A 55,581-nucleotide genomic window follows, 5' to 3' on the forward strand; every position below is an offset into this window, starting at 1 on the left:
ACCTTCTGCAACACAATATATCTACTTCAATAAAATAAAAACCTGGGATTTTACTTATAGTTTTACATTAAAGTTCCTTAGCATCCTTTGTGGTTTTTCTCTGTTTCACATTTTGTGTATGTAAAATCGGATTTGTAAGACTTCCATCCTCCTTCAGTTGTCCATCCACAGGGACCTAAAGATTGGTAGTCGGTGTATTTTATGCAAAGATGCACCCAAAAATCAGCTTGAGATGGGAATCGATCTGATTTTCACCTGGATTGGTTCAGAGAAGTCAGTTGGAAACTCAAAAATTCAATCTTTTTCTAATTCATAAATGCACCATAAGCTACAAGACTGCAGCACCAACAATATTCTGCATGGATGCTACTGAGAAAGTAAAATTATTGGCTTTCTATTGCTGGTAAGATATTAAAATTAATTTAGATTAAGCAAAGATATTTATGATGCTCTTTAGAAGGAAACTGTATTTTCTTTGACACGTTGAGACATTTAGAGTAAGTAGTTAGAGTAAGTGAGAGGGACAGTAAGACTTTACCCAGCTACCAGAAAGTCTCTTGAGATAACAAAGTTGTTCTATTTCATACTTATCGGATTTTAACTTCTACTATGGAGCATATGCTGTAGGAAACATTGATGGCATTTTGGATATGTTAGATTTAAGGCAAGGATTAGTAACCTTGGTAATTTGGCCTTTGGGGACAATAGAAGTTGTTCTCTTCTTGATATTGATTCTAAAGTCAAGTTGAAATGTTTCTGAATTTAAATAATTGATTTATCAAGGCAGGAAAGGTGGGAAAAATTTGCTGAATACCAACTTGTCATATTTTCTTGCATGATAACTCTTAAAGGGAAATTAGCATCGGCATGTGAAAGCTCATAAAAAGTGGAGATTGGAATTTAGTGTCTGACGCACCAATCAGACACTGAATTCTGATTGGTGCATCTCTGATTTTGTTCTCGGAAAGTCTGTATTTGATACAAACATTGCTGATGAGATATTAATACTCTGAAGGGGAGTATAAATAAATCTCTGGACACCCCCAAAATAACACCAATATTCAGGTCGCAGTGTCCTCAGCTTCCATCTAGCCTCTTAACAGTCTTCACACGATGCTATCTTTTAAAGTATGGCAACCATTACAGGACTAGAGCTGGATTAGATTCATGAACTAATGCCAGAACACGGCCAAATATGCCAGGAATTGTTTGTAATCTTCCTTATTTAACTGTCGACTCAGTTAGAATACATTGTAGTTGCATACTTTTGTTTAATTTCCTTTCTGCTGTGTTTACAGCAATTTTGTTTAGTTGTTTATCTCCAGCTTTACTGTACAGGCATTTCCTTTTTAAAAGTATTTCTGCTTCCCTGCAAAAGTGTACATTTAAGCTCCTTACTGGAACAGTTTTCAGACCTTTAGATTTCAATTTTACTTAAGAAGAGGAACAAGATGATGCATACTTTGCATAGCACTAACTAGTCCACCTGTCATAAGGACCAATGAACTGATGGCCAGGCTGATAAGAAACAGGTTTGAGCTCCTTAGACAGTCGGACAGCATGTTTGCGCTAGTGGTCATTGCTATTTTTAAAACTAGTTTCTCCCTTTTGTTTTTAATGGTTACTTCTCTAAATGCCTCCACTCCCAGATAATCAGCTGCCCTGGTTCACTCTCTTCTCCCCAGTGTCGTAAGTTCTGGGTTTTGTAGCGTAGCTCTTTGGCCGGACTTACGCTATCTCCACATCAGCCTCTTTACAGCTGCCATAGAACGAGGGCCCAAATGAAGATGCTTATCTCTCCTCCTCCCATTGTAACAGCAGATCCCATAACACTCAGCTCCTTTTATCAGGATCTGTCTACACAACAAGCAGTCTTTCATCCCCCTACAGTTTGGATATAGCTGTTGGGATTCAAGCTCCAGGCGGTCACAACACTTGCCTTCAAATCTACATATCTTGTTTTTCACATTTTCAGACGTGTAAAAGAATTATTCAAGTAAATAGATAATGAAAGAATTTGAATCACTACAAATGGAAAAGTGATTATGGCTAAGAAAATAGTCTCTCATATTTACAAGCATGGAAAAGAGATCTGCAAACTGAAATCTCTGAAGATGAATGGAACAACTCTTGTCTACTGGCACAAACGCAAACTATTAACACAAGGTTTAGACTATTATAATACAAGTGGTTGTTTAGGACATATATCACTCCTATAAAACTTCACGATTTCAACTCAAATATTCCTGATGTGTGTGTTAAATGTAATATAGATAAGGGTACTCTTTTTCATTGTATGTGGCAATGTATGGAACTTCAAACTTTCTGGAAGGAGGTTATTGTGTTCACCTCTCGTTTGATTGAACAGGATGTTTCAATGGACAGTAAACTTTGCATACTGCATATTTTTCCAGATGGATTTAAAGTACCTATAAAGAGAAAGAAGCTTGTGAGTTTTTGCCTTTTGCAGGCTAAACATTTGATTGCTCTGAAATGGAGGAACCCAGAAAGACCAAAGATAAGTGAATGGATCAAACTACTGAGCAACAACCTGGCAATGGAAAAACTGACTTGTATAACAAAAGGAAAACTTGAAGACTCCGATGATATTTGGTCCCCCTTCCTATACTTTATCGAACAATGTGACATGTAAACTCAACTTTTCCTTTCGTTTTGTGTAGAGAGTGAGCCCTGGGGTTTTGTGTGTTTTTCCTTTATTATTATTTTTGGGGTGGGGGAGGGACGGCATTGTGTTAATTTTTTTTTTTTTTCTTCTTCTTCTCTTTTTTCATGTTCTTTTCTTGTATGTTTATAAAGCAGAAAATTCTAATAAAAATATTTTGGGGGAAAAAAAAAAGTGATTATGGCTAAATTGCAAACTCTTGTTGAAAGGACTTTGATGTTCTGTTGGTAAAGAACCAGTATAAGAGTACCAATGCCTCTGAAGTATTGGTACCCTTAAAGTTTTACACATTTTATATTTAATTAGAATTTTATGTGATGAACTGACACAAAGCAGCACAAAATGTAAAAGTGGAAGGAAAAATATATGATGTTCAACATTTGTTACAATTAAAAATGTAAAAGTTGTAAAAAGCATTTGTATCTACCAACCATATCTTCACACACAAACTCTGATATCGTTAAATAAAATTCTGACCAATCACTGTCTTAAGTCACCTAATTGGTAAAAAAAAAAAAAAAAAAAGTCCATCTGTATCTATCTTAATCACAACATACTTTAAATAAAGGTGTTTGTGAAGGCCGCCGAGGTTTGTTAGAAAACATTAGTTAGCAATCAGCATTATGAAGACCAAGGGACAAAGGAAATCTGTCAGAGATATAGTTATAGATGAGTTCAATCCAGGTTTAAACTAAATAAAACAATGCCAAAGACTTTAAACATCTCACAGAGAGATGTTCAAAATGGGAAGAGAATGGCACAACTACAAGCTAATAAAAACATGGCAGAGCTCCTAAACTGACAACAGGTAAGGAGAAGATCAACCAGAGAAGCAGCCAAAAGTTCCATTGGTACTCTGAAGGGGCTGCACAAGGGTACTCAACAGGAAACTAGTAACTGTGAACTCCACAAATCTGGCCTTTATTAAAAGAAGAAGTGAGCTGTTGTTTGAAGAAAGCCTCAGGGATTCCTGGTTGCAATAAGCCAGAGACACAACAATATGAAAATAGGTGCTGTGGTCAGATAATACCAAAATTAAAATTTTCTGGCAGAAATGCAAAAGTCTGTAGAGCCACGGTGGCACAGGTGGTAGTTCTGGGTTCATTCTGCACCAAGTTTGCATGTTTTTCTCATGCAGACTTTGGTTCTCTCCTCAAAGCTTGAACTCATTCTCATGCCTATTTTTACTTCCACAATTCTACACCAATTATATTGCTGTATCACATAAAATCACTATGGAATTAATCAAAGTTTGTGATTGTAACTACACAAAATGGGAAAATAGTTAATAATTCAGCACATATGAATACTATCAGGAGACATTGTCCACAAAAAGGTGACTGTAATGAACCCGGTAGCTTTCTGCATTGAATATTCTCATGTGAAATAATTGGTTCTAAACAACATCCTACAGCCCGTAGCTTACAATAACTCAGCCTGCTGGTCAGTTGCAGACAATTGTACAGCTCCCATAGGAACTATAGCAACTGGAATAAATCTCTGGTAATGTCACTTTATTGGTTTAAAAGACATCGGGGAGCAGAAAAAAAATGGTGAAATCAGCCAAAATGTTCTGTTTTATGCTGACAGACACAAAAGTGGGTCACAGCCAGGCAGTCAGATAGGACCTTCCGTAATACACACACACACACCCACACACACCCCAATCAACACCTCAGCCTCACTTCTGTGTCTTCAAATAAGTGTTTCTAATACTTCCATTGCAGCTATTCTGACAATCACTGCGCTGGTCTACCCCCGCTGCTACACTAATAGGGTTGTCCCAGTATGTGCATGTTGCAGTGACAGAAACTGAGAGAAAAGCCTGCAAATCTCACGCAAAGTATTGCAATTACGACCAGCCGAAGGAGGATGGGCCTGCTCAGCATCCACGTGTAGTTACAGTTCTCACATTTACTCTGGGTGACTTGTTTCAGCTGGACAAAAAGGCTCCTAACGGGTTATGTTTGCCAGAAACAAAAGGCAGAAGTTATCTGAAGGTGTGTGTGTTTGCCAGACAAAAGGAGGTATTTAGCGCTGGTCACATTAACCAGCTACACCCTTAAACAACTACTCACTGGCTTCTGAAAATAGCAGCCTAAACATAATAAAACAACTGAAGCAAACAACAGATGAGGGAGATGTTTTCCCAGAAAGGGCTTGAAGACGCCTGTGTAGAGGCTGTGTAAGAAAAAAACTGGGCCATGTTGGAGAAGCCTTTAATTGAACAGGACAGGTCAGATCCAAGTGATAGTTCGCACCCTCCTGCGGGTCAAACTAATGAGAAATCGATGACGACAACGAGTGAACCTCTCACGCCAGGGTCATTTAGCGCTTTACGAGTGAAAGCAGAGCACTTAAGCACCCTAATTTAACATTTAACTGTGATTTTAATATAATTGAATGAAAGAATACAATTTTTTTAAGTTAAGTGTGTTAAATGCTTCTTGAGCTGCAAAGCTGTTAGTATTACTCAGCTGAAACTTTTCTGTGGAAAAAAAAAATCCCAGAGTTGAAGGTAATGGCTGATAGAAAAGACTAGCAGAGAGCTTTCTGTGGATTGTTTTCTTTTTCTTCTTTTTTTATCAGAGAATGTATAAACCTGGGTGGGAAACTGCCTGTGTGAAGGATTTGTCCCTCACACATTACATCATCTGTCTACCTGTCTGTGAGCCACATTTGTCATTATTGAGAAGAAATGGAGGCCAGCAGGAAAATGAGACAGCTGAGATTTTATTGCCTTGTGTCAGTGGTGAAGGCATGATGTTCTTTATGCTGCTGCATGTGAAATAAAGGATTTACATGGCTGCTTAATAAACAATGCAGAACTTTCGAGAAACAGAATTTAGCTGCACGAGTTTAACTTCACGTTCTATAAAATTGGATAAATGAATTTGTGTCAGGCTGCGGACCGTGTATATGTCGAGCAGGTCTCTTTGGAATGGATTTACTTTTGTCTTTCTTTAGTTTTGTTTCTGCTTTCACCAACTTTACTCATTGTGCCAGTAGCTTTCTGACCCATCAGTCAGGGACTGTACTGTTATCCATACACCATAAAGGGAACGCTGAAAAAATAAACTACAGAAATTTATTGCAGGATGTGTAAAATCTACTTTATTATTGCACTAAAAAAGAAACTGGACTGTGTTAAGGGGGGAAAAAAAGGTTTTGTACACATTTAACATTAAGATGTAGCCAAAGCATTCAAATTATGGCAACAATGTGATTAGGTTAGAAAGCAAAGTACAGAAAAGACTGGAATTTCATGTGAGTACCATCCATCTTTACATCTTTTTTTGTAAAGACCCTGGAAGGTATCTGCAAACTTTCTGTAAGTCTGATCTACTATGACACTAGCCTGGCTTTTTAGCTGCTCAGACAAAAAAAATAAGTGAATATGATGTGTGGGAGCATTAATGTGAACAATATTGTGGAAACTTTTCTCACATTAAAAATCACACTTTAAATAGAAAATTTCTAATGCATAGAAATAGAAAAAAAAATTAAAACACTGAATTAACCAATAAAAACATGATTCCCTTCAGTCACAGATATTCTCACTTCTGGACCACATTATTTTAAAGCTAACTAAACTCAACGTCTGCAAAATATACATAAAATGAGAGAGAGAGAAACCTCAGTGTGAGACTTGTTAGACTTGCAGATCCGAAATGCGGCGTTTTCCAATAAAGCCCACTGTGACTCACTTTGAGGATACGTGTAAGCATCTGCTGTGTGAAATCAGATCTTTCACCGAATCCTATTACACTACAGAGCGACACAAGGAAAACTCTGTGAAAAACAACATGTTCTTTATCCCTATAAGCTTCTGTGTTTTATATCTTCTCTATTTGCATTTGACAGATTTTCTCTCTGGCTGCAAGAACTGTTGTGTTTTTTTTTTTTTATTCCAAAGAAAGCTTTGCTTTGCTTAGCTTAGCATACAAAGGCAGAGTAACATACAGTCTAAAAAACTCACTGGAAGCTATATTGATGATGATTAACCCTTGCATGAATTATGATCCTTTGTGTCAGGATTTTTTTCCAATTTTTTGGGGGATTTTCTTAAGGCATAAAAAAAAGGTAGGAAAGAATTTTTGTAAAAATATATATTTTTTTAGGTGATCAATTGTAATTTTCTCCAAATACAAAGTTGTTATTTGAAAAAGACATAAGTAGTATTGTTCTACTATACTGGTCTGGTCAACAAGGAATCGTTGGAATTGTTGACCAGACAACTATCATTTGTCCTCAAAATCTGACCTCAACGGAAGAGTGGAAATATTGCGTATCTTTTTAAAGGAAGCCAGAAACATCCACCTTTATGGCTGAACAATTATGCAAGATCCTATGTGCAGAAAACTATCACCCTACATTTTGTCACAGTTGCACCATACCAACTGTGACAAAATGTGGTGACCGCATCATTTTGTGGGGATGTATTTCTTCAGCATACCAGCTAAGCTGGTCAGAGGTGACAGGAAGACAAATAGAGCTAAATAGAGGAAATTCCTTTTAGAAATCCTGTTGAAATGTCAGTTTCAAACTCCAGTCCTAAAAGGCTGGTGTTCTGCATCTTATAGATGTTCCCCTAGTTTAATACACCTGAGTAGAATGGCTGAATTACCTTGTCAGCATGCAATCGGTTTCTACAAAGCCCTGCTAAAGATCTAAAAGTTGTGGGGCACAGCAACCTGAGAACCGGAGATCAAAACGGTATAATGTTTTTGCAAAGCACTTTAAAAAAAAAAAATCAAATAAAACATGCATGGGAAAAGAATATGAATGATTAACTGAAGACAGAGCTCTGGACAGGCCTAGTTTGAGTCCAGTAGCAGAGAATAAAGAAGCAGTCTGCAGCTTCAGGCCAGTCTGACAGTTTAATCTGCTTCAAATCGCTTCACTCCTAGTTACCTGATTACAGCCAGTGGAGGAGAACCAAGAGTAAACAAAGGCACATTTAATCATTGAGTTCATTCAAGTCAAATGAGACCAACGCATTGCAAGCAAAGTTACGGGTTAGATATAGAAAAGCTCTATTCAGTTTCAAAAAGTACAGGCTGATTCCAATGAGCCAAATGCAATCATCCCCTCTGAAGTATAATGTTATTTCCATTGAGCTAAATGCAGCTCATTCAAATTCAATAAGAGGCAGACAAACAAAAAAAACAAGCCAGGCAACACAAAGTGGAGTACAGAAAACAAGAATGAATCTTTATTGCTTTAACGTTCAACCACAATATTACTCTTAGCCCTTTCTAATTAAGTTAGATATTAGAGGCCTGGAGGACAAAGTGCTGGAAACATATTCCTATTGTTCCATTAGGACCGTGATTGTTCCTTGGCCCTGGCAGGCTAAGGTAACATTCTCGCATTCATTACCTCCTCGCTCCCCGCTGAGAGACATTTTCACACCCATGTGAGAGAGAGGAGAGTGCAGGCCTTGTTAAAGTCTGCTCATTTCACATTTGTAATTGAAAACACACAAACTCAGGCCTGTGTCTCTCCCACAAAATCAACACCTACCAGTACGACGCAGAGAGACCGGACCAGACCGAGTCCGAGTTCACGACTGCAGAGAGAGTAGGAAATCAGAGACCAAGACTAGCAATTTGAAAGCGAAGATCTAAAACTATCCAAGCTGGTTTGTTTACAACAGATTAGCTCCAGGACTTCGTATGTCCAAATCTAAACTGTCGGATTATGAACGTGTTTTTTTTTTTATTTACTAAGGCCTTCCTAACTGTTTCTGCTCAATTTTGGGAAAAATCACGTGAGAAAAGTGATTCATAATACAGATTAATAAAACACAATTTCATTCACTGATCACAGATCATGTTTATTCAATCATCACTGCAGAGAGGTACAAAATACACTATGAAGATCTGATCTGAAGTTGTGTTCAAGAGAAATTTGCATTTGTTAACATGTCCTACTGAAAAGATCAGTACTAACAGTTAGATCAATTTCATAAAATTGAAGTAGAAAAACAACACATCAATATTCATTATTTGTTGAGCATTACAAGGATTAACCTTATACTTTTTTTGCAAAATAATAATAAAAAAAATAATACAGAAATCCTTTTTTATGGATTGCGCAGTCATGGGGAAGAATTTAAAGTTGGCCAGCAAACTACCTCCACAACAAGGGTAAGGTTTGACGTTTTTGATTTAACAATAGTTTATGTTGAAGTTACAGAAATAAAATGTAACTTTTAAGAACTTAAAATGCTCCAATTTTAAAGAATAAAGTTATTTTCAAAAGACTTGCAGATCTCCTAAAACTGAGTAACATAGTGAATGCTATGGGAATGTACATCACATTCTTATTTCTTTCCACCTGGGCTGTAAAATCCCACAAGGCCTCATGTATCAGTCAAATGCATGTAAGACTGTGTGTTCAGTTAAAAAAAAAAGAACAGAAATTCAGACATATCTTCAAGATGTTCTCCTTTGGTTTCATTTAAAGGCAACAGTGATGAGAACACCTCCTTACTGCTTCGTGTCACCCTCCAAACAGCTCCATGTTTTCTCTGTTGCCGCTACAAATCCTGAACTGTGTCTAACAGGATATTGGAGCTCTCTGAGAGGGGCATGCTTTAGTTATTAAGGGAACACACAGGACATCCCAGATGGGGTTTAATGTCGTTTAAATCTGGAGATTTAGGGGTCACAGCAACCATTTCATACAACCCTCTAAATCCTAGACCTTTTTTTTCTAGTTTCAGTCTGAAAAAAAGGAGTGTATGTATGACCCTTAGTAGAAACTCTTTGTAAAATGTTACTTTCTGTTTTATATAATTGTTTAATTTTAAAAAGCAAACAGACCCTGTACCTTAGCTACTCCTTGACTCTCAAACTATTGTTGCACCTCTCAAGGTGAAATTATAAAATTGAGTGTATTTATCTGGGTTTTATGTGTTAGACCAAGTTAAAGTATCTTGTCTTCTGGTTTAATTGCCGTCTTTGATAGATCGTGTTTTGGGCATAAATGCCTTTTCCAATTTATCAAGTTTGCATTACGTTTTCCTGGAAAGTGTTCTTCTTCCTCAAAAGACAGAGATCTGCTTCTCTGTCAACAAACAGCACATACATTTTACATGTTGCAGAAAAAGCTACATTTTAATAACATCTGACCAGAGCAACAATCTCCATCTTTGCTGTGCCTCTAACTTGGCTTGTGACAAGCTGGAAACCAGAGATCTTATTTAATTTTTTTATTTTTAAACGGTGTTTTTCTCTTACATTGTGAAATGTAAGAGATGTGATTACATTTTATGCAAAAGCTCAGTAAAACACATATATAAAAATATATATAGTCACATATAAAAATGTGACAAATAATAGAAAATGCTTTATATTTATGGGAAAAGAAACACAAAAAACATGCAGCATAGATTGCTGCCTTCATCTACTGCTTAAGTAGGAATGAAACTTTCGTTTTTAAAAAATAGAACAAAAAAGAAGGGCAGCTAATAGGCAGCTCCAGTAATTGCTTTAATTGCAGGAGTAATTTACAGCTCTCCAGCCTCTCTGTCATGATGAAAATCTTTGAAACTGTATTTTTAGTTGGCTTTATGATCTGGGGAGTAACTCCCTCTGAGAGGATCTGTTAACAGGGAATTTGAACTGGCTGTGACTCGCTTTGGCGGGGGATCGAAATGAGCTAAAAAGAAAGGTGAGGGGGATGGAGAGCAGAGCATGGAGTGATGGAAAGAGCACAGAAGTAGAGAAGACAAAATGGCAAAAGGAGCAGAAAAGCATATGAGAGGGAACTGGAGCGAAAGAATAATGAGTGTAAAAGGAGGGCGCAAAATCTAACCCCAGAATCAGATGGTCGGGTGTAAGCAGTGCAGCATCAGCACTTCTGTGCTCATCGCTCATTTGTCATTTCATTTTCAGACTCTGTGGGGCAAAGCGAACATAGTTTTTATGTCACATTAGAGGACGACTAATAGTGTCTGTGTAGTGAAGAGGAGCAAACTGAGAAGTAGAACAAAATATAGCACCAAAAATTTAATCTAGCGCAGTTTACTTCTAGCTGAGGTAACAGATTGTGCCCATTAATAATAATTCCATATTTACCAAGAAATATGCAAGACTTTCCAAAAAGAGACGATTAATGAGGGGAAAGGATCAGAAAGTTTCCTCAACGTTGTCTCTAGGTCATGGACTCCTAAACCCATAAGGCACACCCGCACACACCCCCACGCACACCTACACACGCACTCTCTGTCTTTCACACACACTGGTGGTGTGACATCTGCTGTGGATAGGAACTGTCACTGCAGTCTCTGCTGGGGCCGGCAGTCACAGATGTTCTCAGCCGGGTCCACGGTTCATCCCTCCACCCATGGGACGGATCAGGCCGGCGGTCCAGAGAGAGACCGAGAGACAGGAAATCTGTTCGTTTTCAATTTGACATCGAAGAGGATCCAGAGATACAACACACACTTAATGTCTGAAACAACTATGAATCGAGTGTAGCGCGTTATGACAGTGGCATAAGTGGCTGTTTTTATTTCCTGAGTGAAATTGGGGATACATTAAAAAACACGTTGACAAAAGAGAGGGAGAAAGTGAAAATGTGTGCGTGGGGAAACGATTGTGTGTGCTCAATTATGTGACAGGATGTAGATTCCTACTGCCTGCTGGTCATTAATAAACATGATCATGAATGTTTAATATCCATCAGCGAGGTGGCATGGAAACCCCTGTGCGTGATATCGACAAAATTCCTCACACACTCACACACACTTCCAGCAGAAGAGTCAGGAAGGAGTTCTGAAGAGCGCCTCATGGAGTTAACGACTCCTGGGAAGGATGCTGGTTCTGTTGTTCTGCTACCAGATGTGTGACGAATGATTCCCCCTGCAGCATCTTTTATGCACTGGCCATCTAATTCGCTCTAATAAAATAGGGTTTATATGTGTACAGTTTGTTCCGTCCAAATGTAAAAGGCCAAATTGCAAGACATCTTTGTCATTAAGATTTTTATTATCTTATTTTCCACTGTCAAAGTACAGGACCATAAATTTAGCTTTATGCCCTCAATCTGGTGGGAAATTCAAAAGGTTAGCATTTTGTAGAGAAACATTTACAACAAGATTTGTACAAGGATAATTTGTGATTAGTTGCATTTATGTGACTAATTCATCCAAGCAAATCTGAAATCAAGCTCTAATAAAAGGTCAGTAATGCAGGTAATGAACAAAATTATGTGTTTTCAGAAATTTAATTGAAGCAACTAGTGTTTTCTGCCTGTCTAATCTTCCTCTACACTCTGGGATCAAATTAAACTCTACTTTTGCAGCTTAATGAACTCTATGTTAAAAATTGTTTTGGCTGTCAAACTGTTTTGAGATTGTGATGGGAGCATGGAGTTGAGGGGTTCGACATGACGTCATTGTTTTTCCTGATTGTCCCTCCTGTCCGGCCAGCTGTTGTTCATGCCCTGGATAAATCTGCATGTGGTTCCTGTTCCAGACAGGAATCTCACCCAGACCCTTTAATTATCTTTACTTTTCTTCATGTTGGATTAACCCCGTTTCCTATGTACCTTTTTCTGACATTCTTTCTCCTTCCACTAAACCTTCTGTTGCATACATCACTCAGTGAAGAACCACCTCTACAGCAACAGCCTTTTGTAACTTACATTTCTTGTAGAGAGTGCCATTGATTGTCAACTGGACAACTGTCAAATAAGTAGACCACAACATTTGCTAAATTGGTCCTAAGAAATATTCAAATTGACAAAACACTAAACTTTGGTATTTTATTTGCTGAAAGTCATAATGATATATATATATATAACAAAACAGAATAAAGAAATTCATAACTGTGCGTAATAAATCTATAGAATATGAGTTTTACTTTATAAATGGAATTTGGGAAATAGCTTTTCATTTATTTTCTTATTTGAGATGCACTGAAACACTGATTTATTGTGTTTTTGTTGTACAGAAAAACAGAAGTAAAGGTTTTAAGCAACTTAAAGAGATAGCATGAGGGAAGATGTGCTGTAATCCCCAGTTGGACAATAATCCCCCAAGGGTAAGTTTTGCAACTTCTTCTTCAAAAAGACAGCTGCACATTATTATCAGCTATTATACAGTGAAAATTGTGGTTCAACAGGCCCAGTAGTTGTATGAATACAGGCACGTCAGCACAGTCCCAACGGCTTGGGCACACAAACTCGGAGAAGTATGTCGAGGCCCCGAGGCAATACCAACTGAAGAGACGATGTCGTAGCAGGCAGAAAATTCTATCGGTTTTTCTTGAGTTTCCATGTGCCTTTTGGACATTGTTCACGTTTATAGGTGCATCTGTAAATGCCCTAAAAACATGCAGCTGATACATTGAACTATCTGAACTCATTAAATTCTACATCTCAATCCAGTGTTCTTTGTTAAATTTCATTGGCAATTACAGCGAAAGCAGAAATAAAGCTACTGGCTTCACCTCTTGACAGTACATACGCGCCTAAATGTAACCTAAATGAAACATCGGTTTAAAAGGGACACGGTGCTGAGCACAAACTGTTTATATCACATTACATTAGCTTGATGATGTGCGGCAGCAGCTGCTCGTACGCGGACTTTCACCAACATCTCAGCTTGGAGGCACAACGTGGAGTTTATGTCAGCGCTTTCCCACAGCTAAACAGACGAAGCCTTTGTGTGTGACCATCAGAGGACAGAATAAACACATTGGTGCTTTTGAAATGACAGTAATTTCTGGTCAGTTTAAACTGCTCTGGTCATTTTTAAATAAAAAGGATTAAAAAACACGATTTGGGAAATTTTGAAATATTTAAGTCAAGCAAAAGGCATGGGCGGTTCTAGACGGGGCAAGCAGGGGCCAGTGCCCCAGTAGAATTTTAATTTTTACCTACACAGTTTAACAATGAAGTTTCAGTTTTTGCTGAAGCCTACTGGGATAAGATCACAGTTTTCATCTGATAGACCAGAGTAAAATAAGGTAAGGTAATTTTATTTTTACAGCACATTTTCAGACAATTCAAGACAATTCAAAGTGCTTTACATGATTTAGAGGAAATACAAACAAAATAACAAAAGAAAAGGGGAAAAGAAAAATCTAAAAAGTTTCGAAAAGGTAAAAGTATAAACCTACATTTTGGTTCCCCATGTTTAACAAGAATAAGAATCTGTAAACTAGTAGGGGGTCTGCAGAGAAGGTAAAAAATGAAAGTGGTCCAAGGAACCAATCATTTACAGTTTCTGCACCAACACATATCATCATTAGACACTGATTTATTATTAACTTTTCAGTACAGGGGGCATAACATGGACCAGGACCAGTTTTACAGGGGCACTGGCCCCTGTCTAGAACCACCCATGGCCATATATAAACTTCAGCACCAGTCTTCATACAACTACAATTTCTTGAATATCTCTTATCTTTGGGGTTTAAGTGCCTCACTAGGTTTTCTTATATTATATTGATCTCTATGAATCTTTACCATCCTGCTCCGACATGATTCTGGTGAGTCAGGAGTTTCCTAATTTGACACCATCTGCTCTGTCTTTTGCCCATCCTCCTCAGTAACGCCTTCCGACTCTCAGGAGGGATTCTGCTCCTTACCATCGCAAACAAACCAGCAGATAACTAGGAGGCCTTCAAGGCTAATAATCAGCTAGCTACCTCTAACAATTTGCACAGAAGGAGGGGAGAAAAGAGACCTGGTGGGAAGGGGTGGGAGTGGGGGGAGAGCAAGAGGCGAACAAACACTAGCTGTTTGTTCAAGTGTGGGCAGGTACACACTAAGAACCTTTATGGAAACAATGAGGCTTATTTTTTGCGGCGGATAAGACAGGTGTCACATCTGCAGGAAGGAGCTGAGTCAGCCTTTAATAACCGGCTTTTATAAGGTTTCCTAAATGATGACAGACATGTGAAAGGAGGCGACACAGACTGGAGGGGAATAAAGGAGAAATAAAACACCTGCAGTGTATTAACACTACTCCCCGTAGCTGCAGAGGAAGAAGGGGGCAGAGCCTCCATATTCAGAAGATTAAATGAATGAGCAGGGCTGCATCCCCTTGGCGAAGCGGACTGCAGGAGGCTGCAGCCAGTACCTGCCTGTCTGTCCCAATACATTTCATGTCTCCTGATTCCACCCCCCCATTTTCTAGCACAATGTGCTTCACTGTCAAGCAGCTCTCTCCGCTTACTCAGCATCTCTGCGCACCTTGTTCCTCTACATATCTCCCCCTCTACTGCAGCCACCTTCCCACTTTCCCCCCAAACAAACACGCACAGTCCTCGTTTGTGCTGGCAGATTTAATAAGCTCCCCTGTCACCCCGATTACACACACACACACGCCCGCACACAAAAAAGACGAATTACTGTCTGCCTGCCTTGAATCACTGCTGGGCGAAAATCAGAGAGGGTGTTTGTTGCTTGTTTCTGTCTCCTTGACAACTCCTATTGTTTTCCCACTCTGGTCCCAGTGTTTCCAACATTGGGGACTAGTAACCCGCGTATCCCAGCGGCTCCATGCCCACCACCAAAAGCAAAACAAGCAGACAGAGGAAAACAAGACGCAAAAACCACCTGGAGCCTTTAGGGTTGCCCCGTTCTGCAGGCGGTCATGTAAACAGATGATGTGTGTGTTTACTGATGTGAAGGAGCAGTGAACAGGAAAGATAAGCTACAATCAGCGGCTGTAAGAACAAGAATCACATATTTCTGCCTCTGTATGATATGATTGACAGACACACATGGTTACCACGCGCCTTGCAAAGTATTCATACTTTTTAAAATGCTGTCATTACAACCATGAACTTTAATAGATTATGTTTGGATTTTATTTGATAGATCAACACAAAATAGTTGATAACTGTAAGGCGGAAAGAAAATTATACCTGGAGATTGTGGTGAGCATTTGTATTCAGCTCCTCTGTTTCAGCCTGTTTTTATCCTTTTGGGGTGTGTCTACTATAGCTTTGATATACTTGTCCACATTTAGAAAAATAGCTGAAACTGACTGAATTAATTTTCTGTAAATATGCATTTTTAAATCTTGTTAAATTCTTTTACCTGGTGACAGAATCTGTGCGCCGGGTGATCGTGTTTACACAACATTTTGCATGAGCAGGGTCATGATCTGGATAGCCTGTTCAAAATGACTGATCCCCACATCAACCATGTGACTAATATAAACATATTTATTTGGGTCAAGAGCTGAAAGTCAATACATTAGCAGAATATGATAAGTTCCAGGCTGTGTATGAGAATTCCCCAGCTATTTATAGTGTAAAATTACACTGGCACCAGTAGACGAACCAGTGAACTCAGGTCGCTCTGACAGGTTGTCTCCGCCATCAAAATGTTTGCTTTTATTTTGAGAGGTAATTTCCGCCCATCGCATATTGCCATCACTGTTTTTCCAGGTTGATCCGCAAGCTCATGTTAATAAGTCCACCCACATTTAGATCAGCACTTTAACTAGGCTATTCTTGCTCATGAGTATGCTTTAATCTAAACTATTCCAATTTACTTCTGGCTATGCGTTTATTTTGTCCTGCTGGAAAGTGAACCCCAGTCTCAAGTCTCCTGCCGCCTCTAACGGGTTTTCCAACCCTGCATTTTTTCCCCAGCCATCTTCCCATCAGCTTCTAGGTTCCTGCTATAGAAAAGCATTCCCACAGCATGATGCTACCACCCTGTTTCAGCACAGCTATGGTGATTTTATTGTGTTGGGCAGTCCTCTTCATATAGGCCAAAAATGTGAGTGTTCGTCTCATATTTCTTCTTCCACATGTTGCTGTGTACATGTGTACGGATTGTAGCAATCTGTTGTTCAAAGCTTGGGTTGATGTTTTGTAACCTGACCCTGCCTTAAATTTCTCCACAACTTTATCCCTGGCTGACCTGATATCTTCATTGGTCTAGATGATGCTTGTAGAACTGCTTGTAGAAGTAGATGTGTGATGTTCAGGTGTAGGTGTTCAATTAAAGGTCTGGATACATATATACACCCACTAATGAGATTTTTAATCATAAAAACATTAATAAAATCATGAATAATTTGTTTTAGTTCATGGCCGTTTACTACTTTGTGTTTATTTACCTCAGAAAATCTCAATAAAATATGATAAAATTTGTGGTTGTCATGAAGTGTTGTAGGGATATGAATACTTTGCAAGTAAATCTTTAATAATCTTTAAAGGACCAAGCTTTCTTTCTGCTTTTAGGTTTTAAAATTAAGAAAAATGTAAAACTTTTACAAAAAGGGGATGATACATGCAATGTGTTGTTGATATTTGTTGAAAGTGTTGTAAAAAGATTAAAGTTTCCAAACTATTGACGAGAAAATGAGATTAAAAAGAATAATCACTGGTACTTTTAGTATAATTTTGTTCTGGAAATTCTATGCAAATATTTCACCCAAAAAATAGAATAAACACCTGTTAAAATAGATATTTTTAGCTGTATGCTTATACACATTAGGTTTTTGGTTCTTTAGCATTTTTAGTCAAAGTCCTTAAGAGTCATCGTAAAAGGTCCAAAGACCCATTTGTAGTTCCAGATCGGAAGGTTGCATACACTTGGTGTAAATTTACATTCCTTTAATATACTGTGTACATTGCAGTATGGTGCGCACGTTTCTTACCAGTAGATCAATAGTTCAGTTCGGTTCATTAAAAGGTTAACAAAGCCATCAGATTCAGCTTCTAGACAACAAAAATGCTTATAAAAGCAATATAATATGGTAAATGATACTTCTGTATCAGTGGTGTACGCATGGAAAATAAACCAGGATGTACTGTTCTAATTGAAAAAAGGCTCGATTATCAGAAGGATTTCACTCAGAGTTGTTGCATGAACTACAAACAGGGAAATCGTTTGATAATAACAAAGAACAGTCAGCATTTAATATAGCAAAGTAAACACAGTAAAAGCGCTGCCTTCTGTCTCATAATGAACCCCACCGAAACCTCTGCATCATGTTTTTTAAATAAAAGTGTAGCACGTTATGGTTTCATTTTGGAAATCAAAACTTAAGCGAGTAATAAATGTTGCTGGGTGTAAACCCTGAGAACTTCTGAGCGTTTGGAACTATACAAACTACCAACCTGCCCCTAAATTCCCAGCCACTTTAGTTGCCATGTGACAACAAATGTGACCTGCCTTTACCCTCTAAATCAATTTGCAAGTCCATGCTGGACTTGTTATGAGACTAAGTCTGCAGTCTGATTGGGGAACTTTGGACTCCTCCCTGTCTGGAAGAGTCTGCTGGCCGTGATAACAGAGAGCCAGGCAGGCAAAGGGAAAGTTACTCACATTCCCGTAGTGTTGAGTAATTACTGTGGAGGCCGAGTGTGAGCTGAGATACGGGATTCCTTCTCTGCATAACTAGGTGGACAGAAGATGGATGTCTTGGCTTTTTTTTTTCTCCTAGCACTGACTCCATCTTTTGCATTCATGAATGTGTGCTCATGGTCACAGAACACAGTCACTCTGTTTCTGTCCATTTAGAATAGACTTTCATTGTCTGAGTGTCTGGTTTTATCCAGGTGGCTTTGGGAGGCCGAATCAATAGCTTTAATCAATTAGGAATGCAGCAAGTGAGAAACTGCAAAAATGAGCCAAATCTCAAATTCAAAGAACTGGGCTCCATTTATCATGCTTCGCTGATATTGATCCAAAAGAGGTGTGGAGAGAAGGATCTGATGGAATACATTTAATTTAAGAAAGGTGACTCCAGAAGCGTTGTGACTGGATTTTCTCTGCTCCGACTTTAATCTCATTGTTGTTACAAAAGATGTCCTGTATAGATATGTTTTGGGTTTGCAGTGGTAAAAGAGGAGAAAAACAGAAGGCAGGAGAGGTGAGCACTGCAGATTTTGCTCCGGTGTACGCTCTTGTTATGCAGAATGGTGCTACAGTGCCACACTGACCTCCAATGGTCAGACACGGTAGTGACACTGAAGGTATCACAGCAGCAGGTGTATGACACCTCTACTCTGTAATAGAACTAATTACTGAAAAATGTTCTCCTTCACAATAAATCAGGCCTTAATGTTGACTAGAACATTTTATGAGTCGCCTTGGTCGCTCAGCAATCCCTCTAATTGACTTCCTTACAGATGGGAACCTTTCCACATCTGACCCACAGCTTAAGCCACACATTAATACTCCCACAGGGTAAAGAGGCAGCAGAGTATTGGTATTTTGAGGCCTTTATCATTTAGGTGCTCATGCAGGGGCAACCCCTACACAAAGGTAAGGTCTGCTTTGGTATTTTTTCTTTGGATTTCTCTACCATTTAAACCCACCAGCTACTTTTTTTGGGGTACACCGAACTAGTACCAGATTGGATTCTGTTTGGCTTTTAGAGTTACCTTAATTCTTCATGGCATAGATATGAAAATGTCAGAAACCTTCCACTGAAGCATCAAGCTCATTGTCCTGTTCATGAAACCAGACTGAGATGTTGTAGACTGTATAACAAAGCATTATTTTGCAGGAAGTAGTCACTGGAAGATGGGTACAATACACAGGGAGGCTGTGATGTTTGAATAACTTGATTTTTACTAAGGAACCAAGCATGTGCAAAGTGAAAGTCTGTCACGCCATTACACTGCCTCAATAAGCCTGAACTATTTATACAAGGCTGGATGGAGTTACGACTTCTTGTAGTTTATACCGTATTCTGACCCTAGCGTCTGACTCATTGGACCAGGAAAACGTTTTCCTAGTAGATACTGGAGGCCAGCTGTAGCTTCAGTTTCCAATCTTTAGCTGACAAGAGTGGTAATATTCAATGTAATATTATTGTGCTAAAGCTCTCCTGGTTCAAGGTGTTTAACCATAGAAGGTACTCCACATACCTTGGTTATAATGAGTGATTGCTTAAGTTACTGCTGTCTTTCTATCATCAAGAAACCATTCTCCTCTGAACCATTACATCATCATCATCATCATCCACACAAGTACTGCTCAATGGATATTTTCTTCTTTTTTGGGACCATCTCTGTAAAGACGTTTTTGCATTCAAAATCCCAGTAGCTCATCGGTTTCTGAAATATTCAGACCAACATGTCTGGCACCAACAACCACACCATGTTTGAATCCTACCAGAGCCCCTGTTCTCCTCATCGGTTTGAACTTCACCGCATGTGGGCTTAAATGCATTGAGTTACTGCTATGTAATTGGCTGATGTAGTGTCTGAGATTTTTAAAAAGCCTCCTAGTAAGTTAATAAAAGTGGTCAGGGAGTGTATATTGAGAGTAAACATATTGAAGCATGAGCAGTATGTACACATATTTAGAAAATCCACGTTGATTTTCTAAAATCCACGTGCGTGTTGGATTTTAGAAAAGACTCAAATGAGAGAAAACTCAAAGCAGAAGTTTACTTTAATCCACTAATCATACTAAATGTATTTAATTTATGAAAACAACACCAGATTGTCCTTTTCCCACCTAGCTACTGGAAGAGCTTTAGAATTAATATTTAGTGTATAGTAGGATGTGTGCGCAGCGACCAGCTCGTGTGTGTACATGTCAGTTTGGAGGCAGATAAAAGTGGATTCAAAGGCTGAGCCAGTCAAACCTCTCAGTCCGGAGGTCACTGGGATGCTGGTCTTGGCTGACTGTCTGGGTTTTTGGGAAAACAGGTGTGCACTTCATAGTTATAAACGGAATAATTAAAGACACGCAACTGGATTCTTTCTGCCTGTCTCCACTCCCACTCAGGTTTTGTGGATTTTTAGTTCAGATATAGTAAATTAAATGGATGTAATTTTAGTTTTGTTTAGTGTAGGGTCAAACGGAGGACAGAACTTGATGAGACTCATCTTGAATTGATTTTAGTAGAAATAGTGCATGTAGCAGAAGACATCATTGTGGTTAGTTTAGAATGTGAGATTATAGTTCACATGAATCCTACTGCTTGTGTTTTCTGATGCTGGCCAGGGCAAGAGTGAGCACAATGTAGCCTGTCCCGACGTGCTGAGTAAGCACTTGCTCCAGCTGTAGCAGAAGGGAGGAAGGAGTCAGTATCTACTCCCTGCCCCCTTATATTACCTGGTTTCTTCTTTTGTTTTGCAGAGCTAAGCACCAGGTGGTATTTTTAAATATACACACACTGCATGAAGGTCAACGTGTAACTTACATAGAATTAGCTAATGCTACGGTTGCGTAAATCAAATAATATACACATTTCTTGCTAGGTGCTAAATGTAATGCATTGCTCTGTGTTGACAGTAGTTTATCCAGTATTTCAGACTTAATGGGGCCTCATCTTTAAATGCTTTAAAAGCCAAAGCAATAGTTTTACAGTAAAAATTACTTTAAAAGGGAACAGGGCAGATTGAGTCATATTTTTACTTAAGAATTTTCCAAACAAGCCTTGATTAAATTCTTTTCTAACTCTTGATAAGTAAACATCTTTCCAGAATCACTGGATGGTAAAGAAAAGACATGGAGATTATTCAGTCCTGTAATTCTCTGCTGCAACTCTTGGACCATCAGTCATGATCTGGATCTTTTTATTGGACATGATGTTTCTACAACGTCTTCAGCATCAGTCAGGAGATTTTTAACTTTGAGTGAAAAGATCACTATTTCATTGTGTCATGGATGTTAAAAGGAAGATGGTTGAAAGAAGTCATTGCTCAGAAGATGGACAGAAAGTGCCAGGTTGACAAGTTTATATGCTGATATGGAAGGAGAGAAGCCTGAACATTTGGTCTTCACAGAATTTATTAACCTTTCAATCCCATTTGGATCTTCGTTATGCAACCATCTGAACAGCAGTGATGAGGCACGCCCCTTTATAGACACTCCAGAAAGATCATAAGAATAATAATATTATGGTAATGTTTTATTAATGTATTTTTTGCAGCAAAAGTATTTATTTTTGATTTAATAAATAAAAAGACTTACAATTAGGTAGAACTCAAAATATATGTACTGTCTTATTCATTATTGTGAATTATGATGATTATGTCACATACTTGATAAGACCTTAAAATGCTAACGGATTATGCAGGTTCTGGATCCTTACTGAATAGACCTCATTTAAGTTCTGAATTAGTATTTTGTTATTGTGCATTCAGTTTTGTATTCCAAAGAGACATGCTTACAATAATTTTTTTTATTTTTACCCCTCCAGGGGGTCTTTTTTTTTGTGGGCTCTAGTATCCCTTATACGACAGTAGGCTGACAGGAAACTGGGAAGTAGAGGGGGGAAGACATGCGGCAAATATCGTCGGGTCCGGGAGTCGAACCCACAACGGCCGCGTCGAGGACTCAAGGTCTCCAAATATGGGTCGCGCTAACCACTACGCCACCACGGCACGCCTGCTTACAATAATTTTGCAATCATGGGTTTTTGCTATTGTAATGAGATACATGTGTGCATTTTGTGATTCATGGTGTTGGGTGCTGCGTGTCCCCAGCAGAAACGCGTTATATTTGTGGAGTGCATCTATAACTGGGTGTGCCTCACTGCTGTTCACATGTTTAATGTGAAGAAAATCCAATAGGATATAAAAATGAGCAAATGTTGCAAAGCTCAAGTGTGCAGGAGTCTCTCCTTCCATGTTAAAACAGCAAAGTATGAAATAATGTAATAAACAGTTATTATATTCCTGCTTAATTACTGATTAAATGAATAGTGGTTAGTGAATAGCGAATACTGGATAAGTGCTTATTTTGTTGATCCTCTAAAGCGGCGTTTCCCAATTCCGGTCCTCAGGCCTCCCTGCCCTGCATGTTTTAGGTGTTTCCCTTCTGCTACACACCTGGATTGAATATATGGGTGATCAACAGGTTTCTGCAGCACTTGATGGTCATGCAATCATTTGAATCAGCTGCTCTGGAATAGAGGCACATCTAAAACATGCAGAGCAGGGAGGCCTGAGGACCGGAATTGGGAAACGCTGCTCTAAAGATTAGACATTGGGCAGAGTAAGATTCTGCAGGTATGACAACCCAGAGTAAAAAAATCTTTGGTTATTTATGCTGTTAAAAAAAGTCAAGCTAATTTTAACCATTGATCCTTTTTAACCAGTGGGTAAACTATAAATCATTAATATAAAAATGTTATAACATTTTTGTTAGGATTCTGATGGAAAGAAAAGGCACAGGTAAGTATGTTTGATAGTGTTCTTACTACAACCTATTTTATAAACTCATAACTGATTTATCAATCACCTCTTTCAGTAAGATACTTTCAAATATAAAAACACAAATTTTATTCTATGTCAGTTATAAATTGTGAAATTTCTTCTTTTAGGTCAATGTCTACTAAATTAACAATTTTATTTATAAATTTTACAGATGTACAGGTCAGATGTAACACATGTAGAATAAGCACCTGCTTTATTTATGTTTTTCAGTAAACATGCTTATTGTACTTGACATTTGCTGTCTGTAGATCTGCTTTTTAAAGAGTAATGCAGGGAATCTAACAAGGTAATATTACTTGTTTTAATTGTAATTTTTACTTGCTGTTGTTGCAGAGCACCCCACAAATAATATGAGTAAAGAGCAGCACACCTTTAGTGTCTGTACGCCATGACTTTCCAACCAGCCAGCCTTATTTCTTGCAAACAGAATCGACAGGAGTGAGTGGTAGTAAAAAAGGTTTCTACATGTTTGTTTGAAAATTTCATACTTGTCCTGACTTGAATTTATAGATTCTTGTGGTACGTTTTAATAATACTCTGGAAATTTGAGAACAAACCATTTCTCTTCTTGGATTTTATTATCTGGATGTTACAGAAATCACTAAACATGATACTGAGCTAGCTTTTGATTCGCTAATGTGGTATAAGGACATTTTATTTTATTTTTTTGGCGCCTGAGCCAGCTTGGATCCACTTTGTTTCAAAAATCCATTAGATCTGGATTTATTAAATTTGTAACATATTTTTTTTACACTAAACAGAAAAAAAAGTGACAAAACATAATCACAATATATAGCCATATTTTATTGCACATCTATGTTTTTTGTGATTATGTGTTTTTTTCTTTTACTATATGTTGCCATTCTCTCTTGTAAGAGATTTTTTTATCTCAATGTGACAAACCTGGTTAAAGGTTATTATTTTGATGGTTACTGTGTTGTTTTTATCAAATAAATCATTTGAGCTGACTTGTTGCTGAAATGTGCTATGCACATAAACTTGACTTATGTGTAGCTTGAAGTGCAGTTGACAATTTCTTTCCCTGTTTTATTCTTTTCATCACAATTCTTTTTAAGCAAATGAGTAGAAAAAAGCATATACAAGTTAAAATTAACAATTGAACTTGATCTTTATTTTTAAATAACTTTTAATATATGTGCAAATAAATGTAAATTTAGAAACTTAAGAATATTTATAACATGTACCTAACTAGATGAACCATGCTAGATATTATTTCTATTTAATAGAAGAGTTTTTAATTATTTATTAAGTGTTGTGCATGAAATGATTCATCCGATCAGCTTTAACTGGAAGATATGACAATAACAGGATTAACAAATCTGATGCACCTTCAACTTTTATTTAACATCACAACTCCTGTAGTAGACATTTGGTTTTAGAGGAACAGCAGACTATAGATTTCCGGTATTATGCGTCAACAGAAAACCACTACAAGTATGAAATGAAGAGAGAAAAGAGGGTTAAAAACATGGCTACAGGAGGCCTGCATGCACAGGTGAGTGTTGTACAAGCTGTGCAGCTACCATTCAATTGACAGGTAAGTCAGTTCTGTGCTGGTGGCGTTCTTTTCAGAGAGCCCTCTGAAACCGAGTTGCATACACTGTCTGGTGTATGTCACACAGAGGCGTTGGGTAGCATTGTGAACTACAAATCCATTCAAAAAGGCACAAAGCCATCATCAACAGTCACCCAGCGAAAGCTTAGGTAAACATACAGGCTGAGATGATCAGAAACTAAAATCTAAACGTTCCACTGTTGCATCCAACAAAGTGTACTGTGGATGGATGGTATAGCAGCAACTTGAGATCATCAAATCGACTGACGTCACACCATATAGTGTGTATGAGTCTGAAAAGCAGAGCAGTCTTATTTTTCCACTGGACCTGGGTCAGAAACAGTGCTAAAGCATGTGTTTTAGACAGAAAGAGCAGGTTTATTTCAAACTAGAAAAATATGCACCCCCACATCAGAATATCGCTCTGTTTATTTGCTTTTTTCTCCACACTACTGCGTGATTTATCTGATGTCAATGAATTATTTGAAACAAATTACAGATCGTTCTCAAATTTAGGAAGTAAAACATATTTTTAAAATTCAAAGTAAAAATCATTATTTTCCTCAAATAAAAGCGGTTTGATTTTATGTAGGCAATTTCTTCTGCTAAGACATAGTAATCTTCATAAAACAACATAAAAGCATTTGTTTTAAATCTTTGCAGCATCCATTTGACATTTGAGGAGACAGATTGGGCGAGCAGCTGCTGTTTTCAAGTATCTCATATTCTGCAGTCAATCCATTGTTGAACAACCGGGATTTCCCACTGTCTTCCATAGGAAGGTCAAAGCTAAATTTCCCAATATACAAGTGAAACATTTTGGCAGGCAACTGAATAAAACTTACCAAGCTTATATTAGTTAAAAATGGTGGTGTGGTTTTACAACTGAAAAAAAGGAATAAGGAAATAAAATACAAACAAAATCTATCAATAAATCACCTGATAAGCCATCTATATTTAGTACACCGGTATTTGTCAGGGATAAAATCTTTTGTCGTTGCTTATCAGACAACAACTGGTGTGAGTCAATATTCGTCATGTCCCGTGCTGTGGTAGTAGTTTTCTGACATGAGTACAGAGAAGAAGAGACAACTTTACAAAATGATCTTTTACCTACTGAGTGATGATTATGTCCCCTCAGTGTCTGTGACAGTGTCTACCACTGGCTGACTGGGAGCGTCCTCCTGGGGCTCACTCTGTTCATTGTTTAGGTCCTTAGGAGACGACATTTTCTCCTGCCGCAGCTCCGGTTCGCTTTGAAGCTGCAAAGAATGACAGGCGGGGCTCGAAGTGGACTCAGGGGAGGACTCTGGTGTGAGCTCGGCCATACTGACACTGTGCTGACCCGGTCCGTTAAGCCACAGGGGTTCAGGAATGGGGGCTCTCTCTAGTGCCCCTTTCTCATCCTCCTGTGGCTCCTCCTGCTTCTCTGCAGTGTGACGGCCATCTTGTTGGGTGTGGTTGGCGTGAGAGAAGCCTAGAGGTGAGTCATGGAGTGACCTCTCGCCGTCTGGGAAGGCAGTGGTCTCTAGGGTTGCTTCGGCAACGGGCTGAGGTGGTGATTTCATTTGTGGAGGGGTGTCTGGGTGGGATGGCTCAGACTGAGAGGGGGGTTCGGTTGATGTGCTCGGAGTCTGGCCGTCAGAAGAGCGACGGGGTGACCCAGCAGAGGGGGGGGACTTCGCCTCAGGCGTTGCAGCAGGAACTTGGGCTTCCTCCTTTGTTTCAGAAACAGGTGGGGGGTTCAGTGATGGGGGTGGAGACCTAATCTGAAGCTGAAAGGGCGGCTGACTCAGGAGAGGAGGTTTGGCCTGACCATGAGACTGGAAAACTGATGCTACCTGGGGGTTTAACTTAAGAGGAGCAAGAAGTTTCCCTTGATTAAGCGCCATGTTGGGATTAATGGGAGGAGTGGGAAGAAGCGGCGTAGGTAGTGGGAGGATAGGCGTCCAGCCTCCACGCTCTTTCTCCTTCTCATGGTCTCTGTCGCGGTCAGACTCCCTGGGGCGGTCTCGGCCTCGGTCCCTGTCCCGGTCTCTGTCACGCTCCCTTTCCCGTTCTCTCTCGCGGTGGTGCCGATTACCATTCACGTCTCTCCTGAAGTCAAAATCTCGTTCATCTCGGTCTCTTTGCCTCTCCCATGGACGTCTTCGATCATCTAGGTCTTTATGATGTTCACTGTTGAAAGGAGGTGTGGGTCCACCTCCTCTGTTCCAGGGCTGTGGCCCCCCAACAGGCCCAGCATTTACACCTGTTGGTCCCCCTGTAACGCCAGGTCGGTTATCAAAGCGGTTGGGGAAGTTTGGACCGGGTGGAGGCCGCTCATCCTGAAAACCTTTTGGACCACCTGGGGGCTGCGGTCCTCCTCGCATGCTGTCTCGCTCATCAAAGTCCCCTTTGCCTTGGTTCCAGCGGCTATCAGGAGTGAATCCTGCCAGAGCCTGCAGACGCCCCACTAAGCTGGACCTTGGTGGCTGAGTTCCAGGGGTCTGAAGCAACGGAGGTCTCCCTCCTCCTGGAACTCCCCCGCCACCTCCAAGTGGCTCCCTATGCTCTGGCGGAGGGGTCGGCAGAAGGCCTGTGCTGGGCTTTTCCATCGGAGGGAAGCGGTAGTCTTGATCTTTGCCCTCATCCGCTCCAGAGGACTCATCTTCTGTTTTAGAGACACTTTCATTGGAGAGGTTGGGAGCTCTGTTGAATGGGTCCATCTGAGGGAAAGGCGCCCTGGGACGAGCATGAAGGGAATTGTCAAGGAGGCCGGATGCTTGTTGAGGGGGTCCCTGCTGCATGATCAGGGGGAAACGGGCAGCTGCTCCAGGTTGAAGGAGGTTGGGTCGTACGTCTAGCGGCAACAAGCCGGGCATTCGTGGAGCACTCAGACCCGTCTGATGTAGTGGATGGGGTAGTGAAGCCGAGGGGTGCATTCCAAGGAGACCCATTCCACTGCGGACTGCATTCTGCATGCCTGTGAACAAAAACAAGTTGTAGGCAGAAATGTTAAGTCTTCAGAGTCAATTATTAAAATCTTCAGATGAACTGATCAGACTTTTCCTGCCCTGTTCTGGTTTACTTTCAGGTGTGACCTTGCATTTTCTTTTCCTCAGCTATTAAATCAACACATGAGTTGCTTTTAATAGAAGAGCTTGTACCAAAGTATGTGGTTATTGGATGATGCATTTCCCTGATTGAATGGTCAGATGCATTTAATTAAATCAAAATTTTCAGCATTTAATATTTCAATCAAAGGCAATAAAAATACGCCCTCTTTGATCGGCACATCTCTAGTACAGAATAGAAAAATTACAAACATAGACGTTTCTAGAACAACAACAAAACTACCTCACCTTGTAGTGTGAGCTCTGCAGCAGCATCCATGCCTTCTGCAGATGGTGGAATTTTATCGTTGTTGGCCTGCTGAGTTTGGACTCCCACAGGGTTAAAAACACCGGCTCCTGGGATGGCCGATGGCAAGAAGCTCCCAGGAATGGTGCTAGTTGGAGGCATCACAGCATCTTGGTTGGAGGCCACTGACGGCTGCACTAGAGCTACAAAAGGTAGAGAGAAAAAAAGAAAAGAAAAAAACATTTCAAAATGTAAAAAAACACTATAAATCATTATGAATGGCTAAGAAAAAATGTAAGGAAAACGACTCACATGTGGTAACAGAGGCTATTCCTGCTGTATGTGGTGCCTGCATAAACCCTTGAACAAAGAAGAGAAAAAATTCAGTGTAAGCAAATAGATTTTTGGAAGTCAGATTTTAATTATAAATTTGTGTTGATTACCTGGTGGAGGCTGAGAGGCATTGAAGCCTGGTCTTAAAAATGGTGGTGGCGGTCCGTAGCCTGGTGGAGGTATGCCCATTGTGACAGGAAACGTAGGAGGCACCAAACCCATGGCACCAGGAACTGCTTGGGCCACTGGCAGCTAAATTTAAGTTGAGATGAAAATCATTAATTAACAGAAGAGCTAGATTTCAGATTATATATTTTGACATACGCACAAAAAAATCAACAAAAGAAAAAAACAGGATAAGTTTGAATATTCATACTCAAAATTTTCTCACATTACAACTACAAACTTTGATGTATTTTATCAGATTTATATTTCATGCTGAGGATTCTGTGTTGTTGTATAGTATTAGTTTCCTCTATTTGCTGCTTTGTAAAGAAAAAAAGTGACATCTTTGTTTTTTCCTAACTAGAGAAACATTTTTTGCATATTTGCTGTGTTCTGCATGGCTTGTAGAAAACGTTAAATAGGAGATTCAATGACACTTAATACGCAAAGGTTTTCTCCTTGTATTTCTTCCATAAGGGTGAGATTTATGGAGCAGAATAAAATATTTTTTTTCATCATTAACCTCTTGGTAACTTCTATGAGGAATCCTCTACTTTGTCCAGCTTAGTAAGTTTAGGTGGAAAGCCAAATTGTCAAAGGCTTGCTATTGTTCGAAGCTATGACAGATTTCAAAAACTTAAAATGTTGTTTTGCGAGCTACACTTGTTTTAAACTTTCTCCATAGCCTTATTTCTGATTTGTCTGCCGTGTTCCTTGATCTTCATGATGATGTTTATTGACTAATGTTCTCTTAACAAACCTCTGAGGTCTTCAGAGAGCACTTTTCCACCCAGACTGATTTACTACTCTAGTTACTTATCAGGAGAATTCTGAACTGGTTTATTTGGATTTTATTTATTCAGATGAAATGAGGCTAAATGCATAACACACTTTTCAGATTTCTAATTGTATGGCAAGAAGGATTTTGGTCAGATGATCAGATAAAATATCATCAAAATACACTAAAGTTTGTTTTTGCAAATATTTGAAGAGGTGAAATAAGAAAACATGAAGGGTTCTGGATGCTTCTGTAAGGCACTGCAAATCTTTATCATTTAGTTTCCACTCCTGTACAATTATGCTATATTGGCCTTGCAGACAAAGCTCCTCTCACCTGTACAGGCATCATAGTGACCTGCTGGTTGTAGGTCTCGGATTGGGTATTAGATACCACTGTGGCCTCAGTGCTAACCGCCTGGCTTGCAATTTCCTTGGCTGGTTCAGAAGTCTTGGTTGTTTCCCACTCTGCAGTCACAGACAAAAACAAAGTAATTAAAGATTAAAATTCAAGTATTCAATGTGTTTTAGAAGACATTCTATCCGTAATGAAAAACACTTTTTAAAGAAACTAGGGATGATTATTGCAGTAGTTTTACAGGTGACCAGGGTATAAAACAAAATTCCTAGTTTAATAAAATTCCAGATATTTCCTGTCAGGGTGGTTGTGACTTTCAACTACTTCCACTTGAATAAGAACTGCAAGTGAATCAATAAATCAGGTTTCTGGATCAATTAAACAAGATGTTTTTACCATCATTGACAGTTTCTTGATCAATAATCCCCCCTTCAGCAAAGTCGTCCAGGTCATCCAATTTGACCTTCTCCCATGGTATGTAGGTGACACCCAGGTCTGCATCCCAAAACTGCTTGTACTCTTGTTTTACACCTTTGTTCAGAGCCCAAGCAATCTGACAGACAAGGACGCAGAAAGATCAAAACAACCTTTTGAAAACAATTTTCTTCCAGCATGAAAGGATGCACCTATATGAAGGTATGCTGTCACCACTAGAGGTCAACAGTGAGATTAAATTAGATGAAAACATTAAAAGGATTGAGTTTACAACAAATCAAATTATAAAGGAAATGGGAACCTTGATGATCTTGGAGCCGATTTTAAAGGAGCCAGTGCTGAGCTTCTGAAGGGCGCGGTATGCATCCTGTCTATGAACCATACATATGTAGGCGCAGCCTCTGGGTGGGATCATCTGCAGACACACATTATGTTACATGCATTGCTTTACACTTGTAAAAGATCCTTGTGGTTTACACTTAAGACCTACATAAATTACAAGAAATAAGTTAGAAAAGCTAACTTAATTATTTAATGACAAAATAAGAATGTGCATTTGTAGTGCTGTCAAATTGTAAAGTAATCCCTAAATTCTTCAGACAGGAGAATTTGTCTACAACAAACCTAATAAAAGAATACGCATTTCTCAAAAAAGCAAAATAAAAAATAATTTAAGACTTTCAGGGGATATATTTAAATTCAAGACTTAGAACTTATATACAGAAACCCTGTGTATTAGACATGAAGTAAAAATCTGAACAAATAAACACACCACAGAATACCGACAGACTTGTGTGACTTTTGGGAAAAATAACAGATGTGTTAAAGCAAAAAACAACTGTTAGACCATTAAGAGCCGTTTTACTGGACAAATTTCAGACATCAAAGAACCGACTGACAATTACATTAGAGGGGCAACCAGGGCATCTACTTACGTTGATGGACTCAATCTGGCCAAACTCTTCGAACAGATTGGTGAGGTCTTGCTGAGTGGCCTTTTTATCCACCTGGCCCACCCACAGTGTAGTGCTGCACACTAGGCACAAAGTGAAAAACAACAACATAAGGTAAGAAATACAATTACAGAGTTCACCACCAACCCAAAGTCGCTTATATTTACCACTAAGAGTCTTGGATCGTATGGGGGGTAATCCTTTCTTCTGCCGTTCCTTCTCTCGTTCCCGTGCTCGTCTTTCACTGGAGTAAGAACGTGACGACTTCCTCTTGCGATCTCTGGAGCGGGAGCGCGATCGCTTGCGATGTTTCCGTTTCCGTGAACCAGAGCGGGACCTGGATCTTCTACGTTTGGGAGATCTAGGGCAAGGCGAAACAAAAATACTTGAAAATGATCTCGGAGCGGAACCTACACCACTCATCAACTATTGGAAACACCTATCATATAAAATTTGATTAATGCTTGACAAAATATTATTTTATTTCCATTTTTAAATTCTAGAAAAAAAGAAAAAAATTAAACATATCCAAAAGAGAATGGAAACCTTTTCTTGAATGAAACTGTTCATATTTATGATTTGCATGACTAAGAAAAAAAAAACAGGATGCAGCTTAAAACCTACAAATCATTCTGTGTGCCATTAGTGTCACTATCCAGGACGGTTGACTGAAATTGCATGTAGGGCTTCTAAAGTAACTTTATTTCAAAGTTCCAGACTTAATTTTATATATTTTTTGCCAGTTTTTCAATCACTGATATTTCAATACAAGACATTTGTCTTGTCAAATGTTTCGTCTCGCCAAAGGGACCATACACGACTCAGGAACCACAAGTTGCAGACCCCTGCTCTAGCCTTTGAACAAGAAGAAAAAGCACAAGTACAGCAGGCTGAATAAAAAACTGGCTTACCTAGAGCGTGACCTTGAGCGTGTCCGAGAACGTGTGCTTAAGGTCTTCTTCTCCTCTGCTTCAAAGATCTCCTCCTCCATTCCCTCGGGGCCCTCATCTAGATCCATGTCCTTGGGAAGTCAGCAATTTTTTTACGATTGAAGTAGCAAGCATAATTCGCCATAGCTCAACAGTTCAGGTTGCTGTTAAACCAAATACCTGCTGTTGGTTGTCTATGGAGTCGTCCATTTTATTCTCTGGCTCAGGAAGCTGTGGCTGAGCGCTGCTCTGAGCAGTTGCCACCGAGTTTTCCTGCCCAAAGATGGAATCCTGCCCTTCTATGTTCATTGCCTAGAGGAAGCAACAGCAATAGTTACACACAACTTTCTAATAAAATAGTTAACAGAAATTAACAATTTTTCTGCACTTGTCCTAGACAAGTGCATCTTAAATTAGAATGATATTGAAACATTTATTTCAGTAAACCTTAGTTCACAAACATTGAAGTTTATCTTTCAATTTTTTTTCTTTTCTGTCACAAATGTTTCAAATCAAACTAATTTCAGTATTAGACAAAGACAACCAGATTAAATATAAAATGCGGTTTTCAAATGATGACTAGATTTGTTAAGAGAAACAAGCCCATCCAAACCAACCTGACATTATCTGACAAAGTAATCAGGCCTTACTTGTCTCAGTTATTTTTCATTATTCAACAGTAAGTCAAAGACTGGACAAAAATTTGCCAACAAAAATTTTTTAATTTTGGTGATCCCCAGGACTTCAGAGTGATGAAACAAAAGTATAATTCAGCCTTTTGCATCAATGAAATAAGTAAACTTTTACATTATGTTTTCATTTACTTAAATGCACTTATACGAAGGAATAAAGAATCCTCTTTCTGACTGTGATTTACCTTTTGCTGGTGCTCTAGCAGCTGCTTCTGAAACTGCTCCAGGTTTTGTTGTTGGAGTTGCTCAGCCAGTTGATGAAAGAGTGAGCTGTTAATAGGCTCAGACACCATGGGCCTGGAAATGATCAGAAGCTTCATTTAATACATAGACCTAACATGCAACTGAATGAAAATCAAAAGAATAAAGCACTCTGAACTTACAGCTGAGAAGATGAGGAATCCTTTTTAGATTCCTCACTGCGTTCTGAATCGTTTCCAAAGTCAAAAGGACCCAACAGTTTCTGTAACAAAATCCAGTAATCGCATTAGCAACACTTGGCAAACTCAAAAGAAGACAGCAATAGTTGCTGACTGCAGCTTTACTTTATTAAAAGAGGAGACCCTTTGCTCCAGGGGGTTGAGGCTGTTGGCTGTAGCGGCAGCAGTGAGCTGAGCTGTCAAAGCTTGTAATTGGACCACCAGGCCAGCATCCAAGGCCTGCAGCAGGGAAGGCTGGGGCTTCTGCTGCTGCATCTGCAGACTCTGGACCAGTTGCTGAAGCTGTGGCATAATGCACAGAACATGACACGTTGCATTAACTGCAACTTGTAAAATGCAAATCTATATACATTTGAGCATAATGCCGTTATATGCCACTTTCTTCTATGCCCTCTCTTACTTTAAGAAAGATATATTTTTTATCACTAAAGGAAGAGAGGAAATAATGAAATATAATCAACTTCTATATTTTTCTGACCTTTCTGTGCAATTTTAAAATACCATGGTTGATATTGCTCCAATAGTCTAGCTTTAATATGGACTGTGAAAACTGGACGGATGGATTTTGGTGGGCAAACACCAATAAATGAATGGAAAACTTTTAGACAATAGAGTAAGAAATCAATTCTGGAGGCACAAATATTTGTATTCTAATTTGTTTTCCCACAATTATCCAGAGCAGAGATACACTTGAGTCAAACGGCACACTTTTACAGACAACGGCAGTCCACTGCTGCACAAAAAGCAATTTACAGTTGAAACAAATAGTCTATATCCACTCACCTGTTGTCCCTGGGGACTCTGCAGGATTTGAGCAACGGCAGCAACAGTATCTGTGTTTGTGATCTGGGAGGCCCAGTCTGGCAGACCTTGGACTATATTTGCTGGAGTGGCGGGCGTAGCTGGGGTGCCTGAAAAGACAGAGAAGGGTAAACACTGGTGTCAGAAGTTATCTGATGTGTGTTTTTACGCTACCTGCATGTGCTTTTACTTACCAGGTGTAGTGTTATTGATCGGCACAGTGCTGCTGGGCAGGACAGGCGTCGTACTGGGAGGGGGAATTCCTGCAGCCATGTCCAACAAAGGCTGTATGATGTCACTCTTGAAGACAGCATTCTTCTGCCACAGATTCAGGACTCGCACTATCTTACTCTGGAAAAAAAGGTAGATGACAGCGACATAACAGTACAGTGAGTAAAGCTTCAACTCAAACAAAACAGGATTATACTTTCTGTCCTTGAGGGTTTGTTCCATTTTAAAATTAAACCAGACCAATTGAATTGGAATTAAATAAACAGCAGAGACCTGTTTTTTAAATTCCAATTTAACATGTAACATGAAGTTCAATCACATCACTACAAACCAGAGAAATGGAAGGGCAACAAAGCTAAACAACCGGAAAACTATAAAAAATCTTCTGACCTTGTCATCTGGAGGGCAGCGATAAAGGTGTTGGAACGTTGTGATAATGTTCTTGCTGAACCGTGGAGCAAAAACATCCTTCTCTGTCCCAAACTGGTGGCGGGATTGTCTGACTATGGAGTCGATGACATACAGCCCAGGGACTTTGTATTCTGCCTTGCACTGTGAGAAAAACACAAATTCACATTAAAATAGAGATTTCTATGAATTCTCTGTCAGCTGATAATTCAGGAACACAAACTGAGACCAATTTAAAAACACTAATTACAAATATGAAGAAAACATAAATGTTCTATACACTTTCTGCAGATGGTTAAGATTAAAAAGAAAATATGCCCCCTGTTTCAAAGTAGAATGCAACTGCTGTTTACTAAAAAAAACATGATTTTGAATTATTCCATCCAAAGTTACTTCATAAATTAATACAATTCTTCATAAAGAAATAAAAAAAAATCTTTACAAAGATGTCTACATTTGCAAATATAACAGACAGATCCTAATTAAAAATTTAACTTACCTTCTGAATGAACTTCTCTACACTCTGGACAACATGCTTGTAGAACTGAAAGAAAAAAGAAAATATTTTCAATGAATTTAACAGCTCTATTTGCAGCCACAGCAACCTAAGGCCGGAGGGGGATGCAGAAGCTCAGCCTGATGAAAATCTGAGAAATGAACAAAAAAATAAACTGCATTTTATTTAGGAAAAAATATGTTGAACATTAACTAATCAATGAAGTCATTGTAACTGATTATTTATTTGGAGAGTTCCCTATTACCTAGCATGCATGAGTGTATCAAGAAGGAACCTAGAAACATATGCAAACTCCAAACGGCAAAATGCCCAAAAGTTGAACCGGAAACTTCTGAGATTGAGCCACAATATTTGACATGATCAGTCATGTCAAAAAGGGTTGCTTAATGCAAGAAAAATAATGCACTAGGATTATCATTGCTGATTATTGTCCATAATACATTAGTTGATGCAAATCCACAGATTTCTCACTCTCTCAAAGAGCTACCAGCACTCTGAACTGGAGTATATTGGTCATTGAGTCAAATGTGGGAATCTATTGCAGGGAGCCGCCACCAAACAGGCTGAGTTTATTATTGCCAGCCAACAAATATACTATTCATAAACTATTGCACACATGGTTATTGGAATGGCAATATATTTTAAAGAGAAGGTGCAGCTCCACTGTGAAAGAATATCATTTATAAAAAGCAAAACGGACCAAACAGATAAACTCAATTCTTTGTGGGTTGCGAAATGAGCTTGTGTCTTTTTTGAGACAAATCCAATAAAAAGACAAAAGAACAGAAAACAGTTTGTACCACCATGTGATGAACATTGGTTCTGTTCTGCTCTATTAGATAATCTGATAAACACATAATTGCAAAAAAATTAAGCTGCAGTTTGTAAAACAACAAAAAAATGTCACAATCCAAGACCATTTTTAGATTATGATTAACATTCAAACACATGAATTACAAAAAAATATGAAACATTTCAAGCATTAAGCATCTCACAGATGTCTATCATCTGAAAATGAAAAACAAACTGCACAATCTCAAAAATATCAATAAATGCCCATTCACCTAAACTGAAGTGTCAGATATAGAGAGCATTAATCAGAGAAGCCATAATGTACATAAAAAGAAAAGGCAGCTGACAAGAGACTAAACTTTAGAAGAAGCTGTAGAGATCCACAGCTTACATGGGAGAATTTTTGACAGGACATCTATTTGTCGTGCAGTTCAAAAATCTGGCCCTTACAGAAGAGCTGCAAGGAGAAATCCGGTGTAGAAAGAAAACCATAATAAATCCAGCTTAAGAGTTTGTTGCAAACCAGGCAGAAAACACACCAAACATGTGGAAGCTGTGATGGCCAAGTGAGACCAAAATGTAACTTTCTGCCCGACATGCAAAATGGTATGAGCAGCAGAAACAAACACTGCTCATCACACTGAAAACACTGACAAAACATGGTACTGGCAGAATCATGCTATGGGGGATGATTCTCTTTGATAAGGATGGGGAAACCAGAAAAAGAAGAAGACATCAATGAATGAATATCCACAATTAAGGAACAGCACAGGGATAATTCTGACCTATAATTAAACACACAATGTGTTTAATAATTTTTTATTAATTTAATGAGGTTCATGCTTAATATCAATCAACTACTTGTGACACCTTCTTTGACATAGTATTTTGTTTGTGTAATTAGATAAATCAGGCTATTTATTTAAAAGGGGTCAAGGAATCTTTTATCCACAGGTCTGCAAAGATTTTTACATCAACATGAATTGTTTAGTTTTAGTTTTATTCACTGCAGCAACTAACATAAAGATTGAAAAATGATTAAACTTATGTCAATGAAATCTGATGAATTCACATCAGAACACGTCTGTGTCTGTACATGCTGAATATGTAAGTAATACATCTGGATATACAGTCAGTTAAAGCAGGTTTCTTCCAAATCTCAATTCCTACAGAAACACAATCACTAACAGGAAGCTTAGTCCCAGCTTTAGCCATTACACCAACTGTTACAGTAACATGGAGTTACCATGAATGTTGTATCACATTATGGGTGCCAGTGATATCTACCACTCTCAATTTCTCCATTTTACACTTAATAACGTCACTGAAGTGTATACTCAAAACTTTTACTCCGTGTATCATCTTAGTACTGATGATTAATGCCAGCTGTCAGAGCTTCCAATTGTAAATCTTGCTATCAGCCTGTAGATGGAGCCATAGTGAAACTGAAGAACTGAAGTAAATCGGATGATTAAAATGTCCAGTAAACTCAGTTTTCAAAAAGTAAGACATTTTTACCAAAATCTTAATGTTAAATATTTCAATATCGCTCCAAAACACCGCAACAACCAGTAAAATTACTAAATCTTTTTAATTTTCTACATCTGAGGACTCCTCCTGTTCAGACAAGGTCCAGAGAAGGATTTGAATAAAAAAAAATTCTATACCTAGTCTTTAATTTGTGTCTATTTCTATACCCACTGAGAGAACGATTTTTCTCTAAAAGTCAAAGTCAGACTTTGCATAAATGTTACACCCTTATCTTCTACATTAAACACACAAAATAGAATTAAATATCCTTCCCAGGGTGTCAAATATCAATAAAAAACTGGCATGTCATGGCATATCTCACTATTTTTCATTTTTGTTAAAGAAAATGATCAAATACCTGGATGACTATCAATTTGTGATGGTTTTAAAAACAGGTTGAGGAGCAGATTCAAAAGGATTGTAGTCCTTTACCCTTAATTAGACTAAGAGTACATTCACACCAGCTCAGTTTAGTTTGCTTTAATCAAACTCTGATTTGTTTGTCTAGAAAGTCCAGTTTGTTTGGGAAGGTGTGAACGCACAATTGAACTCTGGTGTGGTTCGAATGCATGTGTGAATGCCATACAAGAGATCGCTCCAAAAGCGGTAACCGGACTACAATGCAGTACATTCTGGTTAAATACAACCAAAACAAACATGCGAGTCTAGCACTTGAGTGAAAAGTGACTTGCAGTCTTCTACTAACAACAAAAGCGAAATCTTACAACCATTAAAATCTGACGTCATTCTATTTTACTTTATATTTCATCATAAAAAAAACAACTATTCTGTTACTATGAAACATAATTATTCAGTTTTATTAAAACTGCTTTAATGCCATTCCTTTCTTTACTAGCCATTAAACAGAACTGTTGTGAGCATGTAAATATAAAATTTGAAAGCCTGTCATGGACCAATCCTCCTAAATCGGCTCACATTTCTGTCTAATTGTCAACACATCATCTTCCTGTCTGGATCAGCATTTCATAAATAATCACAAGAATGTTGTCACCAAATTGAACTTTGATTTTCAACACTCAACAAAATGGAGCAGCAGTAATATTAAAAAGTGGCCAAATACTAAAAAAGCAATCTACAGGGTTTTGCCACATTTCCGAAAATTTAGGACCAACACCTATCTACGATCATTATGATTTAAACTTAAGATCTCTATAAATTGCAAATAATTATTCAATAAATTATTTTCTTTACTTTATAAGTTAGATGTCAGGCACAACTTTGTTAACTTGTTTTTCAGCTGAGGCCTTTGACTCCAGTTAATGTGATCAGTAAAAAGTTTGTATCCCCTTGTCCTCAAACTAAAAACCCATTTTGAACAATAACTTGACAAGTTTAATATAACAATTTGTTAAACAAACTAACATTTATTTCAAACATTTCATGTTCATAAAAAATGGTGCAAAAGGTGCCAGCTCCTGCTCCAAATGAAAACTCACAAAACAGCAGGTATTCTTAATAAAGGTCTATTATTATTTTCCATCACATGATATAAAAAAATTTCTACCACAGCAGAAGGAAACATTCCAAATTTTCGCTTTAATAGGGATACTAAAACAAAATCTTACTGTGTATGCATATAAAAGCGATGGTGGCCGGTTTTAATATCTTTTCTAATATTCTTAAAGGCTTTAAATTAAATATTCTGAAAAGAGTGTAGCCCTCAGAGAATCTGGTTTTTCATTTCATTGTAATTGGTTGTTGGTACAAAAAAAGTCATTTCATAATATTTTTTGATTTAAGACTTGCATAACAATTCAGAGCTTAGAAATAATCTTTTAAAAGTCATTCAACAGGCTTTTATAAAATCCTTCATGCTGGCCGTGGGAGTAAGCTGCTGTAATACTTGGCAAACTGCACTTTTTAATTTCATTCATTAAGACAGACTGGACTCTAGTGGGTAAAGGGACTGATTCAAAAAAAACATTTCATTGGTTGGATCAGAGGTCCAGAAAAAGTAATTACTGGCAGGTTTTCTGCAAGTTGGAAGTGGGTTAAATTTAAGAAACCATAAAGATCTATTTAAAACAATTGTAATGTATGTTGTAAATTCTCTGCATTTATTGCATACTTCCATAAATGCAGTTTCCAGTGATGAAACAACTGGTAGTACATAATGTAAGATAATTTTATGCCCTCTAAAGTATAAATTTTAGCGAAAATAAAAATAACTTTTTTCGAGACATCATGGAATTCAGTAGAAATACTTTAAAGAGGAGTCTAAAAGACTGTTATAAATTTCTGCAGAATTTCTTTCGTACTTAATCTGATATTTTTTATTATAGCATTTAATCTGTGACAAACACAAAGAAAAAACTGCCTAGTAAAAATACAAACATGAGGCAGCTAATATTCAAAAGTTAAATTACAGGAGACAATATAGAAAAAAAAGAAGGACAGCCATTTTTTTAGACCAGAAATTTATGAAAATTTACCACCTAACTAAATCAATGAGTGCATCAGTAAAGTGAGCTCTGTGTGTCTGATGCTTTATTTTTAGTAGCAAAAAATTGTCTATGTCTAGGCTCCTGGCAACAATATCCATGCTGAAACACTTAGTCTTAGCATGATTAAAAGAGAATCATAGGTTCTGTCACTGTTCTGGAGTTCAATAAACTCACAGCATCACAAGAATCACTAAGACAATAGAACTGAACAATGATTCTCAGCTATATTGTGTTAATTAATCCAGCTGTTAAATGGACAATAATAAATATTTGTATCTATTTTTTCTTTATTTTAAAAATCCATCTTTGGTGCAACACTTTTTAGATCTTGACTTAAGTCAAGACCAGCCCAAACCTGGACCCCAGGTTTGGGCTGGTCATGCAAGGTCATGCAACAGAATAATTTGGAGAGAAAGAGATCTGTACTGCAACTGCTGCAGTGCAAGCATGGAGTGCATCATCTATGCTAATGCATCCTATGATTTGTGGTCTTTTTTTTTCTTTTCTTTTTTTGCTGTTCATAATTAGGCACATTACAGTTTGGTCAGGGTTAGGATAGAATAAAACAACTTTTAATATATTAAATTCAGACAATTGAATAAAAGACTTCAGGAACTTTTAGAGGTCCTAAAATTAGTGCTGAGTTTTAAGTTACAAAAGTTATATTCATGCAACATAATTTGCAATAGAAGATGTCTGTTTGGCATCTTGTCCAATAGAATTCCAGTAAATATCAGAACAAAAAGCTCAACCTAAATAAAAACGCCATTTCCTCCAATGTTAAAGCTGGAGTTTTTTTATATGAAAAACTAAATATTTTCAGCCACTAAGGGAATAAATGGCTAAAAAGTTAATACAGAACATGTTAAAGAATTAAGTTAAGTAAGATTTATAAGTGCTGTTCTGCTAACTAACTAACTAAAGAGCTCTGAAATACCATTTCAGAAAAATAATTCCAAAATAATTTCTGGAGTTTTATATAACAGCATGTGTTTTTGTTACATTTTCAACATCCTGTAAAAGGCAAACAGTTGACATGAGTTTTGTCTAGAAAAGGAGCATTTAATATCCATCACAGAGGTTGGGTTTTCAACATTGAGATCAGTAACACTCAGGTTTGTAAAACTTGCTCAGGCTTTTCATAGTAATACATACAACAAGTCAGCAAAGACTCACAATAACTATTATTTATAAGTTTATTAGTCCATCAATTGCCATTGTTAAACCATGAGCTGACTAAGATTAAGCTTAGTTCAATTTCACTAGCTGTGCCCGGACCTGATTTCCGACCAATAGAATAAAGAAATCCTAAATAGAACCATGTTAACAACATAAAGTAGGCTAAAAGATGCAAAGAAGCAACATATGCACCAATCTAAAGAAATTCAAGAGCCGAAGAGAAACTTATTAGCTTCCCTCATCAAACTATGGCTACTTCATGGTTTCATAGAGGATGTAGAGATACAAGTTTGACTGAGAGGAAGATATCAGCTATTTAAATATCTGTAGAAACAAAAACAGAAGTTGTCTGACCCTCTACACATCATAACATTTTCTATTTAGTAGATACTCATATATTTTCATGTCAATGCCTGCTGTGTCATATTAATTCACTCATGTTGTTACATAACTTTGCACAGCTGCATAACAAGTCACCACAGCTGTTCTCTCACAGTAAATACCACACAAGGACTGATCCATCTTCAAAAGCCAACTCGTACTGTAAAGATCAAACTAATAAAATACTGCAGGACTGTTATTCTGCATCATTGCTCCTCCTAATCATACATATTTTATCACATTTTATATCTTTGCTTAGACCCAACAGTGTGTGCAAAGGTGCACCAGTCTCAGTTACATTGTGGTGATAGTCTATCAACTGTCTCCCTTTTCTGTCAGTACTGATACGTGGACACATTAGAAACGCATCAGTAAGACACTCAGAGATCAGAATCAGGGAAATTTTCCCTCAGACAGCTCTGATCAGTGACCAGCAAGTAAAATACACAAAATTACTTTTCCTTACCTATTAAATGCATCAAAACTAATCATTCCTACCATTTATGAATTAAACACAGAACCAACAGAATGAATTATAATTTTCTGACTTCATCAAAGAACCTGTAGTAAGCCAAAACTGTAATCAACAGGGCAGACCAACGAAACCTAGAAATCTGTATTGGGTAGAAAAACCTGATCTTCAGTTTCAACAAGTTTACTTTAGTTAATATAGTAGCATCATACTTCAATTTACTCCTTATGAACTGTATTACATTTTGTCTTAGATATATCAATAGATATAATACTGAAAGAATAAATTTGTAGAAGAGATTCCTAAGATGTTAAAAACAGTTAAACTTTTTCCAGAGATCCTCCTAGAAATTATTTTAGAGCAGTTTGGGGAGAAGGAAAAAGTCTGCCACTTTATTTTTTTCCATGTTGATAGAAAAAAAATTGCTATCAAATATCAAGCCTCTTTTATAGAGTAGTAATAAGGTTTCATTTTTCTTTTTAGGTTGTGACACGCTACGTTAGAAGAAAATGAAAAAGAATTCTAAAAATAAACAGTTTCTATGAAAGTGTAAAGATTTATGTCAGCTCAAAGTAGGCAACAGCTTTCCTTTATAGTGCTAAATGCTAACTAAGTACAGCTGTTTAATTTTGTTACACCGCTCACATTTTATGTTCTGTGGTATGTAATAATAATGTTAATCACACTCTAATTAAAAAAGACAATATACTGTAATTCCCATTAAGTTGGATTGAATTTCTAAAAACAAATCTTATCACTTTGTAACCTGGAAAATATAGTTCCTTTATTCAAACTTTTATATATCTCATTATCTTTCAGTAACTGCTGCGCTATGCAATTTTTACCATGTTCTCTCACAGTACCATACATATCAATTACATGTTGCAAAACTATGCAACAGTACCCTCGTGCAAAATATTAAATGTTTTTGCAGATTCATGAACCAACACACCTGATTTTCTACAGATTGTATAAATACAGAATAATCATATGTTGAGCAAAATGGTTATTGCAGTGTGTGTTTTTCAAACAAAGGCTGGTTTAAGACTTTGTTGACTTTGTTGGGAAGGCGTTTTATTTTCAGTTTGTGAAAATAAAACACCTTGCTATTTTGTATTGTAAGTAAATTTTAAGTAGAGCAATAGCGATATCCTTTACAATATATATTTTCTTCTTTCAGCTCTTTCTCATCTGTGCTTCCTAAATTCAGTGACCTGTAGCATTGTGGACAATGTTATTTGTGTCCAGTATGAACATCTGTTGCTGCTAGACTCTGTCCAATTAGCTAATCATTACATTAGCATGTAAAATGCAAGTTCATAACAAATTTAATATATTAGCCAACAATGTTTGCAGTCCAAACAGTCCTTTGCAAAATGAATATTGCACACATTGATTTCACAATGGCTATTTACTTCCAATATATTGTAGCTCTAACATCAAATGTCCTGTTTAAAGAGATTTAGCACAAATGACTATCATAAAAAAAAAGAAACGGGTTCCTTTTGCTGTGCAGGAGCCTAAACACCTGAATATATTAAAACACTGAGTCATTGAATGAAGGACAACAGACAACAGAAGACATCAGCTGATGACTTCTGTGGTCTGCACTAAGTTACTTTGAGATTGGCGTATTCAGAAGTAAACTGTACATAAAGGGAATAACTATGAACTTCACCGCTTGTCGCCTATTTTGTGTGCTTTTATACATCAACATGGAAGATGTGGAGAATGTAATAAATTTTTAACTTGTTTTGCTTATGTTGTTTGTGTGAATTTCACAACAAGAAATATAGAGGAAGAGGTCTAATCTCTCAAACCAGCTTGTCTTTTACAGTTGACAAACCACATTTATGAGCTTCAATTCATATAAAAACATATTCGAGATATATTGGGTAATTTCTGAACTATTACCAGGTAAAGAAAAGCAACATAAAGTCAGCAAAATGCATTTGAGGTAAAAGCAATGGAAGTCGCTTCATTTGTTTACTGTCTGAGCAGAAGATCTGGCAGCATTCGATAAAGAAAACTGAGTGAATGCTGCAGTTATTTATGTTCTGAAGATCAAGGTTCAGGGGCAACTTCAGAATATTTTATAAGATAATTGTCGTGTTCTGTGTTTTCTGTGTGTTAATTTCGAGTTTTCGGTGTCTCTGTGTCTCCGTGTTGTCCTGTTCTCCCCTTGATTAGTTCCCAGGTGTTTCTTGTTCCCTGATTACCCCCAGTGTATTTAGTGTCACCTGTGTGTCTGTTCTTTGTCGGGTCCTCGTCTAATGTGTGTGCTGCCTGTTGTTGGACTGTGTTTTCTTCATTAAATTCAACTATTCATCCTACCTGGCTCTACAGCGTCTGCCTCACCACCACCTCAACACCCGCAACAATGACAATAATTCTCTTATAGAAGGGCTGTTGAGAGGTTGTGAGCAGTTAGTATCACACCTGCAGCCGACTGACCCTTTAATGAGCTCGGTTTGGAAAATAGGAATAACAACTGAAGTCGACTCAGACGGAGGAAGAAAAGGAGGACCCTGACATATTTAATCTATCCCACCTTCAAAATATAATATGAACATTTTCTGAGACATTAAATTAAATGTCACACATCAGTCACTATGGATAGTGCAGTTATTTACCTAGAAGTGCTCTGTTACAATGAAAAGTTGGTCCATTACCAACAATATTTCATGTCAACCACATTTTTCAAGAAATGCTAAACTGATCTAAATATTAAATGGTGTAAAAATGCTTCAAGCAGTTGAAGTGATTGCTATATCACACATTTGAATCATTGATATTTATCAGACAGCAACGTTGCCAGATAAGGTCTAATATTTTTCCCTGTATTTGACATTTTCTCTTTTAAGAAATACCCATGAGTTTTGTAATGATTTACATTCAAAGCAAAATTAGATTAATTAAACTACATCCTGTATTTCAGCACATGCTTTTCATTACATATAATCTATATCAATCCAAATATTTTATGTAAGCAAATATATAATATACTTTGCTTTATAACGCCATTTAAACAGCAAAGCGTAATAATATAATTTGAAGCTGACGGATATACACCCTGGTCTTTTTACTATCTGAAGTTGTCATCTACTGTACGGGAGATACTAATTGCTCCGTGTCTCTCTGTGGAGAGAAATTCAATTCAAAAATTGAATTTCCCTTTTAACAAAAGTACAGCTATGTGGAAAATAACCGTCAAATCAACACTAAATTTAGATTTTAATCCTACAGAATTAAAACCAATTAGAGCTACAATATATATTAAATCACACTAGTAATCTCAATATAAATGTGAATTTATATTTATTTATATAAAAATCTGGATTTGGAAAGCAAATAGGTTTCAAATCCCATACAAGGAAATAAAATAAAATGGATGGGCAAACTTTTGCTGCCTTCAAATTCTAGATTGATGTATCTTTTCAATGGGTGAAAGGCTAAAGCTCAGAGAATGGAGAAAAAGTGTGATGAAAAAAAGGAAGAAAAGACGTATGATTTGAGTGTAATGGATATCACTATGTCATTATTCGGTGATTGCATTACAACTGGATGTTTTCCTGATATTGTGCAGCTTTAGCAAAATGATCCATCTCTCTTGTCCAGTGTCCTTTGAAGAGCATGACTTTCATTTTATGTATAACTGCAACATCTGTCACACGAGAACATCACACGAGAAAATGTGAAATATAATTTCACAGCACAGAGAATAAAAGAACAAAAAGTTAATTTATTTCAATAATTCAACTTAAAAAGTCAAAGTTGTACTATATAGAATCATTACTCAAAGAGAAATAAAAGTCAAGAAGTGATTTCTGTACATTTTGATGAATGTGGCTTACAGCTAATATAAAAACCAAAATGTTGTTTTCTCAGAAAATGTACATTTTAAATAAGTTGCAATGTTTGAAACTAAACAGTATGCCTTGTGCTGTACAACATAGATACTCAATATTTGGTTGGTCCTTATTTTGAATGAAAAGCTTCATCAATAATGTGTGGTGTGAAGGCAATCAGCCTGAGTCTCTGCTGAAGTGTTAGGGGAGACCAGGTTTATTTGATAGAGGCCTTTATCCTATCTACATCTGCTCTGTTTTCTTCCTTTTCATAGAATTTATAGGAAGTTTAGTTCAGGCCAGACAGCTAACCAATCACAAGCTCAGAAATGCAGCGTTTCCCACAGTGTATTATAAGCCTGGCGGCCCGCCATGCTTTGCTAGCCCCCCGGATCCCGCGCACGCCTCCTTTCACTTGAACTGAACACAGGCTGACTGACCTGTATGGATATTTACATCAACCCAGTGTGGGTAATTATTTTTCTTTGGAGAACTCTCTATCAAGATAAGAGTTTAAAACAAGCCGCGTTATCTCTGGTTGCGCAGCTCTATGTGAACCGCAGGAATAACTTGTAGTCGCGGGTCTGTTTGCAGCCATGTCAAATCATTCTGACCGAGTGGTGAGAATGATTTATCTTTGTGGACTGAATTATGTACGGCGTTTACATCTCAACACGCTGCCCAACGTGTGGCTCTGTCTTCCCTGTAAAGTTTATGTGGTCCCGGTTGGCCGGTGTGTTAGTGGTTAACGAACCAGCGCTAACCTCATCATGCAGGTACAGCCTGGTGAGGAGCTCTTGCGCTCGCCTCATAGTCACGCATCACGCTGATTTTACATTATTTTAAGTATTATTTTTCCGGTTAAACGGTGCACCAAACCATATCAAATGCTTTGTTCACTTAGTCAGACAGAGTTACTGTGCACGGCTGTGTGGAGATCTGAAAAACTTGTCCCTCAAACTTGAGCAACCACAACAGTTTCTCTGATTCTGATTAAAAGCTCAACAGACACGAAATGGAAGAGCTACTAGAGTCACATTAGCACCATTGAATTAAATCTCCTGATTGTTGCATCTCTGCGTAGTGCAGCACATTTAACTCATGCAGGGCTGGTCCAGGCTGTATGAGGCCTGGAGCAGAATTTGATTTATGGGCCCCTCTTGCTGCTAAAAACCTCAGCAACTCTAACAGCTTCTGTGTTAGATTTAATCTGGGAGAAGGGAGTAGTTTAATTGGCCAACCTAAAAAGCAATCAGTTATAATTGCAGTTTATTAATTTGTATTTGTGAGGAAACAGCTCAAACTCAAAGCATCAGATTGTTGCTATGGTAACAAAAGAATTTAACTATGAATATTGTTGTTTGAACTTTTACAAAGTAAACTTGCCAGCTCCTTAAAATCTTAAACTTAAATGTTAACCAATTTAAATCTTTTAATTTATGTATGTTGAAACCATTAAATCAAATTTAGCAGCATTGATCATCTCAATAAATGTTACATTTATATATCTGTAAACTGTGTTGAAATATTAACATTTATTAACAGACCTTCAGGGGCCTGGAGGCCCCTGAAGGCCTGGGGGCCCCTGAAGGTCTGGGGGCCTGATGGAGCCGCTGACTTAATTTGGATTAAACAGAAGTGCAAATCATTGATATTCATTTTAATTGTATTTTTTGATTAGTTGTCTTTAAGACTAGTTGTGGATTTAAATAGCATTTCACTGGAGATGTTTTCCCATAACATATAATTACCCAGTAATATTTTTACATTTCCTGTCTACTTAACATCTTTAGTACAAAAACAAAGTAGACCTAAAGGTGGACCGCCTCGGCGCACCGACCACCAGGCTTAGCAAGTTTTTGGGGGGAAACCCTGGAAATGGCGATTAAACTAGGCATTGTTACTTTTGCCAGTGGCAGTGAGTGACAAATACTGCTTAAAATTGAAATCAGCATCTTAATAAACATGGTCAGTGATCATTTAGAAGGTCCCGGTAGGTGATTGCATTGACTATGGACTTGATAAAAACAAGGAGGACCAACACCAGCACATGACATGGTTGTGGAAAAATTATACTGTAGTGAAAGTAACTTGTATTTAGTCTCTTTCCTCTGTTCCTCCAGGCTTTGGTCCCTTGATTTCCAAATGAAATCCAAACTTTATTTTTATAAAAAGGATTTTGAGAAACAGTCCAGTCCTGTTTCCACTTAGCTTCTGGTCCTGCTGTGCTTTAAAGATAAAGACTGCGACAGAGGTATACATCTCAACATCTATGTGTGACGGATCTTTACTCCAGCTACAATACATGTCTTGTGAACATCCCCTCCAAACTTTTGAATATGTTCCATAACAGGAATTTCAGGGGTAAAATTTCCTTTTTTAATACTCCTATGTAATGACGGAATTTTCTGCAATTAGTTTTTCATTAGCTGGACGCCATAATCATCACATGTAACAGAAATAAGCACTTAAAATGTTTCACTTATTCAAAAATTTATCTAGACCTGTTAGTGTAGGAAATGCCAACTACAACAACAAAAAATTAAGAATAATTTGAAGCACACACCGTAATTAAAAATAAAACGGCAGCAGATGGTAATCTCTTTATAGCATTTGATTGAATATTTCATGATCAACTTCCGCTGATCAAAAAGCAATCAACAAATGAGACAAAAGTCCAAATGATACTAAGCTGAGCTCAACTTAGACAGCAGTTCCAGAGTCCAAAAGACAAAAAAGCCTCTCCCTTTCTTCTAATAAGTTGTATTTTAATACACACCAAAAACAACTACCCTCCATCAGATTCATGGCAGAGGAAGATAATGATTCTCACTGCATATCATGCACCAATGTATAAAATGCATTCCTAATATTTATTACAACACAGAAACTTTAATAATATTTTCAATACAATGCTCTGTCATGCCCAGTGAATAAATGCAGTACCTGCCAGGTAACTGTGTTTAATGTTTACTATACAACCTGCATGTCCATTAACCTAAAAGTCAGGAATTTGACATTGTAAAGCAGCCTTAACACAAGCAAATGATTGCTTCAAGCATAATCAGTATGACCTTACAACAAAAACCCACCACTGAATTAATCACACCAAAACAACTGCTGCCTTCATACAGTTACTGAAGACAGTATCCAAGATATTGTATTCAGCTTCAACCAATTATTAGCTCAACATCCACCGACGCACGGCAGCACAAACTCTGCCTCCCCTAGTGTGTGGGAGCAAATTAAGATCAAGTGATTTTAGACTTCTATCATCCTCCTTGTATAACAACCCATACTCCTACCTAAGCTGGTTAGGGACTCTCTTATCTCTTTGTAACTCTCTCCACCCCATCCTCCTGCTTCACTTTCAGTGCTTTGGGGGAGCTGGGAGAGCTGCTGAGGGAAGGGGAAACAGGAGTTATTCACAGGCAACACAGAGCAAAAGAACACCAAAAACAACAGATCTGCTAGAGGCGAAAGCGCTATTACAGATTGCAAAGAAAGTAAGGATCAGTAGATGGCTGATGTCCTGAAATAATAATTAGTTTGTAAATGAATAAATGTAGAATAACAAACCACAAGAACAATTTGATCACGTTTTTATAGAGATTGATTGACCTCTGGCCAATCAATCTATTGGCCAGAGGTTGGAGTCACATGATCCATATAGAAATTGGTATCAACTAGGAAAAGACTGATTGGTGCATCTCCAAGATTTTATTAATGAAAAAAACACTGCACTTAACTAAAAAAACTAATTTTTAATAAGTTCAGCAGTTAGTGCTAATATTAGGATTTAATAAGGCTATGGGTCAGGAACTCCTGATCAGTCTTCTTCTGCAATAGCCTACAGACTGGACCAGCATCCAGGAAACCAGCCACAGAGACAAACTACCAAAAGAAAACTTTATAGGAATTAAAGACAAATGATGATTCAAATAGGAATTTTAAAAAGATCGAAATGACAGATCTACTTTCCAAAAGATTTCCCAGTTTCAGCTCAAGACGTGAGCTTAATGTATAAAATAATAAGTATAGATAGGTAACAACTTATTGAGCTGCAGGATGACTTAAATTAACAAGTTGGCAAAAGTATTTGATCTTACTTCAGCAAGTCAAATATTTACTTTGAACTCTGCTTCAAAAAGTCAGGATGTTCTGAACTTTCCGGTAAGTTCAGACTCTCCTGCATCCTGGTTAGTTCAGTCCTGTCTTTAAAATGCTGCTGACAGACTGAGTTTTGCTGTGCTTAGAAAAACTCTGTCGTTTTGCATGCATTAAGTTACTGGCTGAGCCAGATGTTTTTTTCCTCAATACAAATGAGCACAAGGACAGCCTAAACATGACACCAATGGAGTTAGTTAATTGAAACTGCCTGTATTGCTGTTCTAGTCATTAGTCTGCTGCCTCTTTAGAAACGTAATGTGTGACAACATTCCTTTTCTCCCTTGACATGTCATATAAAGTACAGCAAGAAGGAGCAAACCACTCACGTTATTTAGAAAATGGTTCACACTAACACTCCCTTTCTAGGACACATGCAAACACATATATTAGTATGGGATTCACATTCTGCAACCAGTATAATATTATAATTTGTATAATCTGTTGCTTAAAATTCTGAAAGGATGTGATTTTCACTGAAACAGGCTCCATTGAAAATCCATGTTTTACATTTTATAAAATGATCTAATAATAAAATTCTTCAAATCCGTAAAGAATATTTTTTTCGCTTCGGAAGCTTGCTTTTCTTGTTTTAAAAAATAGGACAAAAAACAGATTGCACTATCGCTACATTTGTTTAGATTTATCTTTGACATAACTTAAGGAATAGAAATTAAGAAGGTTCCAAAACACACACACACAAAACCCTGGATTTACAAAGTTGTGTAAGTATTTACAAATCAAGGCATATTCCCGTCTGATTCACAGATGTCAAGAACATTGGTTCTCATTCATTTTTTTTTTTAGAGTTTTTTTAGATTTCTTTAGGTCACATGACTTGCTGCTTTTTGAGTCCTTTTAGCTTACTTTATATTATCAGGCAGGTTCTATTGAAGCTATTATTGATACTACAGATCTTGCAGTAATCAGGGCTGGGATTAGGAAGTAGAATAAGGAGCTTTCCAAATAAATTAAGCGACAGGTATATCCTGATTTACCAACTTATTCGCATAGAAACAAGTTGGCTTAGATAACTATTTTTCCTATACATGATTTCTTTTATCAATACATGATAAAAGAAATGATGTATTGAAAACTGATTTTTTGTAATGCTACAAGTTATCCTTGTCTGGTATTAAAATGTATTCGATGACCTGAAATGGTATAAACAGAAATAATCTGTAAGGGTGCCCATTACTTTTCACAGTCCCGTATGTGCAAGTTTGATTTTATTGGCATAAAATATACTTTCCCCCAAAAATGCCAGAATTAACATTCATCCCAAAAGAATCTTAAGCCAACCATTAAAAAACAAGTAAACCAAAAAAAATAACATTGATCACATCAATGTTGAAGACAGTATACAGAAAACTATTGACGAAAAGCAATAGTTTAAAATATCCCACAAAAACAGAAGAGACAAAGATGGCAATTGTTGCATAAACTTCATATGATAAGTAAGATCATATTTTCACCACAATAAGAGATCTATAAAAAAAATTAGGCAGGCTAATTTATTTCACAGACAAAATAGCACTTGTGTAATACTTTCAGAGTAGCACGACTGGAACACACAACTATCTTCAAAAATAAAAAAGCGTAGTAGCCATCTCTGGCCAGGTACATTTTAGCAATTACTATTACCGCATTATGCTCACAACTTGTACATTTTGTGTGTAAGTTGCATAGCAATTTTATCATACGTAAATACCATTAAGTTATGCTTCCAAACCCAGTAGGAGTTACAGAAGTAAATAAGACAACACTGAACCTAATATAAATTTTGCAGCCTGTAATTCAGCTCCTGGTTGAATAGCTATTTTACTGCCTTTGAAGAGTCAAAGAACTATTAATTGGCTATAACTCCAACTCTAAAATACTGTGGCAGGTCAAAGCTAGATTGAACTTTTCTACATCCAACAGATGTTCCATAAAACCAGTACTGAGGTGAGATACAAGTATTGTTTTTCTTAGTGAGTTTAGTCTAAAATGAACAAATCTTTTAAAACTCTTTTAAACCTCTACAAAATAGGCCTAAACCTAAACTACAGCTGAAGTTGCGAATGCTTGCAGAAACTTACCCGAACAGCCCTGTCAAGCTGTATTTTTTTTTTCTGTAACAGTTTCTGTACAGTTTCAGGAGCTATAAGCACAGATTTGAGGACGACTATTATGACATCAGTAAAACATACAGCTGCAATATTTCTGTTGGTATTTTCATTAATAACATGTTTTAAAGGTTTAATAGATGTCCTCTCCAATTGATGTGAGCATTAGCATCTCAGTTACCAAACTCTCTATCAGGTATGGAAATGAAAATACGTTCTTTCATCTTAATAGATCCCAGGGGAAAATGATTCTCTATTAAATATTGCATCCAAGCAGTCCTTTGCAAAATTGATGATGATTATGAGTTGACATAGAAAGAAGCTCTTACTGTGAGCCACCAATATTATTTGACGACTAAATACTACACATGGGTAAAAATACCAAGAAATTCCAAGACACAAACTGGTCCATTCTTAACAGTACACATAATATTTTATTTTTTATTTCAAATCTTGGAAGCTGGACTTTTAAGAAATCCTTTATTATTTCTAGCTGAACAGAAAATATTCCCTACAATAAATGTGATTTAAAGAATTAAATCTTGAAATTAGAGGTCATTTTTATTTCAGAATTAATTTTGGATCTATATAAGTTGATTGCTTAGCAAACATAAAGGGTAGGATTTAATAAGTGGACAACAATTTGCTTCAGTGAAGTTTGCTTTATTCATTAGTTACCTGTCTCATCCATTAATATACTTACTTTTATGGCCTTGATTCCTGACTTGGTGATCTGAGTCATCTTGGCCTTAGAGATGGGTGGCTTGTACTCAGTCAATGTGTACAGCTGAAACATAAGAGAACACACAATGTCACAAAAGGGGAAAACTTAATATTTTACCATTAACCAAATGTGACCAAGTACTCTTCTGCAGATTAATCTACAAATTAGCCTTATCACAAAATTAACGCAGAGAAAAATAATACATTTTCTGTAGCTTGTGGAGAATAGATAGCAAACGGATGTCTGTGTCTATACAGCAGTGCTTGTTTTAGCAGTGAGCCACATTATAGCTAACCGTATTATTTAGAAAACAGTTGAACGTGTAATATAATTCATTTAAGCATAGCCTTCTTAATAAATGCAAATATAAACAAAATACAATGTCAAATTCACAGAAAAGTTAGTGAAGAGGTGTTTTATCATCTTTAATATTAGTTAACACAACAAGTTATCACGTAACTGGCGTTGTTTCGCTAGCATGCAGCTAGTTTGCAGCGTTTAACATTTGCCTTCCCAAAATTAATATTAAGAGATTTTCACCCAAATGGGGTGTAGCGTAAGAACAATATCCTGTTCACATTTGAACACATGACGGTGTATTACATATGAATAACAGAGTAGGTAATGATAGTGTGCGGCCTTCTGTGATACAACCCTCCTCTCCCTCTTTACTACCCCGTTGCTAACGTAAGCTAACTAGCTTCTGAAAATCAGAGTCAGACAACAGATACGCGAACTGTTCGGGATTTTTTTCCACTGGTTCCACACAAACCTCGTTGTTAAAGGCTTTGACGGCCTCCATGGTGATGCGTTTCGGCTCGCAGCTCACTGTAAATATTTAAATATATCTCCTCTATAACCGGTGCATGCTCGGTGTTTGGTGAGATGGAGGAGAGTGGCAATATGGCGCATAACCTCAATGGGGAATTTGCAGTGAGACGCGCGACTCCTAGAGGCAGCTTTTGGGAACTACAGTATATGTTGTAACACAGCAATATCATCTGTGCCCTGCAAAAGTATTCATATCCCCACAGCTTTTTTTTTTTTTTTTAAATACCGTCACATTAGAAGCACATACTTCTATTTCATTGCAATTTTTATGTGGCTGACCAACACAAAGTAGTACCTAAATGGGAGGTAGAAAGAAACTTTTGGAAATAAGATCCTGACAAATGTGGCTTATATATATATTCAACCTCTTTTAAGTCTGACACCCCTAAAAGTAACAAAAACAAAAAATGCCTGTAGAAGTTGGCTAATTAATAAATTAAGGCTTGATTACTTTTGCTGCAGAACATAAACAACAAAGGTGGGTATCCAAAACTTGTTCACAAGTAAGAGTAGCACTACTCATATTTTTTCTCAAGTAAAAGCAAATAATTCCCGTCCAAGAAATCACTCAAGAGCAAAAAAGTATTCCAGAAAAAGGCAACTCAAATACTAACAGATTATAATATCTGATTTAACATTTTAAAACAATTTCATCAGACAGAAAATGTAAATACTCCTTGTTTAAAGGTCCCAGATAAATCTGTAATACATTTTAAAACAGGGTTATGCTACAAAGCGATATACAAGACTTAAGGCGTCTCTCAGTGCACTGTTTAATTCAACATCTAACTAAATGGAGAGAATATGGAACATTTAGACAAAATAGTATGAATACTGACCTGGTCTGAGCAAAATGAACCATTAATCAGAGAGGCACAGGTGGAAACATCAGTTGTAAGAGCCCGGGGACACGGCACGCATGTGTAGGGAAGTGCTCTGGTCAGATTAGTCAAAAACTCAGCTTTCTGGCCTACATGAAGATGCTTTGTTTGAAGAAAAACAAACACTCCATGTGAAACTGAACACATTATATTCATGGTTAAGCATGGTGATAGCAGCATCACGGCACATGAACATTTTCTTTTTCAATAATATAACAGAAGTGAAGGGAAGTTAACTGAGGTAAATACAGGCCAAATCTATGAGGTAACCCTGCAAAAGAGTTAAGAATGGGACATGGCAATCTACTTACCTTAAATATGCAACTGGAGCTACAATTTAATTGTTTATGTCAAAACAACTGTATTAAAATAACCTAGACATAAATCTACATGAAAATCATTTGCAAAAGTTTAAAGCTGTTGTTCGCATCCTTCATTTAATATGACTGAGCATGGAACTTTTCAGTTTTTGTCTTTTTTTTTATTCTGCAAATCAAGGTTCTGTAGATATACAAACTGACAGAACAGCCTGGAATTTTTGGCATCACTTTATTTCTTTTTATAGCAAAAACAAAAGATAAAAACACTACAATTACACATTCACTATTATTAACATATTTACACTAAACTATAACATGAAGGAAATATATATATATATATATATATATATATATATATATATATATATATATATATATATATATATATATATATATATATATATATATATATAAAAATGTTCACATGGAGCCAGTCTGGACTCTCTGTCATATTCTGTAATAATCCATGTTCAAAGTTGAATCAGGTACCTAAACCTGTTCCTGGAAAATCACATAATAAGGGATATCTTTCTTACTGTTTGATAAGCTCAAATCTAATGAAAAGTTAAAATTAAAATTAGTGACATTTTACAAAACATTTCACAATAGTTTTGCAGGACAAATGTAATAATTTGTAAAGGTTTGCTAAAAATTAACAGTACCAAAACTGAAAGCTGACAAACTTCTTCTTTAAACAGAAATGCTGTGTTTATTGGTAATGTGAAATTAAATGTCACTTTAGTTTTATATTTGCATATTTTGGAGTTGAATTATTTACCTATTTGTATTTAAACTTGGATGGTTCCCTCAGTTAAAATTTGACCCTATCTGAAAGACAGTTGATGCTAATATTTCATTGCATTAGCCAATAGTGATTGCACTTTCTGTACACATACAGGGCAGTAATGCTAAAGAATACTACCAAGTATTTTTTCACACTAAAATAAACATACTGCCAACATTTACGGTCTCAAGGCAAATGCCTAGTGTTTTAGGTGAGTTTTAAACTGAATAGCGACAATAATTTGACTCCTATTTATCTGAAATTATCAGGATGTGATTTATTCTAACTACA

The 55,581-nt window shown here is 37.3% G+C and overlaps 1 protein-coding gene across 1 annotated transcript; it reads right to left on the minus strand.

The window, feature by feature from the left end:
* Positions 1-24,195: 24,195 nt before the first annotated feature.
* Positions 24,196-53,378, minus strand: scaf8 (SR-related CTD associated factor 8). Its single transcript, XM_023352486.1, has 20 exons — positions 53,247-53,378; positions 52,454-52,537; positions 34,791-34,835; positions 34,274-34,435; positions 33,847-34,003; positions 33,635-33,762; positions 32,957-33,133; positions 32,795-32,874; positions 32,597-32,708; positions 31,900-32,031; positions 31,702-31,811; positions 30,958-31,151; positions 30,773-30,873; positions 30,139-30,252; positions 29,799-29,955; positions 29,382-29,512; positions 28,213-28,354; positions 28,082-28,129; positions 27,772-27,972; positions 24,196-27,392 (listed from the first exon to the last, which is right to left on the minus strand). Exons 1-20 carry the CDS (start codon positions 53,274-53,276, stop codon positions 25,555-25,557), a joined length of 4,143 nt encoding a protein of 1,380 aa, XP_023208254.1. The 5' UTR covers positions 53,277-53,378; the 3' UTR covers positions 24,196-25,554.
* Between the last annotated feature and the right edge of the window lie 2,203 nt (positions 53,379-55,581).

This window comes from Xiphophorus maculatus, chromosome 19 (assembly GCF_002775205.1).
Source record: "Xiphophorus maculatus strain JP 163 A chromosome 19, X_maculatus-5.0-male, whole genome shotgun sequence".
In the NCBI taxonomy this organism is placed as follows: Eukaryota; Metazoa; Chordata; class Actinopteri; order Cyprinodontiformes; family Poeciliidae; genus Xiphophorus; species Xiphophorus maculatus.

Coding starts and splice junctions, on each gene's coding strand:
- scaf8 (XM_023352486.1), bottom strand. CDS start 53,276: ATGGAGGCCGTCAAAGCCTTTAACAACGAG. Junction 29,513..29,798: donor TCAAGAAACTGTCAATGATG/GTAAAAACATCT, acceptor CTGTGACTGCAG/AGTGGGAAACAACCAAGACT. Junction 28,355..29,381: donor TCACTATGATGCCTGTACAG/GTGAGAGGAGCT, acceptor ACTTAAATTTAG/CTGCCAGTGGCCCAAGCAGT.